The 72089-nt window shown below is 36.2% G+C and overlaps 2 long non-coding RNA genes across 2 annotated transcripts; one reads left to right on the plus strand and one right to left on the minus strand.

Moving 5' to 3' along the window:
- Nucleotides 1–27070: 27070 nt before the first annotated feature.
- LOC138131966 (uncharacterized) lies at nt 27071–29208 on the plus strand. The gene is made up of 2 exons (XR_011159955.1): nt 27071–28344; nt 28394–29208. It is a non-coding gene; the product is annotated as an uncharacterized lncRNA (long non-coding RNA).
- A 22676-nt stretch (nt 29209–51884) lies between these two features.
- On the minus strand, nt 51885–54716 carry LOC138129962 (uncharacterized). The gene is made up of 3 exons (XR_011159445.1): nt 54170–54716; nt 52277–54086; nt 51885–52212 (listed from the first exon to the last, which is right to left on the minus strand). It is a non-coding gene; the product is annotated as an uncharacterized lncRNA (long non-coding RNA).
- Between the last annotated feature and the right edge of the window lie 17373 nt (nt 54717–72089).

Below are 72089 nucleotides of genomic sequence, written 5' to 3' on the forward strand. Positions count from 1 at the left end.
TCATTTAAATTTAATTCTCTTTTCTTTGGGTCTAGTAAAGATGCAGCTAATTGTACTTCATGGTAAAAGAAACCTTTTCTTTCGTAGAATATATCAATAGCCTTTTTTTTTGATCAGCTTTATTTAAAAATGTTAAAACATTTTCGTCTCCATTTTCGGTCAAAAACTACGTTTCAATGCTTTTAAGCAGAGGAAAGATTTTTGACATTGATGGTGTATCTGTTTCTAAAATGTTTAACAGAGGTTCAGTCATGTTACAAACTTTTTTTATACGTCAGAAATTTCCTTCATCTAAAACATATCGCTTTGTTTGCAGATCTACATGTTTAATAGTAATAATAATTTTATTCGTGTTAATAAAACGACTCGATCGCGCGTAAGGCTTCTTCTCGAAGACACGATTTCAAATACTGAAGTTTTTGTCTGTTTTTCAGACCTTTGTTTTCATGGATGACGGACTTGAAACTGTTTTGGAAATTCGTCCAATTTTTGTAATTACTCGAGAATGTGCCTAAATTGATTACTGGAAGATTGAGGGGTAGGTCGCTTACCGACGCCGGTACCGTTTTAGTTTGAGGATTAGAGGCAGAATTTATTATGTCCATCATGTCCGCCATTACATCGCAGTACTTGTTCTCGAAAGCAATTCTCGATTCGCGGTGTGCAATTTTCATTTCGTGGCATTTTGAATCTAGAGTTTCGAATTTATACTGAGTTTCCTCAAATTCCCTTCTAATGCCCTCAAGAATTTGTTGGCGCGCCTTTAAACGGCTAATGCAAATATTTGCTGGATCAAAGTTTTGTACATATTCTTCTAATCTGGTTAGTTTGTCCTGAATTGTATTTAGAATAAGTTTTACCTATATGCGTAATTGAATTGATTTATTGTTGTATTAAGCGGGAGCGGGAAGGCCTGGTTCACTTACTATGGGAATGAACGGGCCGGAGACAGGGGAAGAGCGGGAAGGCCTGGTTCACTCACTATGGATATGAACGGGCCGGGAACAGGGGACGAGCGGGAAACAAAAAAATAAAATCAAACACAAAAATAACTCTTCTCTGCAAAAAAATAAATAAAATAAAATTAAATTTAACATAAAAATAATTCTCTTCCTTACATAATTATTATTATTACAAAACACACATTTTTTTCATTTTTTAAAATCATATATGTACATTATTAGCATGAAACAAATTATAATGTTCTTCTTGAGGATTAAAGGATGTAATGTTTGGCAGAAAATGCCGACCTAATAGCACAAATAGCGTTCAGGCTTTCGTCACCTAAACGGTTAGGTTTTTTTGTTTTTATATCGGTCACACAAGAGAAAATTCGCTCTGCTTCGGCGTTGGAGTGCGGTAATGTTAAAATTATTATAGCTAATTCATATATATTTTTAAACACATAGGTTCCTTCAAAATCTGTATATGAACCAATTTTTTTCCACATTTCGTCCACTGCTAATGTGGACAAATCGTTTATTTCAGTTTCAGTAAAAGTAAAAGGCAGGTTTCGCCACTCATTCATTGCTAAATGAACGGATACAATATTTTTTTGTTCGACACTGTCAGAATTTCAGAATTTTCTCCTATGTGAACGGATTTTGCTAAATGTCACAATTTGTCAAAACGAAACGTCAAGCTAATTTTAAAGGTTTTAAGCGATTTGGAGCCTTTAAGGGGCTCGTCGAACAAAAAAACGTTGTATTCAACTCGTTCGTGTGTAAATTGGGCCTTTTTTGGCACTCGTGGGCACGCGTGCCAAAAAAGGCCCAATTTACACACAAACTCGTCAAATAAACTACTATTTATATTTATCACATAAATTAAGTAGTTCATTTAAAATTAATCTGTTTTTATTGAATGCATGCTCTGGTGAAAGAAATTCATATTCTGAAAAGATACCATATTTTAATGGTAATCTCTTTATCATTTCATTCCCTAAAGTTATATAAAAATTTAGTACTTTAAATCTAACTTGATGCCGCTCTACATCTGTTAAATCATGACCAACTTCATTAAACTATGTTATGGCCATTCCAATTCCATTAAAATGCGCTTCGTATGAAGTATAGGCCGTGCCAAACCCAAATAACCACCACCTGTTGAATTATGTTGGTGAAAACAAAATTACACTAAGTGTATAATAGCAATTTTGATATTACTAGGGTGCTAGACCAATCAAATCTAAGTGTACAACGTTGCCGGTTGATTTTTTGGGTAGAATGCAGTGTTGGTGGTTATTTGGCTTTGGCAAAGACTATATGTTGTGGATAGTCATGGCCTACTAAATCTGAACTGCGCTGCGCTTATTACGGCCGTAACAAACTAGCTGAATGATTGATTCGGCTAACCTCAAAAAATCTACCCTTAACTAGCGCCATCTCTTTAAAGATATTAAACTACAAATCAACTAAATTGCCACAATAATTTAAATTTCCTTGAATTTCATCACGGTTGAAGTACAAACAAGGGAAAATAGTGCGTTACATGCGGAGAAAATAACAACAGTTATTTTCAAATTCCCAGCAACCTCCAAACCAAATCCGAAATTAATAAAATTATAAAAAAAAAATAAATGAAACATTTCACTGTGATACATGTCTCTTCTTTATTATCTACAGCAACTCCAGGACCCTTGTTACGATTAGTTTGGCTTCAAGACCGTGGGGTCTGTAAATTTGTGGGGCTTTTAAAAAACTTTGCTAATATTGCCACACAAATATTATCATATTTAATTCCAAAAAAATCCTTGTCAGCCACTGGTTACTACTTTGCATCCACATTTAATACAGAATTCCATATTTACCTGTGATAAACACAAAGATAAAATTTGTATAGTTATTATCCAATTATTAATGAAACCAATTTTAAACATTTGTTAATAAAAAAAAAACAGATTACATAAAAATGAAATCCATTCAGAATAAAATCACAAGTAGGAAGGTTTTAAAATTATAAACTTACAAGAAAGGTATTGTCTTCCTGCAGATAGATAGTTTTACTTTTAATTTTTCTACTGTGCTCTATCCATTTTCAGATTTTGCAATTCCATTTAATATATAAATATTACGTTTCATAATTTGATTATTGTAATTATTAGGTATTCTTACGTTCATGAAACGTATTCGTGAAAATTTATTTTGCGTCAAAATGACAAAATAGAAAGTGTTAACCTAACAAAATAAACACGTTATGTGATTGTGATTGGATAATTTCAATTCAAATTACATTTTTCTTTTCCATTTGGCTAACAGATGGAGTTGGTTAAGGGTACATTTTTTGAGGTTAGCGGAATCAATTGCTCCATTGAAAATCCGAGCTTTGTTACGGCCGTAATAAGCGTAGCGCAGTTCAGATTTAGTAGGCCATGGGATAGTGATGAAGTGGTGCCATCTGTTTGTTAGACATCAAGGTAAAATTGCTGTCAAATTTGAAATTTTGTCAATCAAAAAACTCTGAAAATGCTCATTAAATGCATTATTTGTGGCAATTCTGAAAAACCTTTATTTCAATTTACCAGCGACAGTGGAGTTAGAGCTAAATGGTTTGAGGTTCTTCGGGAAATTTGTGGTACTAGAAAAGAAATTCGGTAACATAGTTTAATGAAGTTGGTCATGTGATGGAAATGAAGTGGCGATATCTAGTGAAATTTAGAATAACCACACATTTAAAAAGTTAAATATCAGGTTATGTTATATGCCATTTCATTGTCAAAAACTGTCAGTTTATACTTTTATGACGACGAAAACGTATAAACTGACAGTTTTTGACAACGAAAACGTATAAACTGATATTTAACTTTTTAAATGTGTGGTTATTCTAAATTTCACTAGATATCCCCACTTCATCTCCATCATCGACTTGTCATTGGGTTTACTTTTTTTCGACATTTGGGATGGCCATAACATAGTTTAATGAAGTTGGTCATGGTTAAATGTTCTCTGATAAAATTATTGCATTCACTTCCCATATAAATGTTCTCAATGGTGTAGGGTGGTTTCGAATGTATATATTTATTGTAAATGTACAAAGTGATTTCGAAAACACGGGTATATGGCAAGGCACATGAAAAAGAAAATATATTAGTAAGGAAATATAAAAAATATTAGTGACGGAATATAAAATATACATAATTTTAAGTTTATTTATTGTCAGAAAAGAAAACATTTTAATTTAGATACTGATACGAATGTGATAATGTGAGCTTAGAAGAAATCAAGTGCATGAAATGAGAAAAGTTAATTTTTAATTAATAAGATTTGATATTGACGGTTAAAAATAAAGTTTCTTTAAAATATACCGAACTCAAATATAAAACTCGTTACAATGCATTACTTTGCCCTAAACTTTTTCATTTTTTTAGAATGACCAACAGTGGTAGCAGTCCGTTTACCATTTTTGTTATCCCGCAAATATTTAAAAATTGTTAATCTAACACATTTATTAATAATTTCTTTATGACAGTGATGCTGTTCACAAAATGATTAATTTAATAAATTAAAATATTTTCTTTTAAATTTGTCTTCCAATTGATCCTGACCGTGATCATCCAGAAATTCATATAATTTTATATGAATTGTATCCACAAGTTCTGCCCCACGATCATTAGGATACAGCAGACAATCCAAGTCTTTGTTTCTCTCTTTATGGGAGATAAACGCATGACTTGCTGTTTTATTGGAAAACAAATTTTGTTTGCAAGTATCACAGTCTGGAATATCAATTTTTTTTAAAAGATACCCCGCTACATATAAACTTGCCGGATTTTGTTCGTTAACGAAACATTCACTGATAAGTTCATGTTCTTCACCCAAGTCTGTTTCATGTAAATCAAGATCCGCAGAAAATCTATTTTCAGTTAGAAATATGCAAAAATCGCCCAAAGATTTGCAGTTATCTTCCTTGCAGTTACTACCTCTAGAAAGAGGAGAACTGAAGTTATTGATAACCACCGTCTTTAAAGCTGCAACAAACTGATGGCACGTGGGATTGATATTACAAATACCGTGCTGTCGAACTTGACAAAACAAATTCTCCACTGGATCTGATATGACAAATACTGCAAACCCATTCCCTTTAAATTTTGCCACAAATCCATAATTGCCCTAATTGTGATTTGCCAACCTTCCACAAATTTAAAATTTGTTCGAAGCTGACCACTTTTAGAGTCAATTATTTTCCAATCCCTGATTCTAGGTAAACTATCTGACCAAAACTGCAAATGTGATGTGTCCTTGGATAAAGCACACTTCAGGTTTTTACCTTCAGAAGGATGCAACTGACTTCCATTTAATGAATCGAACAAGCTGTCGATAAATGACACAAATTCTGCAGTGTGCATGGCTTCTATAGGTAGTTTACCTTTGTCAGCAAATGTTTCTATAGCTGCTGCAACAGTATGGCTTAACTGCTGAGCAGCCACTTTAACCTTCATTTTGACATAACTATTCTTAAAATTAAAATATTCGTTCTTTAATTTAGGTAGAAGCCTATAAGTGCGTGTCTGTTGATCTAAATTAAATGCTGCTTGAATATATTCAAATTTTGCAACCTTCTGCTTAGAAAACTCAATACCACAATCAATTAGTGCATTGCGAGTATTCTTAAGTAAGTGTGGTACATCAAAAATTGTACATATTCTTTTACCATCAACAACAAAGAAGAATGGGCTAGGTCTGTCTCTGTTTTCCCCGCATAATTCCTTTATAGCAGTTCTATTTGTGGAGCCTTGGTCGCAAACAGTAGCTACAACGTTAGGCCCTACTTCTTGTAATTGTTTGATGATATAAACAATAATTTGTTTCAACTGATGTGTCTTTACAGTATCTCTTGTAAAATAGTAGGCAACAGTTTGCGTATAATTTTTTCTGATACCTCTTACCATAAAAACAAGAGCATGGTTTGCATAACGATCTGTGCGTCCTAATGACCCAAGGTCTTCGAATCCAGAAATTCTTTGTTTAGAGGTTTCGTAATGAAAGCCTTTACAAAGAGACACTTCATCGAATATTACGGTACAACACCGATCAAGCCCATCGATGCTCTCCACATGTAATTTTAAGTTTTCTATAACAGGCTTGATCAATCCGCATTCGAAGGGTATTTTCGATAAAAGATGTTTTAATGTTCTCGTAGAAGGCAGTTGAAAATAGGCCTGAAGATATCTATACAAACGAGGACTTTTCTTATACATAGATAGTGCAAAAGCCTTATCTTGAATTGTCCACCTTCGGCCACTAGGCTTCCTGTGAACATTTCGTAACTGAGAGTTAATGAACTCTTTAGTTACATCATTAAGGTTCTGCTCAATGAATTCGAATCGTCCATCGTTGTACAAATTTCTGACTGAAGTCAGGTGTGCTCGCTCTCTTTTAAGTAAACTTCTTAATTTACTTAACTTTGATTGAACATTGAGATGTATTTGATACATCTCAGACTTCTGTGGTGTTAAATCATTTTTGCCTATACCCACTTTATTTAAAATCCCCCTTCTATTCTCCAAGAGAAAAGAATATTTATCAGAATGATCAATTGTTGTAGACGACTTGGAAACACTCTGTGAATCTATTTTACAATAATCATGATCTGAAGAAGTTAGAAGCAAACCGTCGCCGTCGCCTGTGTTGGATGAACTCTGTTGTGTACTGTTAATGTCTGTGGTGTCACTTGATAAAGTACTAATGGTGATGTTAACGTCTGTAGTGTTACTTGCTGGTGCATGATGTGAGAATGTACTGTTGTCTGTATATGAACATGAGGGTCTTAACAAAGCTTCACCATTTGGGCAAAATAAATTGTGAGGTGTTCGCGGGTTTGGGAACCGTTTGATACTTAAGGCGCTCTTGTAAATGATTAGTATAATCTGATTTATTAAAGTGATTTTCACAAACATAAAAATTTATACAATTAACTTCATCAGCTATATTGCATGCATTTTTCCATTTTTGAAGAGTTTCAGGATCTCTTGGAAATCTATGAAATTTAAGATTACGATATTGTGTTGAAATTAATTTTGAAAAAAAAAAACATTTTTACATGATGGTGATGATGATGCAATTTCGGTAACGGTGTTGAAAAGAAGCTTTGATTAGATTCGACATGGTGTATTATTTGTGTTTACAAAGTAGAGAAATAATATTATATAATGTAGGTATATAGGTTTCTACGTAAATTAATTTCAAACTAACAAAAGGAATGCTTCGACTGAGATACGAGTACTTACATAAATATATTTCCTTCTATCCTGTCCTGTTATGTCCTTTGCCTCCTGTTGATACCATACAATACCTATAAAGTGATAAAACAAATTAGTTTGGTATTGCATGTAAGAATAATAAATAATTATTATTTGTTGTAGAAAACTTTCCCTCCAAATCAATGCATTTGATACAATCTATTATTATATAAACAGGCTATTCAAAATGTACTTCTACTATTCACTAAAATAAATTACACATTCACCTATTAATTTCAACATATTTATGATACTTACTCGTGAAAAAACGAATATTTTAACTGCTTTTGTTTATGACAATTCAGGACATAACCATAACCTAACCAAACCACCCGCTCACTGAAACAAATGAAATTAAACAGCCAATACGAGGAACGCCAGATTTGGCGCTATAAATGACACATGCGCACTAGCCACATTTCCTTCGTCATTACCCCCTCTTTTGCGTTCTAATGGCCGACAAACAATGTCATTCGAATTGCGAGTTAGGCAATACAACTTTCACCCCCGTGGAGCGTACTAGTGGAGCCTCACGGAACTATTCCCGGTCGCGAGGGTGTATTTGCGTTACAATGGATAAATAATTATGAGAATGTATGATATTTTCTAACGGAACATCACTCATTAAGACCTGGGGTTTTGTAAAATTTTGAACAAACTGATTACACATTTTTTTAGAGGTTTTATGAAGTAAATGAACTAAAACATTTTTTATTGGAACAGTGCATTAAATTGATTCATATATTCTAGAGCATATTTTAAGAATAAAAAATATGCTTTTGTTTTTGAATCATTAAACATGTTAAAATAAACTGACTGGATTGTAAACTATCCTCTGCAATTACAATAATGAAATAATGCATTAAAGGGATCCAATTTTCTAAAATTCGGACAACACACTGATGCGCAGATAACCATCTTGTATAAGAACATTTTAAAATTTTATGATGTTTCATATTAAAATATGATTGCATCTCAATCAACTGGGCGCAATATTTCGAACTAACAGACACATAAGTGTAAATTTGTGGCATTAATTCTTCAAGTTCTGAAGGTAAAACTTTACAAGCTGATTGGCAATAATGGCGGCCGAGTGACATATTGTAAAACTAAAACTCTTTCTTACTGAACAAAACCACAGTTTTACGTAATTAAAGAAGTATGTATATTTTAAAGCTTCTACATGGCACGGGCAATATCTCAGCTTCAATAATCCGCTCGATAGTCGGGGAACCCCAGAACTCGAGATGACGTTCTCGACGCTTACACGGCCTCTCCTGACGTAACGGGTGTCCTCACCCGCTGCCGATGTTGATAACTGCTACTGCCGATCTCCATTTCCATGCTAACCTAGTCGACTACACCCTTTCAGTGGTACTGTCTAGACTGGTTACCGCCACACTCAGCCTATGACTCTCGGCCAGACTACGCCGTCATGACATGATGATCTAAAAATTTATAATGTCATAGAAACCGACGAAGACTGTCTTAAACTACAGCGCAATATTGATCTGATTCAAAACTGGGCAAGAACTAACAACCTTCTTCTTAATATTAATAAGTGTAATGTAGTAAGTTACTCGAGGAGGGACACTATTATCATGTTCAACTACTCGATTGAAAATTTGGCATTACTGCGTGTTAATGAGTTTAAAGATCTGGGAGTTGTGTTCGATTCCAAACTTACTTTTCGGAGTCACGTTGAATATGTTCTGTCTAAAGCGTATAAATCTCTGGGCTTCGTCATACGAAATGGGAAATTATTTGATAATCCACAAACTCTCCTTTGTCTCTATAAAACGTATGTAAGATCTACACTTGAATACGCCAGTATTGTTTGGTCACTCTGTTACAAAGTTCATATTTGGTCTCTTGAAAAAGTCCAGAGACGGTTTGCCAAATCTTTCATGTATTTCTCTTCTGGTGAGTATCCACAGAGAGGTGTGCCACACGAGACCCTTTTAGAGCAGGTGCAGATTCCATCCCTAGCTTCTAGGCGTAAATTAGCCAGCATTAAGTTTCTCTCAGACGTTTTTAATTGCTCAGTTGATTGCCCCTACTTGTTATCTCAGTTTTCCATCAGAGTTCCCTCTTTTAGTTGTCGTAAGCATGGTACCTTCTATCTAGATACTGCAAGAACCAATCTGCTACAATATTCTAGCCTATATCAGATGGTTAAGAATTACTCTGATGTGGAGGGAAAGTTAGACGTTTTTTGTACTAACAGGCAAGAGATCAGAGCACTAAGTTCGTATACAACCCAATCGAGTTTCCATAGTCTTCTCGCCATGAGAATCAGTAGTATTAATAGCTGATCTTTTTCAGTTGACTCGTAATTGGGTTTATACACCTGTGAGTCAGCTTTACAATAACAATAATAATAATAATAATAATAATAATGACCATCATAGGGGTACCTCTGACCAACCCGTGACTACCCAGTCGTTCCAACAGTAGAGCACCCGAGTTTACCGTCGACAACAAAAAAATCAACAAGTATAAATCTAGAAACATTAACGCTAAACATAAAATAACAAGAATAACTGCGATTATATACATGTGCACATGTGTAGATAATCCGTGTATTCGAACACGAAACCTAATCTTAGATACTAAAGGGAATCCAGGGTTTCATGTTTTCAGCGCCAGCGGTACTCTGACATTTTAATCGTGAACGCTTAGACCCAGGTATGTCCTCGACAACATATCTATCATTTCCCAACACCCTGGTCACCTTAAAGGGCCTCGCCACTTATCAACAATAAAAATTTCACCAATTTACAAATACCATCAACTTCGATCTCAATGTTTACACAAGAGTCTGTTAAAACACGGGCGTCGCCCAGACCCACCAGCACAACAGGGCACTCCAAAGTCGTTGGTCGGAGTCGTAATCTTAAAACAAGAGATCGAGTTACCAACGAGCACTCGCTCCCGATATCAATGAAGCACTTAACGGGAGACCCATCTAGTCAAATGTCTTTTATCATATTATTTTCATTTACACTTTCGATGAAATTAACATTCTTATATTCAAGGGCTAACTGTTTAGGTTTAACACCACGATTAAGCGTCGGGCAATTAAAACGTATATGCCCAAGGCCCTTGCACTTAAAACAGACGACGGCAGAATTCTCGGTATCGGCGGTCGTTAATATTGGTTTCTTCATTTGTTTTTGGACTGAATCAGCGTTGGCTGATGACGATGACGCAGTAACTAATTTCTCAACCCCACAAATGTTAGATGCCTCGACACAAATTTTTATTTGTTCGTCCATAATCCCACCTAGAATTAAATTTATTTGGTTCTCGTCATTGATGGGAAGCCTTATTTTATGTATTAAGGCCAGTTTAGCAAAATGATAGTCATACAATTTTAGGTACCTGTTTGCAGTACAGGTCATCATGTTTTTCATTGCGGCATTTAAGTTATGTTTTTGCTTGAAATTTTTCAGAATTAATTCGCGCCATTCGGCCCAAGTAAATAGTCGCGTAGGTAATCCCCTATACCACGTTTCTGAGGCACCCCTTAACTTGGTCAAAGCTAGATGGCTCGTGGTGCGGTCGTCCCAGCCATAAATAAAAGCGTATTCGTCCACCGCATTGAGCCACTCTTCGACATCTTTACAATTTGGGTCGAAATTTTCAACGATATTTGTTGCGATTGAAAAATTGGTTACCTTAGCCGGGTCTCTCTCGCATCGGCTTACCAACTTCTCAATACCTTCCTTTATACTTTGGCCCATGGTGGTCACCGATTCGAGGATGCTCAACTCCTCCGTGTGCTGTCGAATCGTCTGACGAGCAAGCCCCGAGTCGCTGAAACGGCTTCTGTTCCTTGAACTCGAGGACTCCCTCTCGGTCCGGCGCCGCGAGTGATGGCGGTGCCTCCTGGAGGTAGACGTTGAAGAGTCTTGGTGACCCCTTCGCTCGCGTCGACTTTTCCGACGCTCCACGCTGTTGTCTCGTGATCGGTGCTTCAGCATGGCTTTTGCACGTCAGAATGTCAACAATTACACTTTCGCACGTGTGAATCCCACTTCTGATGTAAAACTAAAACTCTTTCTTACTGAACAAAACCACAGTTTTACGTAATTAAAGAAGTATATTTTAAAGCTGCTACATGGCACGGGCAATATCTCAGCTTCAATAATCCGCTCCTGCCGTCAGGTCGCGTGTCCCCCCTCATTCCAGGGTCGTTCGACTGTCCTGACTCCCGTTCGGCTCTCCTCGGCTCTGGTACTCGACAGTCGGGGAACCCCAGAACTCGAGATCACGCTTTCGACGCTTACAATATACACTTCAATAATGTAGCATGTGGTACCTCCGCTAAGATTTTTGAAAAAAAAAAAGAATTGTATTTGCCCACCATAACACTAGCTTCGTCTGACGCCACACAAAGAAGATTATTCAATGAAATATTTTTATTATCTAGGCATATCTTAAAAGCGTTAAAAAGGGCATCAGCGGCACAGTCTCTGGCATCAAGATGGCTCATTTCCTACAGCCTTGTAACTTTTCCTGTTTCTGGGGACACATAATTGACCATAAATGCACAACAGCTTCATTGTGGAAATGTCCGTAGTCTCATTAACCAGTACTGAGAAACGCACCTAGAATTACATCAGGTTAATAGTAATGATAACCATTACAGTTTTATTTGAATACAGCCCAGAGTGATTTAAGTCATTCTCATTTTCACCGGCCGCCACTAATTGTGGTTTCCACGTTGAGCTAAAGCTATCTTTACAAGAAACGCGAATAACAGCTCGGATCATCACACACACAATAAAATTACGCCCTATAAAACTATACACAAAATCATATGAATTAATGATTATCATTTTTCCCTTATTTATCGTATACATTCCATTTTTCCCTATTTAGTTAAAAATTCCCCCAAAAAAAGGAATTTCCCTGTCGGTGGGCAACACTGTGCTCCGCTGGCTCTGCACGTTGCTTTTGTTAACTCGGTCTCGCGTGATGGGGTTGCGCATGACTGTTGACTCGTGGAGTGTGAAGGTGGGGGAGCGGTTTTCTACTCCGGTATGAAGAAAGAACGGAATTTTTCCGCCACCGGGAGCGGTTTTCTCAGTAACTTCGTTACAGTTTAAATTATCTTTAATATATAATATCAAGCTATAAAGTATGAATTAGGACGGTACCGTCAGAATTTTTTTTATTAATAAAAATACATAGTTTTCACACATTCCTGGCAACCCAAACCAAATATACGTTTTGCATGGGGCAAATGCCCCAAACTATTATTGGGTATGATGCAACCGACTGAAACAAGGAATAATGTGCTATCAGCAACAATTGTGATGACACTTCGTCTTTCAATTGAAGCAATAAATAGATTGCTTTATTTAGTTTTCCTTAGATATATTCTACATGGGCATCCCAGGTGAGATGTGAATCCAGAACGACACCTTGCGACGATCACTTCCGGTGGTGACGTCACGGGATGCGATTTGACGCCGGTCGGTCGCGGTATGCCTCGAGTGCCAGTCCCTTTTTTCGGCTGTGGTGGGACGCCACACGGCCGGGGTAGCTCTGCGGAGTGACGGCGTCCAGGGGTCAGCTGTCAGGGTGCGGGGTAAGGGGGGAAACAAACAAACAGTCGTCGCAAAACCTTTATTTACACTATGGACAAGGGGACCACCTGGTGAAGGCGAGATCCTCCGGGGATGGTGCCCGTGACCTGGGGGATGTCCTCGGCGGCAAGGGAGATAAGGGGGTGTCCGTACTTACGTCGGTCGGCCCTGGAACTTCCTCTTGGCGGCGTAGCGAGAGAGCGGGTCGGCGTGTAACGGGGTTGCGGGGGTGTAACGGGATCCGGGGGGGGATTGGGGGAGGCCTGGTTCACTCACTGGGGGAGCGAACGGGCCGGAGACAAGGGATGAGCGGGATGACCTGGTTCGCTCACTAGGGGAGCGAACGGGCCGGAAACAGGGGATGAGCGGGATGACCTGGTTCGCTCACTAGGGGAGCGAACGGGCCGGATGAGCGGGTTAATAGCAAGAAAGTTATAAAAATATATTTTAAAAAATTAAAGCAAACAAACAAATAAAATTGTACAAATGACACATTTAAAAAATTAAGACAATATTCAAAAACAGACTTTATTTATCAATTCTTTGGCTTATTTTATAATTTTTGGGGGGTAATTGTAACCCAGTTTTAATATTGTCCTTAAGTGCTAATATATAGGAACAAGTAGTTATTGCTAACCTATTTCTCAGTCTATTTTTAATCATACTTAATTGAGAGAATACTCGCTCTGCTGCTGCAGAAGAGTGTGCTAACGATAATAGTATATTGTATATCAAGAGTTGAAAATGAAATCGAATTTTCAACACGTGGTATACACGATATTTTTCCGACGACCACAAAAAAAAAACGCTAATATTCGGTATTCCTTCAAACTTCAAATATTATTCGACAGAGCTGCGGACAAAACATACATTGGTGGCCATGGTTACTACAACTGTGTGCAATGATTTCATTGCGCACAGGCTAGAAGGTATCTGATTGGCTAACCAGTTTCATTGCACACGGGTTCGCTATTTCTATGCAATAGCCAACTTTCAATAATAGTTATTTGTGCGAATTTACGCATTTTTCATAGTGGTCGTCGGAAAAATTAATTTCACAACAGTCATTAAATTATTCAACATTGGTTCCCCAATCTGGTTTTTCATAGTAGCTACTTTAGTCCAGAAATCACTTAAATCATCACAGTTTGTTAATAGATCAATATCACTTAATAATTGCCACTCTCTATTCACCTCGTCAACACCTACAGCTAAATTTGGAAACAAATTTTGAAACTCCGCAATTGAGAAAATATTACCAGAACGTACAACAGACGGTGTAAATAAACTTGCATATAGCAGAATTTTGTCTTGAAAATTGAATCTCTTTTTTATCTGCACACATAGTTCTACATAAAAATCTAGACAGCGCAGTTTAAAATTGTGTAAGTCGGCTGTTGCTATTTTAAATTCATTTTCGGGATTCTTCAAATAGGCGTCCACTTTTCCACCAAAATGTATATTGTCGACCGACCTATAAATACTAGGATCTTTGACATTTATGTTTGCAATTTCATGATTTTTTATAACATCATGTTTAACAAAACATTTTAAAATTGATTTGTATAAAGAAGTAATTCTATTAAGAAGTAGTGGCATTTTTGGACTCTCACTCTGAAGTTCTTGATTTAAATCAGTAATTAGTTTTAAATTAAATTCTAAGAATTGTAAATATAACTTGAAAATATCATTCTGCAATGCATTAAAAATTGTTCGGGCTGCTGGCAAGTCGTCTCCCAAAGCAGCTTTTTGAAAAAATAAAAATAGTGACGGCCAGTGCTCCAATATTCTTGAACACAGTTGCTGAAAAAAAAACCTTTAATAACGAAATATAATACTCAAATTATAAGTAACTTACTTTCAATGAGAGCCATCTCGTTTGACTAGGGTATAAAAGCTTTGTGGGCTTTTCTTCTAAAAACATTTCGAACTCCTTCATTTCCTCTAGCCGTTTAGGAGAATGGGAAAAATAAGTATGCATATCTCGTGCAAATTGTTCCACACAATTTGGTAATTTTTTGCATGCAGCACTAGCACACAGGTGAAGTGAATGACACCCACATCTTTGGATTACAATATGGGGGGAGATTTCCTGAAGTTTTGCTTTCACTCCTCCAAGGTTCCCTATCATTACACTAGCGTTATCAACGCCAAACCCAATCAAATTATTATAGGGAATGTTATTAGAGTCCAACAACAATTTAATAGAGTTAAATAAAGATTTTGCAGAGGTATCACTCACTTCTATCAAATCAACAAAGTGATCTTTTACTTTATTTAGGTCTTTATTAATGAATCTTGCAAGAACTACAAGACTTTTTTTAGTTCCGATGTCTGTGGTCTCATCAATTATTATCGAAAACTTTCCTTCACGTAGTTTGCCAAAGTTAATTTTTTTGAATATGGTCCTAATTCATGATTCAAGATATTTGTGGCTTTGTCTCTTTTAAGTTTTAAATTTTTTAAAATCTCATTATCTGGTATTAGTTCTTTTAAAAATGGGATCAATTCATTCACTAGGGATAACGACAAATTATTGTCACATAGAAATGCAATAATTTTTTGCTCCATAATTTTGGTTTGTTCTGCAATTGTTGGTTGATGGACTTTTAAAAGGACACTTGCTTCTGGAGTATCTTTAGCTGCATTGAATTTTTTCATATGCAATGTTGATTTAGCATGTCTTCTCACATGATACCCACCTCCTTTTATATAAATCATACACAGTTTACAATATGTTTTTCCATTTTTTTCAATCAAACAGCTAATCTCTTCCGTCCATTCTGCTCGAAAGTGTCGGTCAACAGTCCCTTTCTTCTTTTTTTTTTGCTGATTTTTCTGATACTTCAACAGGGCTTTTTTCTACTTGATTTGTTTCATTTGTTGTGCTTGAAGATGCACATGGCTTTGGACTTCTTACAACGAACCTTAAATAATAATAGTTACCTATAATTTTTAGTTGATATTCAAGTACCTGTCCATTTTCACAACACTACTACAACTATTTGTTACTGACTACTGACTAGTGACTATCTTCTTAGTCTTACTGCACTATGCCATTGCCATTAATATTAAAATATTGAAAATGATGAAATGATTGAAATGAACTTATAACTTATGTCAGTTATTTCAATTTTACAAAGACCTTGACACTTCACAGCCGACAACCGACTAGCCCCGACTAGCCCAAGGCGACTAGCCGAAGCCGAGACGACGAGACGTTTGACACGATGACACGAATGACGTTAGGAACGTCAATGTTACCAATACCCCCAAAAATTGAAAATAAAAGAACCTTTTAAAAGTCAAATAAATAAATATCTACAATTAAAAAAAAACAAAACGCCGAATTATTAAAATTGTACCAAATTTGCTATTTGGGGCCTAATGGGGGCTCCAGGAATTTGTTCGGAACCAAATGGGGCTCCTGGGTTTGCTCAGCCTAATGAAGGCTTCACTGGTTTGACTGTAGGCGCGCGTGAACTGACACACCGTATCGTTTTGTAGTTTTGGACCGACCATAACCGCGTCATTTAGATTTTAGACTAACACCTGTGGTCGTTTTCGCGGAGGCGTCGAAAACTACCCTCAGCTTTGTGGTGGTGCTCGTTTCCTTCGTGACCGCGTGATGCAGAAGAAACACCCGTTCGTTAATGTTCATTTGAGTTGGTGGGACTAGCTCCATATGATTGAGTCGGATGTACTCCTCAATAAATTCCGTGTAATCACGCTTCAACGCTGGGTCTTTTCGGAACGTATTTTCCAATGATAAAAAACGTTTTATGACCATCTCTTTCGAGATATTGGGGCCATTTAGCTTGAATGGTATTTCGACCGTGAATCTACCCTCGGCATTTCGAGAACACGTGTTTTTGAAATGGGTTTCGCACTCGATGTCCTCCTTTTTTACAATTACGACCCTTTTGTTCGTTGGATATTCGTCCACGTCCCAAAATTTGGAAAGTTGTTTATTGATGGAGTTCAATGACACGTTACAAAGAGTCCCGTAAGATGGTTTACGACCTGCAACCATATCGCCCCCAACAACCCACCCCAGGATCGTTTCTTGCAGATGTGGGTTGTTTCGAGTGGCCTTGATTTGGCCGACACTTAAAACACGCCAAAAAATAGTGGACCCCAATAAATCGTCTATTTTTCTGAACACATTGAATTCTGGGTCCGCCAGATTTATTTTACCCGGAATTTGCCGTGACTCGAACTCAAAGGAAGATAACGGTAATTCTTCCGTAATTTTATTTAACACCAAACAATCGATGTGAGCATTGAATGGGTTATGTAGCGATTTGAAATGAATTTGCGCTAACTGCCGTGCACAACCCTGCAACGCTTCTACCGTCGTTATCGGCCAGTTAACCGGCTTCGTTCCGATCCCTAACCTTTTGACGGTTTCCTCACTGATGAAGTTAGACTGGGAGCCTGGGTCTAATAGCCCACGGCATCGCTGTCAGTTGCCTTGACCATCGCGAATTAAAATCTCCGCCGTTGCGAGTAGATTTTGTTTGGCTTTTCCGAATGATGAGTAAGTTACAACTGAAGTCTGCACGTTATTTTCTACATGCAAAAGAGAATTATCTTTCTCCTTGCAGTACCGACATGCTCGCGATTTGCATTGTGAGGCTTCGTGGCCTTTTCGGAAGCAGTTTTCGCAGACCTTCCATTCTTTGACCTGTGTGACCCGCTGCGCGATAACTAAATTCAAAAATTGAGGACATTGGTACAGTCCGTGCGCCTCTTTGCACATGTAGCACTGTATTTGTTTGTTTGTGCTAGCGTTGCACAGCGTCCTGTCCTTGCTGAAATGATTCGCGGAGGTCTTGTTATTTGATTTGGGCGTCGCGTTGTTGGTTTTTGCGCTCTGTTGCTCCGCGACACTGAGCGATTCCAAAGTTACGCATTTTTTTTGCAAAAAGGATTTTAACGTCTCAACAGTCGGTGGATCCGGACCCAATTGAGCTTCCCATTCGCGCTTTGTGAAAAAGTCCATTTTCTGACTTATGATAGGTACTAATAAACCCGACCAATGTTCCGTGGGTTGCCCTAGATTCGTCAACGCTGCGAGGTTGATGTTGAAATCGTCAACTAATTTTCTCAGCGATTGATGCGAGTTTTTCACCAACGGTGGCAGGTTTATTATGGCGTACGCGTGTTCTTGGATTATGAGGCGTTTGTTTTGAAATCGAGTGATTAGTGTTTCCCATGCTACCCTATAGTTTGCCTCTGAAACCGCAATTGATTCTATTGCCTTAAGGGCTTCGTCTTTTAAGCAACTTCTAAGGTAGTGGAATTTCTCGATACTCGTGTACTATTTTCTCTAAAATGGTGGATTCAATGTTGTAGTACGCGTTCTCAAAATCGGCGCGCTCGTTGCCTTGTAAGGCCGTTTCGTCGAGTATTTCGATTTGTAATTGAACCGCGTCAAATTCTTTGAACGCCTCTCGTAAATTCACGAGACGTGTTTTTAGGTGGAAAATGTTACCGTCGCCGAAATCCCTTACGAAGTTAGATACACGCGCGACGGCGCTCTTGATTGTACCGCGACGTATTCTAAGTGATTTCAATTCTTGCTCGTTAGCCATGTTTTTAGGAAATGTACACACTAATCAACAGATAAAAAAGGCATGCACTTTACCTTTGCCTCTGTCGCTGTGGCTTCCTCGATGTCGATACGATCCGGCTCGAAGGACCAATGTTTGGGGCCTAATGGGGGCTCCAGGAATTTGTTCGGAACCAAATGGGGCTCCTGGGTTTGCTCAGCCTAATGGAGGCTTCACTGGTTTGACTGTAGGCGCGCGTGAACTGACACACCGTATCGTTTTGTGTAAAACGTTTATTTACATTTATACAATTCTTTGGACCGTACGACCGTACTCGAGATATTGGGTAAATGACTTCTGACTGTTCTACCCTGAGTCCATCTCGGTACTGTCGTCTCAAATCTCTGTCTTCACCCACGCAGGGGTGGTTCTCGTTCTGAAAGGAGGGGGGTGGCTCTACGCCCCGACATTTGCTATTGGGGTACCACTGTACTGACAAAATTTGCATTGTACCACATGTGGTACAATTGTACAACTTCAGCAACACTGGCTCTGCGCGGTCCTTTTGTTGGCTCGGTGACTGCGCGCGGCCGTTGACTCGCGGCTGTGGCGGCGGGGGAGCTCTGTTCAGCGCGGAGTCCGGGTATTGTCGGCAGGAAGAAACACGGGTTCCGGGGCGGACTCGGTGGACGCGGTTGAGGTAGTCGGCTCCGCGCTAATTTTCGGGCCCGGCTCGGAGAAAGAACGGAATTTTTCCGCCACCGGGAGCGTTTCCTAAGTAACTTCGTTACAACCTAATAATTTAGTTTGTGAAACATTGTCCGTTTCTTGAGTTTCAGAAGATGAAGTTGTAAAAACCATTTTGGTAACTTTTTCATGATTGAGATTCAATTACACTAGATAAATTTAATAAGTTACAGGTACCTGAAACATTACATTTGATGTGTAGGTATATACATATATTTCTAACACATTTCAAATTTGAAATTGTAGTTATAATTATAAAAATTCAAAAAAGGAAAAATTCCCTATTCATTTTTGCCTAGTTTATTTGCCTCAAACACAATTTGATGATTTCAGTTCTGCTTCTCGCATAATCTGATGTAAATTCGTGCTATTTAGTGAGGAGTCACTTAATGTTGTATCATCAGCAAACAAGATGGATCCGTCATTCATATATAGGTGTCCCAGAACGAATCAGCATAATTTTAACCACGAGCTACTCACTTCATGTAGAACTCGGAAAAAATATTTAAAAAATGCTGTTCGAAAATAAAATGACATTTAATTTTTGAGGTACATTTGTTTTTAACAGCTTTTAGTTTTCTACGTTGTTCCACAACCTCGTAGGTAAAATGTCGGCACATTTTAAAAATACACCCTTGTACATATACCATATTTTATAAAACGTACAACCAATGCGGTTTCCTTGTTTTGAAGCATATTTCCTAGAGGTTACTTGGCATTGGCGTACTTATCTAATTTTAATGCAACATATTTCCCTTTTTTTTCTCGGAATTATTTTATCAAATGGTATAGTTTATTATGCCATACAATCAGAAAAAAAATTATAGGTTACCATTTAAAAAATAAAAGTTGACCATTGCCCGTAAATGGGTACATGGTATAAAAATTACATGGTCACTCAGGTTTGTAGTATTTTTAGAGCTATTTCGTTTTCTGTATAATTTTTTTCATTTGGGTTATCAATAGCAAAGTTATAGCATGGGCCGTTTTTTACAGACAGCTTGTATATTGTCCATTGTGAGCTTCTATTCCACTATCAAAGGCATGATAAAACAATGGAATTGGAGTTGCTACCATATTCATTATGCCTATCCCATTCACATCGATCTATCATCTGTTAATATGGTCAATGATTCTGCCTCTCGAATTTTCTTCAGCACTTTTTTCTTGAATTATTTCATATTCGTTTTGTAGATATGGCATTGACAACTCGTACATAGATGGCAACGGTCGAATTCTCCTGAAAAACTTTTTCATATGATCATTTTCTGTTACGGAACGAGGCAAACCAGCAGCATAAGCAGCTCCGGCAAAAAGTCGCTTCAAAATACAACTTTCTTCTTTGTCAATTGAGTCGAAAAAATTCAACAAGCGTTGAGATTATTTTGTTTTCTAAACATGATGTAGATGGAGTAATCAAGGTGTCCCTACTAGCAGTACTAACTGTAAGTGTCGTTATATCGAGTGTTCAAATGAAATCCTGGGCTGGGAAGGCGTTGGAAACCGTCAATTGTTGTGCTTTTTTAAAGTGTAGATGGACAGTTATAATTCAGTAATTAGAGCATGTTGACAGCTAACCTAAAATGTATAAACAAAAAAATATTTCTGTTTTTGTTCGTTCTTTGCAATGTTGTTCACAACATCTTGTTGAAAATACCCATAAATTAGTTCATCATCATGAAGTCCATTTAAAAACGGTGTTAAAATTTCAGCATGGCTTCCATGAAAACTTTATGTTCTCGTAACAAAACCATTGTAAACACACCTTGGCTGGGTTTTAAAAAAACCGAAAATCAAACTATTGAAATTCTCGAAAGCACTGGGAGACCACAAAAGACGAAGTTCGAAAAATCACAAACGTATGTCAATGACATAAACAAATGTCATTCATGTCAAACGGCGGGAAATTCAGACTACACTGTTACAAACGGTTTGATTTTTCCAACGCCTACTCAGCCCAGGATTTCATTTGAACACACGATACTATACTTCGTCCATCGAGAGATTTAGAGCAACTTATGGAAATTCAATTGTTTGCAATATTTTTGCAACGTAGAAAATGACACATGTCCATTCATATTGACATTTAACGAAATAAGATTAGGTTAGAAAATATTTTCAATTTTTGTAGTGCATTGATCTCAAATTATTGAAATTCACATTAATAAATAATCCAAACATTAATCCAATCACAAATTATTTGCTAACTAATGACTTTTAGCCTGTTAAAACCGCTCATTGCTTCGGGGCGATTCCCCACCCTCTACCCTCGCAAATAGTTATGTAAGTCCAGGTACAAACAGAAAACCGGCAGTCCGGCAGAATTGAATTGTAACTCAGAACGAGCACACAACTGAACGCTCGGTATTTTGTATGTAAGATTTAGTCTTAATAAACACTTAAATCAAGTTCAGTCCATCATTTGTATCGACGATTCAAACCGAAAATAAACTAGGGAATAACACACGGTTTTCCCCAACATAAATTTGGTCCTTCGAGCCGGATTGAATCAAGACGGTGCAGTGTTGTGATTATTAACGACGTCATCGAATCAACATCGTTCACAAGCCACCATCAGGCTCAACGAAGAACAATCATCAGCAGCGTTCGCAAGTCACCATCAGGCTCAACTCGCTCAACAATCATCGTTCATCAGCAGCATTGGCTCCACCACCGGCACCTTCAGCATCAACAAGGTTAGTGGACCATCTTTTGCATCCTTTCAATTCCCTGATTCAATCATTCAATTCCAATTCACGTTTTGATCATTGCTGTGAGAGCGTATCTTCATTTTTTCGTAATTGCCAGAACAGGTAATAATCATGTCAGAAGAAGCAGAACTTAAAGCTTTACATATAAAACGCGGTATGGTCAAGGGTCGTTTGACACGGTTCGTAACATTCCTGAGCACACCGGGAAACAAAAGAAAACCCGAGCTAATTCAATCTCCTTTAAATGAACTACGGCCGTGTCTTCGAGAATTTGAGGACATACATACGCAGATCAAAATTATTGACGATCAAGAATCTGACGATGAACTGTTTCAATTTGAAGAAAACTTTCATGCGGTTGTCTGTGAAGCCGAAAGTTCGATCACGTCCATCTCGAAAAATTCAACCGAGAGTTCGGGACCTGCATCTCCACGTACCGTCCAGGTAGACAACGGAGTCCCACAAATAAAATTACCGGAAATTCAGTTACCGATTTTTAATGGCTCATTCACGGAATGGGTAACATTTCGCGATAGTTATAAATCATTAATTCACGAAAATCAACATCTGAGCGCGGTACAACGTTTTCATTATTTGCGTAGTAGTTTAAAGGGCGAAGCGCGAATGACCATAGAACATTTGACCCCCTCAAGCGAAAATTACGCACCCGCGTGGGATCTTTTGGTGGATCGGTATGAAAACAAAAGATTGATCATTCAGCATCACATACGCGCGATTTATTCCATAAATCCAACAAACCACAAGGACTACAAAGGTCTACGTCAAATGTTGCACACTTTCACTTCAAACATTGAGGCATTAAAGTCGATGGGACGTCCTACTCACAGTTGGGATGATCTTTTAATTCAATTAATAAGTTCAAAATTTGATGTTAACACAACCACCGCGTGGGAATCTATCTTAACAAAGGAACCACCAACCGTCAAGGAATTAACGACTTTTTTAACGCAGAGGTGTCAGACGTTAGAATCAATTGAAGTCAATTCATTTTCAAAGAGCGCGAATCAAAAATCATCTCGCTCTCAGCAAAACGCTTACGCTAATACAACAGGCAATCCTGTAAAATGCGTCATGTGTAACAAAAATCATAACTTATACCAATGTCAAAAATTCTTGTCACTTTCCGTAGCGCAACGACAAAATACGGTTAAACAGCACAAGTTATGTGAAAATTGTCTACGCGCGACACACAAAACCGAGTCTTGCAACTCCGGCAATTGCAGACAATGTCACAAAAGGCACAATTCGTTACTCCATCTCACCGAAAATTCAAATCAACCTCAAGAACTCGCAGCCACATCGTCAATCGTTGCCAATAATTCCGTTAACATGTTTAATAATTTAATTTTGTTATCGACAGCTCTGATCCAAGTACATGATCGAGCTGGAAAAGCATGTCAACTACGCGCTTTACTAGACAGTGGCTCGCAAAGTCATTTTATCACAGAAAACGCGTGTCACCTATTAAAACTGCAAACTCAAAAAATCAACATTCCAGTGTCCGGAATCAATCAAAACATAACCACCATTACCAGAGCTACTAACATCAAAATCAAATCCAACCACAATAATTTCAAATCCATATTATCATGCTTAGTAGTCGGAAAGATTACAGATAACTTGCCATCGCTGTCGATCAACTCAAGTCTAAATATTCCTAAAAACATTAAATTGGCCGACCCCACTTTCAACCAATCCGGACAAATTGACCTACTGATTGGAAGCGCGCTATTTTGGAAACTCCTTTCCATAGGACAAATCCACGTAAATCAATCGGGTACAATTATCCAAAAAACAAAATTGGGATGGATAGTCAGTGGTCCTATTCCACAAACGAGTTCAAATTCTGTTTGCAATGTGTCGAAAATTGCATCTCTAGATTTACAGTTAAAAAGGTTTTGGGAGATAAACGAATCTCACAATTTAAATTTAACAAACCACTCTAAAGCAGATGACGAACTTTGCGAACAAATGTTCGAAAAAACCACCCAACGCGATCCATTGTCCGGGAGATTTACCATGAAACTTCCTTTTCGGAACAATCCTCCTAATTTAGGTCATTCGAGAGAACTTGCTATAAAACGATTCAAGTCTTTAGAAAACAAATTTTTCCGAAATAGCACTTTACAATCGGACTATAGCAGTTTTATGAGAGAGTACCTAAATTTGGGGCACATGGAGAAAATAAACCATCTGCACATCGGCACTTCAAAGGCGTACTACCTGGCCCACCATCCGGTCATAAAAGAAAGTAGCGTAACAACAAAACTGAGGGTCATTTTTGATGGTTCGATGAAAACAAATAACGGACAAAGTTTGAATGACAATTTATTAACAGGTCCGATTTTACAACAAGATTTATTTGCAATCCTAACCAGATTTCGCACTCATCGGTACGTCATTACAGCGGACATCGAAAAGATGTACCGACAAATTCTGGTCGACAAAGATCATCGTAACTACCAGTTGGTACTTTGGCGGGACGACATAAACAAACCAGTAGAAACATTTAGGCTAACAACGGTTACCTATGGTTGCGCGTCATCTTCGTACCTTGCAATAAAATGCCTGCAAGAGCTCGCGCGCTCCGAAGCCGAAAAATTTCCGGACACCTACCAGATAATACTCCGCGATTTCTACGTGGACGATTTATTAACGGGTAGCGAGTCCATTGCGTCTACATTAAAAATTCGCGATGAAGTCGTACAAATTTTAAAGGGGGGAGGATTTAATTTACATAAATTCGCGTCAAATAGCCCTCTTTTAATGCCATCCGACGCTTCAGAACGAAACCATAATATGTCATTAGATCAGCAACCGGAAACCAAAACGCTAGGAATTCTATGGAACTGTCATTCAGACACAATTCGATATTCCGCGAATTCCAAAAATATCAATAAATCGATAACAAAACGAAGTACCATTGCCCGTTTATTCGATCCATTGGGTCTGGTTGCGCCGATAACAATCACGGCGAAGACAATTCTACAAAAATTATGGTCCCTGAAACTCGACTGGGACGAATCACTGCCATTAGATCTCCACACCTCTTGGTCGAATTTTATGCGCAGTTTTCAGGACATAAATACTATATCGATTCCACGAAGGATAGTACCTGACGAAACTTCTATTTCTTACGAAATGCATGGCTTTTGCGACGCCAGCCAAACCGCCTACGGGGCCTGTGTTTACATCCGAGTAAAAGATGCCCTGGGAAATTTTCATTCACAATTGCTTTGTTCAAAGAACAGAGTGGCTCCGTTATCCGCCACCACCATTCCACGATTGGAGTTATGCGGTGCCCTCTTATTAGCTCAATTAGTGGATAAGATTAAACAAACCCTAAATTTAAACATAGAACAGTTCTTTTTCTGGACAGATTCAACTATAGTCCTCGCGTGGTTAAAAATGCAGTCGACCACATTGAAAGTATTTGTATCCCACCGAGTTTCAGAAATACAAAATTTAACCTCCATTTCCGATTGGCATCACGTACGAACGGTACAAAACCCTGCTGACCTGTTATCACGCGGAACCACTCCAAATCAACTTCGCGAAACCGCTTTATGGTGGGACGGCCCCAAATTCTTGAAAAACAATGAAGAATTGGACGAGGCTATAACATCGACACCGCAACATTCAAGAGAAATTCCGGAAATCAAATCCGCTTGTTGTTTATTGCTTCAATCAAACGGCAGTAAAAACCAATTCAATTTAATATCCAAATTTTCTACATTTTCGAAACTGGTTCGCGTAACTGCGTACATATTGCGATTCATCAATAATATACGAAAGTCCGAACAAAAACTTACCGGACAATTAACGGTAAAAGAAAGGCAAACCGCTGAAAGGGTCGTAATAAAAATAATACAGAACGACCAGTTTTCGGAAGAGATTCACTTCATAAAGAAGCACGGTGAACTGCAAAAAACAAGTTCATTACGATCGCTTCACCCTTTTCTTGATAAAGACGGTCTGCTTCGCGTGGGAGGAAGATTAAGGCATGCCGCAATTTCTTACGGTAACAAGCATCCGATCATTTTGCCAAAAAATCACCTCGTAACAAAACTCGTCATCGAACAAATTCATTTTCGACAGTTACACGCGGGAACACAAGCCACGTTATGCGCCGTGCGTCAGAAGTTTTGGCCAATTTCGGGATACGCATTAACGAGACAAATCACACGGTCAACAATTAATGGGCGATCTACCTGCTAGTCGCGTCACGCCAGGAAGACCGTTTACATGTACCGGTGTGGATTATGCAGGTCCTTACATTCTCAAAAATGGTCACGGTCGTACCAACAGAACGATAAAAGGTTATATAGTAATTTTCATCTGTTTAACCACTCGCGCAGTCCATATAGAACTAGTGTGCGACTGTATGTCCTCAACATTCTTGAATGCACTCAAAAGGTTCATGTCAAGACGCGGTAAAGTACTCCACATTTATTCTGACAACGGGACAAATTTCTCCGGTGCTAATCGTGAATTAAAAGAACTTCACAATTTATTCAAATCAGAACATTTTGCAGCAAATGTGGTTGAACCGCTGACAAACGACGAAATACATTGGCATTTTATACCACCCCGGTCGCCCCATATGGGCGGACTGTGGGAAGCTGCGGTCAAATCCACAAAGGGTCACCTCAAAAGAGTGTTAGGTAAAACAATTCTCAATTACGAGGAAATGTATACGCTCCTGACAATGATTGAAGCGTGTCTTAACTCTCGCCCTCTTGCTCCACTGTCCAGTGACCCCTCAGATTTAGAACCTTTAACCCCTGGTCACGTCCTAATCGGTGGTCCACTACACACCGCCGCCGAACCAGACGTCACGGAGCTGCCCTCCAATCGCCTGTCTCGCTACCAGCTGATCGAAAGGCTGAGACAGCATTTTTGGAAAAGATGGTCGAAAGAAATTCTACATCAATTCCAGCAACGACACAAATGGACAGGTAAATCATCCAATCAGCCCCAAGTCGGCACATTAGTGGTGTTGAAGGAAGACAACGTCAGCCCTCTACACTGGCCAATGGGAAGAATCACCGAAATACACCCTGGGGCGGACGGTTTAGTGCGTGTAGTGTCCGTGAAAACCGCGAATGGTGTGCTAAGACGTGCAATCTCGAAAGTGTGCGCCCTTCCTCTAAGTGACTAAAAACAATTCACAACTATTCATGTCATTTCTCAAACTGATATTATATATATATATATATTCGTATGAAGAAAATTACAATTAAAATTCGAAATTCATAAAATAATTATGGTAAATTATATGTTTTTAATTTGTTGTAGCCAATTTAGGGCGTCTTCGGTAAGTAGATGTAGTTTGGAGAAACCTTGCTGGAATTTAGTAAGGGGACATTCTTCCAAAATGTGTTGGATGGTTTCTTTTTCTGCACCGCATTCACAAGAAGGGTTTTCACGAATGTTCCAGTGAAACAACATATTATTGCATTTGCCATGCCCGGTTCTAAAACGATTTAATTTACACCAGATTTTCCTAGGTAGGTCAAATCCCGGAAGTTGTTTTGTAGGATCCTCAATTAGATTTTTATTGAAAATATCTACGTCTTGCCAGGCTGCTTTCCAATAGTCAGATTTGGAAAATGGTTCCATGAGAAATTCTTCTTTCCAAAGTGGTTTACGCGATTTTAATCTAAAGGGTGGTAAATTTGCCATGTCTTGTGTTATGGAGTACATGTTCGGTGAATTTTGAAATTTATCCCAAATTCGTTTTGTTACGTATTTTCTTCTAATATCGTACGGAATAATGTGCGCTAGGACATGTAGCCATGGTGTTGGAGTAGATTTTAAAGTACCCGTTATTATTCGAAGTGTGGTATTCAATTGAGCATCTATTTTGTTCACGTGTGCACTGTTCTTCCAGACAGGGCAACAATATTCTGCCGTTGAATATACTAGAGCTAGTCCTGTGATACGTAAAGTGTGTGCATTCGCTCCCCAACTTGTGCCCGCGAGTTTATGTATAATGTTGTTTCTCGTTTTCAGTTTCTGTCGTAACTTTTCGATGTGTAATTTGAAGGTTAGAGATGAATCAAGAGTTACTCCTAGATATGTCGGAGAATAATTATGCTTAATTGTAGTTTCGTTAAAGACTACTTTCAGTTTTCTATTTTTCTGGTTGTTTACGAGATGGAAACAGCAAACTTCTGTCTTTTGAGGATTTGGGCAAAGTCGCCATTTTCTGAAATATTTATTCAAAGGTATTAAATCTTCTGACAGTCGGTTTTCTACATTTTCAAAATTGTGATGTTGGTAAGCCATTGCTAGGTCGTCAGCATAGATGAATTTTCGGGAATTTGTTGGGGGTAAATCACTTGTATATAAATTAAATAAGATTGGTGACAATACTGAGCCTTGAGGTAAACCATTGTTGAGAAATCGAAATTTACTGCTTTTGTCTTCAACGAAAACCCTGAATTGACGGTTAGACAACATATCTTCTAAGAGTGAGACCATTTTTCCACAAGGTATTACATTATACAATTTATGTATTAGTCCATCTTTCCAGACGGTGTCGTAGGCTGCGGTGAGATCAACAAAAACAACTCCAGTCTTTAGACGTTTTTGAAAGCCAGATTCGATATAAGATGTTAGGGCCAGCACCTGGTCACAGCAATTTCTGTTTGGTCTAAAACCTGCTTGCTCTATTGGAAGATGTTCTTCTATTATTGGTGAAATTCTATTGTAGATAAGCTTTTCCAAAAATTTATGACATACGCTGAGTAGAGAGATTGGTCTGTAACTCGAAGCTTCATTGGCGGGTTTTCCGGGTTTTAGTATGGCAATAACTTTTGCTTTCTTGAATTCATTTGGTATTTTACCTGTTGAAACTATGTCATTAAAAAAAGACCTAAGCCAGTTTAAACCTATTGGTCCCAGGTGTTTTATGAATTCAGGATAGATGCCGTCAAAACCCGCAGCTTTTCTGTTCTTCAGTGTTTTACCTACTTCTTGCATCTCTTCTACACTAAATGGACGAGATAGTATTTCCGATGTTAATGCTGACTTTCTTTGTTTATATAATTTCCGTTTCATATTTCTAATTTCCCTTTTGTTTAATTTAATAGAATTTGAGACGTTAACCAGACGAGAAGCAATCGAATTTGGACTAATATTAGATTTAGATCTAGTAGTTTCATTAGCCGCTCCTAGTTTTCGAAGTAAAGACCAACAACTGCGACTAGAATGAGTGAAGTTCATGTTTTCCATAAGTTTGTTCCATTTTTCTTTTCTTGAGTTATTCAATGATTTTAATAATTCATCCGCTGTGTCTATATTTGGGCTTTTTTGATATTTGTCAAACAGATTATTAGTAGTACTCGACCAACATGTTGTATATTCTTTCCGGAATCCTCTTGGAATGAACTTTTTAGCGGCACTTTTAATCGCTCCTACGAATCTTTGATAATTGTTGCTGGTTGGTGGGATCCAACGAACGGTTTGTTCTACTTGATTTCGAAATGTTTTCCAGTCAGCTTTTTGAAAATTCCAACGTGGTTTTTGGATAGTGTGGGATAACGGAATCTGTATACCGACATTTATTAATACTGGCCTATGCTGGCTATGGGGAAAGTCATTTAGCACACAACGTGATGTTTGCAAAGGTTCATCATTGTTATTTGAAGTCACAAAACACAAATCTGGGTTGTAGTCCCTTTGCCACCGTGCAGAATGAAAGCTCTTCCTATCTTTAGCATCAAATATTAGATGTAAGTTATGTGACTCTGCCCATCTAAGTAACAATTCTCCGTTTTCATCGTTGTCTGCATAACCCCATTGATTATTATGACAATTGAAGTCTCCAATAAATATTGCTGGGTGTTGGCAGTTTAAGTTAAGTATGTCTGGCCATCGAGCATTAGGCGGTTTATAGATGTTAATAATGTGTGTATCTCCAATCTTGATATCTATGAGGTGTACATCATTTACTACCTTCTTTTCTACTTTTTCATAATTTGATAAATTCTCTCTAACATAAGTTGCCAAGCCGTATATGGAACTACACAAATGATCTACTAAGATATATCCAGATATAAGTCCCCTTGAATGCAGTTGTTCTTCTGTGCCTGTGTGAGTTTCTTGTAGAACTATTACGTCAATTTCCATCTTTTTGGCAAGCTTTGCTAGATAGTCACATTTATCCTTAGAAATTCCTTCAATATTTAGTTGACAAATTTTGATTATTGGTCCAATATTTCTAAAACAAGATGAATCAAAAATTTTCGAATTTAAATTGTACCTGTCATTTGACCGGGAGGATCCTGAGGATCTAGTTCGGCCTTCAAAGCGACGACTATTACAGATTTCATTTTCATGTAATCCAGGATGGGCCATTTGATGATGGCTGTCGTCATCCATCACTTAAAACTCGCTACAAATACATAAAAAGCAGGAGCGTTTTGAGAAATGTCAAATTTAAATTTGACTTTTTTTTTTTTTTTTTTTTTTTTTTGATATTATTATGTATTATGTATGTAATGTGTATTAGGTATTAAGAATCATTCTGTAATCAATTAATTGCATGCAAGGACCATTTACATTGTACATTAGTCAGTTAATACTCGTAATTTCAGTCTAGATAATACCTACCTACTTGTAGATTCCATTTTTACGATTTTATTGTTTTTTTTTTTCACACTCAATTATGCAATTACTGTTAATCCCTCTTGTCATTAAGTTTAAAAGTTCAATTTAACTTTTCAAGGCGGGCAGTATGTTAAAACCGCTCATTGCTTCGGGGCGATTCCCCACCCTCTACCCTCGCAAATAGTTATGTAAGTCCAGGTACAAACAGAAAACCGGCAGTCCGGCAGAATTGAATTGTAACTCAGAACGAGCACACAACTGAACGCTCGGTATTTTGTATGTAAGATTTAGTCTTAATAAACACTTAAATCAAGTTCAGTCCATCATTTGTATCGACGATTCAAACCGAAAATAAACTAGGGAATAACACACGGTTTTCCTCAACATAGCCAATATACGGAAGATGATGTTTCAGCTTTCGAAATCTTTGTGAGGCATTGCTGCAAATTTTAGTTAATCTTCGGGAGAAAAATACCCCAAATTCGAACGGAAAGTTAAAAAAGATCGCAAAATTTTAAAAGCCCCAAAGTACAGTAGATTTTAACATAAAGACCACAAGTAAATGGAATGTTACACGGTTAGTTCATGCTCTCCATTAAGTTTCAGTATTTACATTGAATGAACAATTGTATCCGTTTAAGTGCTGTTTTGCTAACAGAGTAATACACTTTGAAAACTCACCTAGGATTGAACAGAGAACTGTGATAACCGAACATAAAGAAACCTCCCCTCTAGACTGAAACTAAATGGAAACTGGAACTGAACAGACAGTCTGAAAGTATCCACCTTAAGCAAATTGACAAATAATAGTTGGTATTAATTCATTTATTTCTTTAAACCATAAAAGTGAACATAACATTAACACTACTGTGAACACTGATAAGAATTGTACTAATTGCACATAAACTCAGGCTATTAACCCCTGTAAGAAATAACAATTTTAATCATAATTTACAGTAATTTGTTCCCTGTTCTTGTAAACACCACCTAGTCCTTGTCTAATTGCATTAGTTACATTTTCTAAAACAATAGGATTATTATTAATTTCATTAATTTTCGGTGTTATCCCATTTCATAGTTCTGCCAAATCATTTATGGGTGTTGTGGAAATTAAATTTTTGATGTGTGGCCACAAGTACTGTAACGGTCCGAATAGGTTCGATAAATTAAGAATTTTAATTTTAAAATAATTTCAAAGCAATATTTTAAATACCGTTCATTTGCGACGGAAATGCTGGTCAGTTGTAAATTTTATTGTTGCTTTGTTCACAAGAGTGGCACCACACTCCTCAAGTGAAATCTGCCAACCTTCTTTGAAAATGCAGGTACGCGTCCGGGGCAAAACATAGCCCAAGGGGAACAAGTGTTCAGGGGAAAAGAAGCGTTGCAATAAATTTACTGTAATTACATGTTCGACAATTTGGGTGGTCCAGTTAAAATCAGGGGAAAATTGAATTAATGAATTCGATGTTAGCAGGTTTCAAATTGAGCGAACAAAATTAATGTTCATTAGGTTAATTTACCTTTTTTAGCATTCTCAAATTTGTGGCATATTTGTAATTAAAGGGCGAGAATTGCAAATTAAAAAAACAGAGCGCTTTATCGTAGAAAAGAACTAGAATTGTTTGCACTTTTAGTTAGAAAAGTAACAAAGCAAAGTAGAAAGGGAGTCGGTAGAAAACACAGAGGACCGGGTAACGGTAAAGCCAGGTAGTCGTAGAAATCAGAGGTGTGAGTGAGAGAGAGAGAATGAAATTTACGAAGTAATTATTAATTAGAACGGTTTTGGGGAATCAAACCAATGTAGAACAATTTTTAGAAGTAGCAGAACAACGGAACTTAGTTGTATGAAATGGCACTTGCGTAACAGCGTTTCAAGCCCAATTTAGGTTTCAAAATAAGGTTAATTAGTTCCATTTTAATTATGTTTGTTTCATTTTAATTATGTTTGTTTCATTTTAATTATGTTTGTTGCATTTTAATTATGTTTGTTTCATTTAAATTCTCTTTAATTCTTGGTGCCGATTTTTATTATTGTATAGAGTCGGTAATTCAGTGTTCCTGTTTAATTCTATTTGTTCCATTTTTAATTGTGTTTGTTTCTTGATGTTGAGGTTTATTATTGTATAGAGTCAGTAATTTAGTGTTCTTTTTCAGAGTTCTAATTCAACAACAAATTATGTACATTCGGTCTGGTCCTAACAAAAGTCTAAATTTAAACATTTAAATTAATGGTGGAAAACGGAGACTGTAATTTCAAAAGTTCTAGAGATATCGAAGGGGTGTCGCGGTCGGCGTAAAGTAGAACCGAGCTGATTGGTCACTTTGGTCAAGTAGGGGTTGCGAAAGTGGGGTGCGCCAGAAATGATAAAACCGATTGCGGGACGGGAAACAGGGCTTTTTTGATTCACTCGGGGTTTGATCTCCAAAGTAGCCGGAGGTACGTTCAGTACTTCCAGCAGCCATTTTGTGACCACGTTCTTTACATTTACAAGGTAAATTATTTCTCTAATTTTTGTACATTATTTGTAGCCGCGCTTTAATTAGCCAAACAGCATTTAGTTCTTTATCGTTCTAAAGTAAAGATTATATTATTTTCTTTGAGCTTTTGATGACCACGTGACTCTTTAGAATCTTGAATTAAATTCTTTATCGCGAAGTATGTGATCTTCTTGCATTTACCGATTGGGGAAACGTGCTCTTGTCAAGGGGAATCATTAGGCAATTCTTATAAAACAGTATCATTCCTTATGTATGTTTTGGAGTCCCGAGATCGGGAAGCTACCGCCAGTGTCCGTCGCACTCAATAAGCTGTGGTCCGGCGTAAGAGCACAAAATTAGCCGCGTCACCCCCAAGGGGGCCAGCGACCAAACTAGGCCAGCTGACACGTGAAGAGAGGTACCCTTTGGCCCTGTTAGAACCTTTTTTCCCTTTTATTTTCGACCACCGGAGTAGACCGGGATGATCTATGAGACTCCAGGACATCGCGTCGGGTTCAATTTAATTGGGGAAAGAATTGAAATCTAAATCGGATCACATAGTTCGCATCTCAAACTCGTATAATGCTGTTCGCGCCATAAACTCATATATTTGCCCAGCTTAGTCATTTATTCATGAGTCAGATCTCAATTCGTGGGCCGAGAGTCAAATTTCATTGGGTCAAATTTCCACCAACTTCTGTTATTAAATTCATTTATTTATTTCTATAATTTGTTGGGACCAAACACCACCACACTCGATTATTTGTTAAATAAAATTTAAGTGAAGTGTGCTCAATCGTTTTAATTCTATTTGGAAAAACCTTCCGACGGTACGGCCTCTCGTTAGAACCTAATTAAACAAAATGAAAAATAAAACACAACGTAGGATCCCTAAATATTTCTTTCTCATTATTTTTGTTTCGTATTTTTCCGCAAAAATAACATCCGAGGGAATGCGGCAACCAACAATACACCAAATGAGGGAGAAAAAAAATCATCGAGGAAAAGTCAAGGAAGTCGAAAGGTTACAGTACAAATCACAAGGTGTGAGATCACATGATCTAGGGTGCCAGTTGTTTGGTGTATTACAGCTTATAATTCTGTTGTAAAATTCAGTCAAAGATTCTATTGTAGCCCCTGTGGTATGAACTGTAGCACCATTCTGCTGAAAGTAGCCATAAACTAACTCATCATCATGTAGCTGATTTAAACAAGGAGTCAAAATTTCATTTCTGTATCTTGCAGCATTCATATTTCCTAAAAAACACTGATTATTTAATTACTAAAACATTATTACAATTATTGTTTCCTTCAAAAAAGATTGGACATTGACAATATTCTAATCTGAGACGATAGGGAAATAGGTGAAGATCTTTTCTCACAATCATGACAGGTACCAACAGACACACCAAGTTGTTGTAATAAATGTTCAATTGAAATGCCGGGGCTTTTTCCATTGCTTGTCTCGCCTCTTCAATCACTTCTAGAGTTCTTTTTTTTAGCCTGCCGCTTCGAGGTTTTTGTCCCACAGATCCATTTTCTTGGAATTTTTTTAAGCAAATGTTTAAAGTTTGTCGAAACTGCGTATATTCCACTGCAATGTCGGGGAATTCTTCTCTCTTTCATATATAACGCAAGGGAATACTGCCAAACTCTACTTTCACTCCATTTCGATAGTAAGAAACACTGACGCAATTTCATTTTAGTTCTTCAAAAGAACTGATTTTTATACGCAAAACCAGGAATAAAATCGCGGGAAAGAGAACGAATGTCAAAATTTTAATATGTCAATTTGGAAAAGCACGGCCTCATAGATTCATAAGAGACTCGTCTCTTATGAATCTAGGAGGCCGTGGGGAAATGATTACTGTACTATGCAACCTGTGTTAATTACGGAGAATAATTGGTTGCCTACACTTTACACTATTAACAGAAACGGAATAAATAAAATGCATCGCCTACTCTAAATATAAATTTATTTGAAGGCCCGATATAACTTAAGTGACGATCAAACAATATAAATAACACGATATTTTATTAACCTAATGTTGACAAAGAGAAAGAAAGCGTAAAGACACACTAGGTATGTTTAGAAACATGCAAAGAAACTAGTAGCCTATTGGGCATGGAAAGGCATAGATTTCTGATGTTGTCCTGAGCTAACGCATGCCATGCATCAGTGATCGCAGTAAGGAGCTTCTGTCCATTATGATAAATTTGTCTCTGTTTTTTGCAAATGCCTTCGCAAAAACCCCCACATATTCTCTATCGGGTTCACTACGACTTGGCTAGTCCAGGACGTTTATATTTTGATCCTGGAACCATGTTGCTACCCTATGAGACGTGTGCACGAAGCAGTTGTCCTGCTGAAAGCTAAAGTTTTGATTTGGATAAACCTTAGTCGCTGAAGGGCGCATCACATTTTCCAGGCTCCTAATATAAACGCTCTTCCACATGGAGCATGACCCCAAGAGTAACAGGAGAAATCCACCCCCATACGTTAATAGAGAAGCGACCGGATCGTTCTGTCGGTTCAATGTAGCGTTCATCATATCGGCTGTTTCGTGGTCTATACACCCTAACACGACCATTACGCGACGACTGGAAGTTCTTTCCGTTTGAGAACACAACACTGCTCCAAAAAGCATTATCTTTTGCTAGGTGCTCTAAAGCAAATCCAACTCTTGCCTCCTTATGCCGAGGGGTAAGGCGCATTTGCCTGGTTTCAAAGTTCACTATTCCGCAGACGACGGCGGCGCGGCGTGAGGTTCTAACGGAGCCCGGGAAAACGTAATTTATTAAATTTCTATAATAGGAGATCCAAAAACAGGCTTTCTTTGATTAACAAAAACGTATTATCCGGTGCGTTTAACATAATCTCCTGAATTTCCTTTTGTTGAAGTACCAAAGACTTCATAGCTTCATCGCCCACGGAATTACCCTTCATATATTCAGTAACCATAAGAAATCTTGAGATACCAACGTTATCCTTAATTTTCAACATCATTTTGAGCTTAGGCGAAGGTTTAAAACTTTTGACTACAAAAAACGAAGCACAATATAGAGAATATAGCAGAATATAGCCTAAGGGAGTCCGTTTCGGCTCAGGGACGCGAGGGTCGCGGGTTCGATTCCGACCCAGGGCGAAATTAAAAAAAAAAAAGGCTATATTCTGTCTCGTGATTCGGAAGTCATGTTAAGCCATTGGTCCCGGTCTATTGAGTTGCTCATCATACCCCTCATAGATTTGTAAACCAGTTCTAGACTGTGTAACAAATTTTTTTTACTAAATATTAGTTATTCAACCATAATTTCTTACCGTTGAAGATAAATACGAATCACGAGTTTTTCGTCGCAAATGTTGTCCATATTTTTCGCGCGCCGCCACTCGCAGAACTTGTCATATTCTTTCACATACAAATCTTTTAATTTATGGGGAATCAAATTTCCCTGAGCAGCTTCAAATTCTTGTAAAATTTCTTCTGAATAAACGCTTTCTGCTTTAAAAACGAATTGTTTTTTAAACAAACACAGTAACCCTAACAACATCAAAATAGCAAACTTTCTACACAACACTAAAATTTGCATGGGCACAACTTTTAGTTGATTTCCTTTAAGGAATACTAAATATTTGTTTGAATCTTTTAGAAATTATAAAATAGAACAAAACGTTGTATGTACCACGGGCACAATTGTCGATTATAGTAAACTCTGAACGCAAATGTCAAAATATGACAGTTCTACTCTAATTTTACTAATCGGAAGTTCAAACGACGACATGTCTTAATAAAAACAAAATATTGCCGTAGGTAATGCTACCAGAATATTAAATGAACACCCGATATATTATGTATGAGTATTTGTGTAATAAATGATTATATAAATAAAGATAAATTTATATTTGTACCCTAATCCTTATCTGGAGCTGTATTTAAAAAAGTTTCCACTTGCAATTCGGTAAGTATTTCAGACTTTTTGTGTTTGTAATTTTCGTTCTGCCGTTTTAAGAAAGCTTGTGAAAGTTGGAATTATTTATATTATGTTTGATGCCGAGAGTGGTTTTGAGAATGGAATAAGTTGTCTACTATGTGGACGCCTTGGCTATTTCCGATTTAATTTGAAAATATGCCAGCAGCGTTGTTTCAGAATATTCATAGATTTTATTTTCTTCGCACCACTTGACGAATTTTTGGTATTCTGCTTCATATCGGCCTGCGAATTTTACAGGTAGTAAATTTGCAGTGGCTTTGTCTGCAAATTTTTTGATGTGTGAGGGAATTTCCATTTCTTAAAATACGACTTTGAATTTGAAATTCGAGCACTGACAGATTGACATTTGACATATTTAGTGATAAATTGACTACCAACATAATTTTGCTTAAGTAATATTTATTATCTTAATGATTCAAAAATATGTTTCGTTACAAAAGAGAGCACAAAAAATATTGTATGGTACTCTTGTGAAAACTCTATTGCTTTACTCACTCACACACAGCAATGGATTGTTTTCAACACTCGTAACATAAATAACTATTTTCTACTTCGGTGTCACAATGAGCATTTTGTGACACCGAAAACAGTTTCACAAAGATCAATTTTATAGCATCGTTTCTAGTGATAATTGAATTTGGGGTTGGTATTGAAAGTAAATTTCAGTGTTAAATGTGATGTCATTTGAACCTGAATCCATGTTTTGGATCAACATAAACTATTAGGGGGGTAGATTATTATTGTAACAACATCTGGGAGACCATTTAAAATTTAATTTTCAATGAAATGACATTGCTTCGTCAATACCAACCCAATTCCATTAAAATAAAAGTCTAGATAATAATTTTATATTAAAAAAAAATTAAATTAATGAAGCCGCGAAGTAGAAAAAAATAACATGTTACACTCGTTGTACAAGACATGTTTTATGTAAAACGAAAAAAAAAAAAAAACGTTATTAAATAGCTTGACCGAACTTGAATCGTGGGTATTAGGTTTCATTTTTCAATAAGAATACTCAATAAATACTTAATATCAAAATTTTTGCCTACTCGGGTTCAAGGTATAAGACGGGTTCGTACCTTGAACCACATAGTTTTCTACCTTGGGGCTGAATGGAAAATATTGATTTATTTTATCCAATATTGGTAAGATATAAATAACTCCATAGCAACTAATTGTGTTTAGGTACATTTAACAAAACTAGTGTTGTTAAAAATTTCTTTACAACACTAGTGTTAATATTTTAACATTTTATTCATTCAACATTACATGAAATAAAATCAAAACCAAAATAAAACGTTTCCTTCTTGCGTTGAGTTAGCCCATCCCTGCACAGAGAGAACAGGTACTTTGGAACAAACAAAATTGATTTAGGCCCGTATTCACCAACGCCAGTTAAAGTTAACTGTAGGTTAAAATATACGAAAACATTGTTATAACAATAGGTAACTAAAGTAACGAAGTATTTTAACCTACAGTTAACGTTAACTGGCGTTGGTGAATACGGCCGTTAGTGTAAAAGAATCTGTTGTTTATATATGGGCAAGGAAATATTTGATTCTTGCTTTAGTTTTATTTATTTGACTTTCGAAAAAGAATAATTAGTTAGAGTAAGACAAAATTTAGCTTGAGCAGAAAAAGTTTCCGTTTCCGACCAAAGAAATATTTTGTTGAACCACATTTGGCTGAAAATTTTGATTTATTTACGCTAAACAAACTTAATGTTTGATTTAATTAAGTAGAGATGTAAGTTACACAATACGTTCCTTTGGATTAAGCGTATATTTTTTGGTAAAAGCGATGCATGTAATAGAATACTTAGTTCAATCAAACAATGTTTGTTTTTTACTAACTATAAGAATTGTTTAAAATTAAAAGGTTGTTTTAAATAAAAGTCGTATGTAAAAAAATTAAAAAAAACTATATATTTGAAATCATTTACAAACAAGAAATTATTACTGCATAATACCCAAAATCTTATTGCCATCTCCAGTAAAATGAATATTGAAGGGCACTTTGTTAATAAGTTCATTTTTACACATTAAAACCCAGCCACATGGTAAATTATTTTCGAAGTCGAATTGGATCTCACAAACCTGTTTATGAAAATTAAAACCAATGACAAATAGAGGCTGCAATATGAAATTTATCATATTGTTAATTATAATTATGTGTTTTATAGCACCCAAACTTAGGGATCTCGTCATCAGACAATGTTCTAAGTTGTTCGTTCGGAGAAACTCTTCCATTTTTCAACCACTGATGCATACTAATTGCACAGGCAGAATTGCATACACAAGGGCATACGAATATACATCCTATATATGTCGTTGAATTGTGAAGCAACGCGCGAGAATGTTATATTAATGACGGGCACAGTGCACATTGCACAACGAATGAGAGACTTCTTCTTAGTGACGATTGGTCAAAATATATCACGTGATGTAAAAAAAAAATATATTTAGCTCGAGTAAATTAACTTTTATTTGAAAAAATACTCTTCTTCAATTAAATCAAATAAATTGGCATTAAACTAAAAAAAAAATATTCGCATCAAACTAATGCAACTCATTTATTTGGAAATTTTAAAAAACTATTTTTTTGTCCAAGTATTTTATTTACTTCAGTGAAATGTGTGCAACCATATGAATTCAAATAAATTTAAATTAAATATTAAATAAACCACTTTGTTTGTGATAAAAGAATTAGTTTAAGTACAAAACAAATATAAACTAGCCAAAACTGAATAGGGAATTCCACAATTTTTCTTAGAAAGCAAAATAATAGCCCTAATCCTTCCACGTATTCTTAAACACTAGATAAATTTAAAATGTTACAGGTACTTGGAACATTACATCTAATGTGTATCTTTATATATTTCTAACATATTTCATTATAAATTTTAAACTGTATTTATAAAAAATTCAGAAATGGAAAAATTCCCTATTCATTTTTGCTTAGTTTATTTGAGAGAAACAAACAGCATTCAAAAAAACAGAAATTCTTATTTCAAATGAACGTTTTTCTCTGTGTGCGGGGCTCTGGTAGTTTAAGGATGAGATCTTGTATTTCAACAGAAAAATCTTCATCCTTTTCTTGCACAAATTTGCTTTTGTTTAAATAGCAGCGTTTCAATTATGTCAGGTACAACCTTTGTCAACTCGGCCACATAATAGTGTTCCTCTTTTTCCCTTCTAGTCTCGTGAGGTAGAAGCATCCAACTTGCAGATCTGCAGAAGTTAAGCTGGAGATCGTATTCTTTAAGTTAATAACGCTATCACTTTCTTCAACATCGTGCAAAAATCATCTGATACATCTAAGTCTGAGTCATCACCATAAATAACACTTTCATCACTAGTTTCATCTAATGAGGTTTCTTGCAACACCTGCCTTTTAACAGTTATAGTCTTCTTTTGTTTCTTTCTGAGCCTTTCTATATGACACCTTTCCACTTCCTCTTTCCCCAAGCTCCTTTCTTACGCCCTTTCGATGTAGATGCTCTTGGGGCCGCCTTTGGGAATGGCTTTACTATTTCAGGTGAAGCATAGGTATTTTTATTGACGGCATTCTCAGACCTATGTTCATCATTTTCAATAGGTCACTCTGTGACTGCAGAACTCATAAACTCATATATTTGTGATCTTGAAAAATATTTACATTCATTGGCCAAATTCCAGACACTCTAAATCCTGATTGAATATTTCCTGGAGTAAATGCTTGGTTGTACTTTTTCCCTGAGAGCTCAGCAATATCGTAGATAAAAATGGTTTTTCCAGGATGTTATCGCATCCAGTCGCAGCAGCAATTGTTATATGTTTTGTAGGGGCGTAACACACTTCGTTCAAGTGGTTGGAGCTTGTGGTTTGTGTGTGGGGGTAGAGTTAGGATAATAACACCATTCGTTTTGGCAAGATTCAGAGCTTCAACTGTGATGTGGCTTTCATGGTTATCGAGTATGAGCAGCACAGGTTGATCTGGGGAACATTTGACGTGGTTTATAAAGTGCTGAAGGTATTTCACAAAAGTAATTCCATTGGACTAGCCGCTAGGATGAGCAGCACCTATGGATCCAGGTGGCGCCCCTTTCAATATGAAATCTTTAAAATTGACTCTAGGGAATATGTACAAAGGTGAAACACTATTTCCTAGACCATTGATACAAGCAATGAATGTTACATTGCTGCCACGCTCTCCTGATGTTGTACTTCCTACTTGCTTCACTCCTCAAATGCCAAAACTCGTTCTGGAACATAGACGTTGGTATTACCACTCTATTGAGATTATAGATCTCATTTGGAGTAAAGTGGTACATATCCATTACTTCAGTTAACTTTGAAAAGAAAACGGCCACATTATGCTTGTAGAAGCTAGTTCCTCTTGATAAGCTTGTTGCTTGAGGTTTCCTCAAGCTTAAGTGCCTATGCTTCCTAGCTCTACCATTTTTACATTTTGCTGTACTAATAATACCATTTACCTGTTGCTGTTGCTGCCATAGAAACTAATCAGTTCCTCAATTTTGGGTCCATCAACCAAACTTTGCGATGTTTTAATTTCGTTTGTGTCAATTTTGGACATTACAAGATTGTGTATTGCAGTATTTTCACTTATTGTCGTCAACCATTTTGTAATTTTCTTCGTTAAATATTTCCTTTCTTCATCTAACTGAATGTCATCACTAGCCGAGTTTACAGCAGGGGTGATTTTGGGTAGGCGTGGAATTTTTCTATTTGGATGGTCCATTGGTATTGCAACTACCTTCTGTTCTGCGACTTTGGCAGAAATTTGCAGAAGAACTTTTTTGTGGCCAGAAAAAAATTTAACATTTTTAAGAGATTCATTACTTAAGAATTCTTTGGCCTCTCTTTCAATTTCATTAAGGTCCTGTTCGTTAAAATTTTGCCAAGCTAATTTATTATTGTATTCAAGACTATCTAAAACATTCTTCAATACTTTTGGCGAGGTAAACTGAAGTTTATCCTCCATGTCAGATAAAAAATCAATAGATGTGTCATTATTCGTATTATTATTTGATTTCTCTGCGGATTCGCATTCTTCGGTTATATAATCAGGTTGGTTGTGTATTGTTTCAACAATTTTCTGAATTTTGTGTAAAAATGGTTAAAAAAATACCCACCTCGTTGTTCACCTGTATGTTCACGTACATCCAAGACTAGATCCTAGATCTCCAGTTGTTCACCTCACTTATTAATCAATCAATGTTCATGTGTATAAAAAGCAAGAAAAACCTTTTAGAATCTGCAGGAATCTGGACTGAGCCAGATTCTTACCCGTTGCCATGGTGCGTGGAGGGACCGAGAACGGTGAGAGGGAGATGGCGGGAGTTCGATACCGTGTTTATTGTAATACTGATAATACTCGTAATACTAAAATAGTACTTAAAATAATACAGATGATACCAGATAATACCAATAATACTATGAACAACACAAATAATACAACGTATTATCAGTATTACAGAATATTACTAGTAATACCAAATAAAAGCAAAATTTCTAGATAATGCAAACAATATCAGTAATACTTGTAGTATAATACCGTACTTGGTATTATAATACTGTTAAGGTGTACACCATAATACCATCGTGAGCCACCCCTCGGATTCGGCTCTCCAGCATCAGCAGCTTTAAAAGAAAACCTAGATAACAGAATTAAACTAAAAGAAACCGATTACTCTGAAAAACTGACCATTTTGCGTGACATTGCAAGATCGAAACAGGAAATAGTTATTTACCTAACGTATGCGGAAAATGAAATTTTTTCTCATAAAAGTTCGGTACAATATTTTTTGTAACGAATAATTCAAAAATATTTAAAAATAAAATTAAAAATGTAAATCATTGGTAATTTTTTACTATTGGATTGGTAGAAACTTCCGCGCTGATTACTAGATTATTAAAATTTAAAGCGTCGGTGCCGTCTACTACGACCACACAACACGTTGTTGCTTTAGGCTTTGGAGATAAGGACTTTCTGTTAGGTTATCTTTATCCAAATTTATTTTTCGCTTAGAAGGTTTTCTTCTTCCGTTACCATCAAGGATTGGAGATAATTCGTTTAATGCTCCGGTAAATGTACACACAGACTCTTCGGGTTGATGTGGTGTTAGATTTTCTCCATTGGAATTCGGTGTATTGATGCAACATGTTGCTTGGAGTTCTTTTGTGGACGTTGTTGGAAAATCTTAATTAATGGTACGAGCTTCAGCGCATTGTTCAAGAGAAAAATCAGTGACAAAGCTAGGTAGGAACATATGTCAGGAAAGATGTCAGCATTGGATGGCGATATGCCTGTTGCCATGAATCCATATACATATAGCTATAGCAGGTGTTGCAGATTTCACGTAACATTCATTAAACAATGATGCCACCTGGTATAGTGTTACAGTCCGACCAGAATTTCTCTACAGCCTGACTGATTGTATGTACGAAAGGCCCCAAAAAAAGACATCTAGCGGCTGCAATCTGTGAGTGCATTGGGGGTGGCAAACTGAAGAAAACTACTTTTCTTTTGCAATTTCTAATACAGCTAAATATTTATGACTTATATGGCCATCCAACAATAACAAAGCTTTTTTCTCTGGATTGGGTCTAACGTGATCTATGAAATGTTTCATCCATTTGTAAAAAAGCTCATCTGTCATGTATCCTGTTTCATTATACAGAGCAAATGTTCCAGGAGGAGCACCATCATATAAAGTTGGATTTTTTTTTTTTTTTAAATATAATGTTGGCGGAATATAGCAACCACTTGCTGAAAAGCAGACTACCATGGTTGAGTGTATTTCCTTTTCAGCACTGGTTACCGCTTCTACTTGTTTTTTTCTTTTCCGAGCAAAAATTTTTGACACCCTCTTTACGGTAGTCAAAGCAGATTCGTCCATGTTGTATGTATATTATTATTATTGACGGCTAACAGGCTAGACGCCCAATCACAAGCCCAGCCAAAAAGAAAACGATACACAAAACACTTCAACCATTATACACAGAGCATCCTAATACATACCCAAGTTACAATTACCGAGTAGTTGTTTGAGTAGGATCACCCTGCTTCATAGGGAGCTGGAAAAGCATTTTTTGATTTGCAATATACTGCAACAAAATATTGGGTGATTCAAAATGATTGTGGATAAGTATGCCAACTATGTACGAAAATTGATGTGGCAACTGTGTGGATGGGGTAGAGTTGACATTTGTATAACATTTCATAAGCGTGCATTTGATTTTTTTATACCTCTACTTGCTTCTTGAAGGGATGAAATTGCGGCCGGAATTATTAAGTGGAAAATTTTCAAATGCATTTACCCACCAGACGGCAATGGACCAGTGGAAAGAAATTGCCAAATCGAAGAATTTTTTTTTCTCCAAATACCCATCGTGTTAGGGCGCGTACAGACTACGCGAACCGAGCATGTAATGTAACATGTAATGTAATGCTCGTCGCAAAATTGGTGCCACGAACAGCCGACGAACCGAGCGCGCAACGAACAGCTTCTATACTCCGTTCACTGATTGATCGCACGCCTTTTCACAGACACAGAGACGAGTGTCTATGCTGCAAAAAGTCGAATAGCGCACATAACATTTGTTTATCATTAATACATACTCGAAGAATAAATAATTCAACTTCATTCAGATTCACAGCTGTAATTCTGTTAACAACATCATAGGCGTAGGAAAACTACTGGCGGGATGGAGAGTGCACGTTTCTCAGGTCCTCTCGGGCTGTTGATGTTGCTATGGAAACTTTAAAAAACGCGCGTTTTTGAAAGTTGGATTTATACACACTGAGGCGTGCTTTAATTAAGTAAAATAGGTTACCAATAAAAAAAAATATAACCATCACGGGTGCTGTGCCCGTATTTCGGCGATGGTCAGAATAAAATGGATGCCCGTTTTGGGGCCGATTTCTAATGTTACCTGAAAAGGTAGGAGGTTACAAGGAAGGGATTCGTCGCTAAAGTGTGCTTTCAAAATAAAATTTTCATTCTCCTGCGAACGTACAAGTAGTATCTTTTTTCGAGATTTTCGGTCCTATCATTGTCAATAATTTGTCAAAGTCTGTAGGAGACATTCTTGTAAAATTTTTATAATGTCCACTGACATGTTGAAATTTTAAATCTTGCATAAGTTCATTACCGACGCGTTTTCTATAGAGTTCGGTTCGCCACCAACGTCGCCGCTTCTTCTCTTTTTTAATCATATTGCACCCATCGTAAAATTTAAAAAAAAGGCAAAGCCATAACTGCACATCTTCGGAGAAATTAGGTAGAATGTTGGTTGTTTTTTAGTTTTGGTACCGAAAATAGACTCCGTGTCATAAAAAAAACGAATTATAGTTTAAAAAAATTAAATTATAATCGAAGGTAAAATAATAATTTTTATCAGATTTAACAAATTAGGTCGCGTTATTTTTGGCAAGATTAATTCCAGAATTCAAACTTTAACGTTAATTATTTATTTTTAATACTTACAGTTATTAAAAACACAATTATTAGAAACAATTTGGGAATCTGACAGGCGTAACATGCAATTTTATTCGTTTTTGACAGAAGACAGACTAGGAAGACGATTTATCCGCGATAAACAATTTTGATTGGATGAAAGCAAGCGCTGAACACGCACGTTTGATGTATGTGGGAATTAATCTGTAGTAATATAACAATAATTGACTTAAACATCGGATTGATTTGCGAAGCTGATGGCATGCTCCATCTCGACTTATGCATTTTTACAACAAATTGACACAATTCGGATTATTTTAGAAAATGTGAAACTTATTTATTAGTTACTGTAAAGAGTTGCTTTCAAAAATAATAACCTATTTGTTTTGTTCAGCATAAATGAAATGCATAAAAAACTACAGTGTTTCATTTGACAATCAAGACCGTTTAAATAAGGGACAAAAACTATTGGTAACTGAAATTGTTGGAGATTAGATTTATGAGTTTATGACTGTGGTCAGCTCCCTTTGTCGAGATGCGTTTGTGAATGGCGCTTTGTGTTCGTCAGAAAACCGACAGTGAGCGGAGCACTGCGAACCGTTCGTGGCGCGCATGCGCTCTCGAGGTTCACAGCTTCGCCGTCCAAATCAGACGAACGCTTCCTTGTAATTTATTTAAAGAGTGTAGTAAGTTATGGTATGTATTTAATAAAATGTATGGATCCCCATATTTGTAAGACAGCCTAACAAATTAATGAGTAAATGTTATAATCAACAGCAACTTCGCTCCTACCTTTTCAGGTAAAATTAGAAATCGGCCCCAAAATGGGCATTCAGTTATTCTGACGGACAAGCACCCGTGATGCATAATAATATTTTTGCATCATCGGAACTATTAATAAATAGATAAAATTTTCATTTTAATTTATTAAATTGTTTAATTTTTCCAAAGAAGACATTTTTTACATTTTTCATACTAGTTTATGGCCCATTGCTCTGCACGCGATGCCGAATCTAAACAATAATTTCTTATTTGATTACTTACCGTCTTTTGATAAGTAAACATGTTCATGAAATCGGTAAACACGTGAAAATGACCGGTGGTGCAAAAACGTTTTCTACTGACAAATTGTCATTACAAAAGTTTACCTGTAAAATGGTAAAGAAAAAAAGAATTCTTCATTTTCTTCATTGTTGTAGCTACTTTTAATTCTTTAAACAAATTTCTGAACTAACAATATTTGCGTTAATACTTACCTGCCTTGAATTGAGATTACCCATCGAACACGCGTATTTTTTTTTGGAGATTTTTGGGTCCTATTTTGGTTAGTAAATTCTCACCGTCTGTGAGAGACATTCTATTAAAAATTTTATGCTGTCCGCTAATATGTTGGAACTTTAAATCTTTATAAAGTTCGTCGAGCCTTTTTCTCTTTTTTCATCAGATTCCACATAATTCTTACTGCATCACTACACAGAATTAAAGCTAACGGTTTTTCGTTATCACTCTTATCACATACAGGTCGCTAAAAAGTATCGATACAGCTAGTATCGTGTGTTTAAATTCTATAGGCTGATATTTTTTCAATTTTATAACATCTTTTATTTTGAAGATACAAAGCCAACTTGATTTTTTTTAAATAGCACGAGAGGTCAAATTTAACACCGTTAAAAAGAATATTTTTTTGTGAATCCAGTGATGAGGCACATGCATATCTCAATTTACTCGAAACTTTATAAAAAAATTATCGAATTAATAAAATTTGAAAAAATTTGACCTTTGGAATGTTTTTTTAGCCATTGTTAATTCTTTGCCGCCTGCACTTTGGCCAAAAACTTAATAAAAGTATAAGTGTAGAAGTAAGACATTTAACTGAAACAGATACATTTTAATAAAAAAGATAAAAAGTTTAAACGCGAAATACATAATTTTTAAGCAAAAAAAAATTTTCAAAATGGCGGCGATGTGGGCATGTGTTACTTCACTGAATTCACAAAAAATACTCTTTTCAAAAATATTACATTTAAATCCCCCGTGCCATTTAAAAAAAAAACAAGTTAGTTTTGCATCTTCAAAATAAATGACGTTAGAAAATTGAAAAAACTATCAGATGATAAAATTTAAACACTTCTACCTGTGTGCCAAATTTCAATGCGTTCTGCTAAACCGTTCTGAAAATATTTAGCTGAATCCATACTTTTTAGCGACCCTGTACCTGTAATGTAGCTGTAATGTCACGCAACCTCGGAACTATCGAACTGAACTGAGACGATTATAAAAAAAATCACTTAAAAACATAACGCACTGAAAAATACAAAACTCTCCATCCAGCCAGTAGTTATCCTATGCCTATGATGTTGTTTACAGAATTACAGCTGTGACTCTAAATGAAGTTTCAGTACAGGTATTTCCAATAATTGTTATAAACTGTTGTTGGAATTATTTATTCTTCGAGTATTAATGATATAGCAAATGTTATAAAGTGTAGACACTCGTCTCTGTGTCTGTAAAAAAGCGCGCAATCTATCATCACTGGACAGAGTATAGCTGTTCGTTGTGTGCTCGGTTCGTCGGCTGTTCGTGGCACCAATTTTGCGACGAGCATTACATTACATGTTACATTACATGCTCGGTTCGCGTAGTCTGTACGCGCCTTTAGACTTATCCTGCAGCTTTCACAAAAAACGTGTGAAACCCATTTCTTCTCTTGATTTTATATTGCAAAACCAAATTAATGCAGATATCCTGATTTCAGTGCTTCTGATATAGGTCTTCCTTTTTTTGCAAATATAAATTTTCCACAAACGCAACAAAAACGATCAGAAGGTAATTTACACGATCTACTATTATACATTTTGTACAATTTAGGACACTTTCTGATACCAGATGTCTTAAAACAATGAACTTTAAATCGCAGGCATTCGTGCAGAGAAGCAGAAATATTATATTTTTTAGCAAACAACTGTGAGGTGATAAAAATTTTTTGACTATCATTTCTCTTTTATAGAAGGCAACTAAACATAAAAACGAGGTTTTGATGTAAGGTATATAAAAAAAAATAATTATTTGTAAACTAGTGTTATTAATGAAATAAAACTTGGAGTGTCATACGAAAATATATTTAAAAAAGCCAGACATAGAAAAAGATGATTGCTCACGATTAAATTTATTAACAATAAAAGATATTTTTTCACGATCGGGAGTAGGAATCAATTTCTCGGATGTTAACGTCGTGACAGAAGTAGAGCATTTTCTCCCAAGGGAGCAAATATTTGCTCCCTGGGGAGTTTTCATTTTTTTGACATTTGTGACAAAAATCTACGATAAGTACAAAAAGTGTAAGTTAGATACAAATAAAACCCAACAAGTTATTTATATTCAAAACTATATTTATGAATGTGGAACAGTTTTATCATCAGTAATTCACTATAATATACTTACTTATATCAATGTTGCTGTTGACTATTAGAGACGACCTTATCATGGAGTATTGGGCCCATAACGTAGAGGATTTATAATCTTTGGATTTTTCGCCAAAATACGCTAGCCAAACGTTCTCGGTATAAATGTGTGCTTTTTTTTCCACACACCACTCTCTAAATCGGTTGTAAGCGGCATCGTACAACTTTCTTGATTTGTTTGGCAAAAGATTCAGAACCGCTGAAGAAGCGGCCTCAATTATTTCAAGGGGTTCTTCGTTTTCCATTTACGCAAAGTCACGTAAAACACAAAATTTTCGGAAAATTCAACTTTGTTTATTAAGGAATTTGTGTTGTTAAGGCATAAATCTCAAAGACTACTAATTCCATTAAATTCATCGAAAGATGACAACTCATTTGTAATTTTTTTATTCTTAAAATTTGAGATTTTTGTGCTGTTTCTACTCCCTACCGTGAAAAAAATAGTATACAAGTGTTTCTGAAATACGTGTGTTAATTTTAACCAGTGGAAGAACGCGCCAAATCATGTAACTTTTCTCTGTAACATTTTTACGAAAAAGCAATACAAATTGATTTAAAATTTGGAATAAATTAACCATCAAAGTGAATACCCGCGTATGGGTAAGGGCGAAAATTTTCTGTTGTGATAGAAACAGAGCTTTGTTAAAACGTTCCATTGTTATAGAAAAAAATAAAAAATAAAAAAATAGAAACTAGTTAATCACACAAAACGACTCGTTTGGTAAAAATTGTGGGGCAAAAAATCTTGGAATACTTTTACGAATTTTACAAAATGTTATAGAGAAAAGTTTCATAAATTGGCAAGTTCTTTCACTGGTTAAAATTAACACACGTATTTCAGAAACACCCTGTATATACTTCTGGAGAGAATGCTCATTTTTCCCTCGGTGCTTTGTAGCTCACTTAGCCGTCACTTAGCAACGAAAGATTGGTTAACGTAGACGATTTTCATAGCAACCGTTGAAAAATGAGAACTCGGATCGTCGCATCAGACAAAACAATTTGATTAATAATTATTATGAGAAAAGGTTTTAACGTATCTAGTAGTGAAAAAAATAGTATATAAACTACGGTGAAGAACTCCCTTATAGCCTTCGCGCCTTAGAGCCCTCGGCACGCCTCGGGCTCTAATCTTGGCACTCTGGCTATAATCATGAACTTCTCCACCTTGGTATATAATATACTATTATTGATTTTCATAATTTTGCTAAAACGTCGAATTTGTAAGTGTAATTTGTTGTTTTGAAGCGCGTTATAGATTTTGATAATGAGTGACTCTGAAGACGCTTTACCAGAAGACGTGGAAGCAGCTGCACAAGCAGCAATTTCAACGTTGCTGCCTGAAAAGTCAAAACAGTTGTACGAATCGGCAGAAGATTATAGTGATGCTTGCTTGCGTATTTTTTGAAAACGTTCAAAAATAAGAAGGCTTCAACTACGTGGTCTCAATATTCCATGTTGAGGGCTACTCTAAATATGAAGAAGAATGTAGACATTGGAAAGTTTACTCGGTTAATTGCATTTCTAAAACGAAAGTCGGATGGTTACATGGCTAAAAAGTCTAAAATTATTACAAAACAACAAATTGATGAATTTTTAAAACAAGGGGGTGATGAGAAATACTTGTCAGTGAAGGTATTTTTTTTTTATCTTTGTGATGTTGTGTTAAAATATGTAAAGCAGATATTCAAGACCTTGGAAATTGCATAAAATTCTCTATACCAAATACGAAGAATAATGTTTCGAGGGAGTTTATAACAACTGAGGGAGACATAGCTGCAGTTAACATGCTTGAGATATTCCGAAAATATTCGAACCTTCGACCAAAAAATACTAAAGAAGTACGGTTTTTCTTGGGCTTTAGAAATGGAAAATGCTTCTCACAACCGATAGGAATAAACACAATGGGAGATTTTCCAAAAATAATTGCAAAGTTTCTTGAATTACCTCATCCCGAAGAATTTACGGGGCATTGCTTTAGGAGGTCCTCGGCGTCGCTTCTAGCTGATGCCGGTACATCAGTGCGAAAGCGTCATGAGGGTCATGGGACGCATGGAAAAGAAGCAGTGTTGCTGAGGGATACGTGGAGAATTCGTTGGAGAACAAGAAGGAGATAGCAATAAAAATTTGGGGAGGAGGTGCTGCTACAACATCTACTTCTGAAGTGCAAGGGTTATTAGAAGATCAGCCAAGAGTTTCAAGTTTAAAAAATATGTCTGCAGCAAATTTAACTGCAAGTACTATGGCGGACAAAAAATTTAGGCCGGCAAATTTTTGACATTTCAGAAAAGTCAATGCAAGTGACCCTTTACTGTCATTATGACTGATGTGCCAATTAAATTTGAATTTTTTTTCAATTTGACACATTATTACATATTTACAATGCCAGCCGTTTCTAATTTTAACAAAGTGAGAATTGTAACTCTTGCCCACAGTGGCATGTCTGGTAGACAAATTGCGGCACATTTGGGTATTTCAAAAACCGGCGTACAAGCATTTCTTCGCAATTGGACGCAATTTGGTACTGTGGACCGGCGTCCGTCGGAGTTACAAATTTTCCAGGGTCCGTTAGAACTGCTCGGCGACGAATAAAGACGAGTGACTTGCGTAATCATGTGGCAGCAAGAAAAACTAAATTAACGCCTCGGCACCGAGAAGCAAGGGTTGGTTTCGCATTACTACACTTGGCGCGAGAGGATGCCTTTTGGCGTCGTATAATCTTCTCCGATGAAAAGACTTTCCAGTCGTGCCCTAACAGTCGGATAAGGGTATATAGGCCACCCAATACTAGGGATGGGACATCGAACACAAACATCGATGTTCAATATCGGTGTTGACATCGGTAGCGACTAGTGGTGGGCACATCGAAACAAAAACATCGATGTCTACCAACATCGATGTTTAAAAAATTTGGCATCGATGGTCGATATATTGTCAGAGAAACATCGATATTTCACAAACATCGATATTTTGGGTTATGGTACGGTACAAAAACTCGTTCAAGTTTAAATAAATGTGTTATATTCCCAAACGATAAAAAAAGTAACAAAAATAAAATGCGAAATTCTGTAAATAATTAAATATTACGAAACAATAAAAAAGTAACAAAAACAAATCAAAAAATTCTGTAAATATGTAGATAACAAAATTCATGTCAAAAAAATAAAGTATAAACAATTCTGGTAAGATAAGGCAAGTACCTAATTATTATCAATTGAACTCAAGAAAACTAATTTATTTAATCTCTGAGGTTTGAGGCGACTTCGTTTTGCAGTTACGATTTGCCCAGTCTTCGAAAACAGCCTCTCTGCAGGTACTGAAGTTGCACAAATCTGTAAAGTTAACGATTTTAGGTAAATTTGATAATAATAGATACATAAATAACTTAATACAAACCTGTAAATATTTGAGGGCAAGCTTATGTAAATGTGGGTATGTAATCTTCATGGCTTCCCATATCAGCAGGGGATCACTCTTCAAAGGGTACACTGGACTATTAATGTACTGTGACACTTCTGCATTGATGATATTTTTTATATCGTCTTCACTGGTTCCTTTATTTTGGTGTTCAGCGACCATGGTTTTGTGTAATTTCCACAAGTCCATTTCTTTTTCTATTTCTTCTTCTATTGGGCTGCTCTCCATTTGATTATCCACATTATCAACTGCAAATAGTTTTTCCAATTTTCGTTTAATAACAAGAATAGAATTTCCCACGGCGACATAATCTTTGAAGTGGAGCTTTTTAAACCGGGGATCCAGTAATGTTGATATTGCCAGGGTTTCAACATGTTCCATTTTTCCAAATCTTTTGTGAATTTCGGACGATAAGGATTGCTTTAAATTAATCACCTCTGGAGAGTCTGTTTGTTGATTATCGAGTTCTGATTTCAGACAGTGAACCATTGGAATGATTTTACTTATGGTAACGTATTTGTCTGCAGATACTTCCTTGGTGAGCACTTCTAACGGCTTTAACATATATTTTACATCCTTTAGTATATTTATTTCATATGCGCTGATCATATTTGGAGCACTTGGCTCATTAAGTAAAATATCGCTCACAACAGAGCGAAGACGTAAAAATCTTTCCAACTTGTAAAACTTCGAATTCCAGCGTGTATCTACACACTGAATTAATTTCAAAGGTTCACTGGTACCGCTTTCAATTTGTTTAGCTCTTAGCGCCTCAGCGGCGATACAACTTTGTTTAAAATATGTGACAATGCGTTTCACTTTATCAATTACTTCTGAAATAGTGGTTTCACTTTTTATAGCATTTTCTGAAACTAAATTCAAGGTATGTGCAAAACAATGCACATGTACCTTCAATCCAAAGGTGTCACATGCCGCTTTTACCATATTTTGGCCATTGTCTGTTACAATGGCCAAAATCTTATTATACTTAATATTCCAGTTCTCACATTCCATTTTTAAAATCTCAGAAATATTTTCTGCTGTGTGGCGTTTCTCAAGATGATGCACACACAGATTTACTGTTTTTATAGTACTTCCCTCAAGATAATGTAGTGTTATACCCAAAAAACTAATCGTCTGATGGGTTTCAGTCCATATATCAGCTGTCAGTGTATAATTGTCAATGTTTTGTAACCTATCTCGAAAAATTCTAGATATTGTTTCATATCTAGAATCAAGTAGCCTGGAAAAAGTTTTTCTACTAGGAAGTGTATACAGCGGAAGAACTCTTTGCAAAAAATTTTGAAATCCAGCATTTTCCACAAAGTACATAGGGAGATTGTCTGTAATTATCATTTTCAAAATTAAATTTGTGGTTTCAAAATCCCTTTTACCGCCTGGTTTGAATTGTGTTATTTCATTAAAAACTGTCGGAATAGTATTGGACTTTTTGATATGTGATGATGAACTCTCAAGGGTCACAGTACTAGCTAGGCTATTGGTACTTACATTAGACATATTATTATTTGTATCGGCACTTGTGGCGCCCTGGTTTGATTCTGGTTCAATTTCGTTGTTTGTACTTTTGTTTTGATTTACTTCTTCAGCCGTCTTTACGTCTTCAGCCACATGGTTTTTATGCATTCTCGAAACATGTCCTAAAAGATTTGTTGTATTGCCGGATGTCTTGAGTTTTTTTCCACACAAATTGCAATTGGCGAATCCATCTCTTCTTTTTGTGAAATACTTCCAGACGGAGCTTGTTTTCCCCATGACCCTTCCTGAACTCCTAAATTAACAAACAAAATAGTGAATACATACCTACCTACAACAATCTTCTAATTAAATAAAGTACAAAAGAACTTCACTTACCCTGTTGTAACTTGTGACCAACTAATTTTAACTGGACGACTACCACTGCAACAATGCGATAACCAAAACCAAATTGTTCATATACTGTTGCGTTCACATGAAGTCACGAAATCACGTTAATCAGGGCCCAAATTACATTTCACATCACATCACAATGATTTTTTTGCTTAACTAGCACATTCCATAACCGGATCTATCTGCAAAATCCAACCACATCCAGATCAATCCAGACTTTCTCCCGCCAAAGAGACGCCGTTTCAACCACAGACCTCTGCACAGACCACAGGTTTCAACTTTCAAATCTTTGTGATGGATTGTCTTTGTTCTTTGCACGTGCTTTGCGCTGCAAAAAAACCAATGGGGTTTGCGTTGGCCAAGGATTGACTCTGGGCGTGCGTAGAAGAGAAAACCGCTAACATCGAATAGCAAAACATCGATAGTCTTCGATATATCGCCCTCATGAAACATCGATATGTTTTCATCGATGTTGTCGAGAAAACCTCGATGTTCTAAAACATCGATATTTTTTGCCCACCACTAGTAGCGACCATCGATGGGTAAGAAACATCGAACAAAAAACATCGATATTTTGAAACATCGATGGTATTAAAAATTGGCGCGAAAATAGTCATTTGAACATATTAAATTAATAAGTTGAAAAAAAACCATGTTTATTTACTGTTTAAAGTACAAAACTAAAATATGAAAAAATTAAAATTAGGTAGGTATCCAACTAGAATTACGAAAATTATAGATTCCAAAAAGTCAAAAACTTTTATCAATAGATTGCAAAAATAATAACATTGACAACAAGAAGTCTTTCACTTCTGTTCTGTTCACTTTCAACTCAGACCCAAAATCAGAGAGACTCAGAATGAAACGCAAAAGCAAATGCGATGGCAGCGCCGCAGCGGAAAGTGAAAACTGATCAACCGATCCCGATCTGCCAAGTCAGGGCCAAATATACCGAGTGAGATGAGTTTTATCGTCAGCACGATTAACCCTATTAAAAAAATAGTAAAAATTGAGAAACTTTAGGGTTACATTCCCTTGATATAAGACTTCAAATGTGTGTAATCAATTTTCACTTATCACTGAATTCAAAGCCATAAAATTAAAAAAATAAATTTTGAGCAAAAAAAAATGTTTTTTCGTACACGCTCATAATTCACAATTAATTCAAAGAACACATTTACGAAATTCGCATCAAAAGAAAATTATTCGTTTTTGAATTATGCCAATTTTAACATTAAAAGCGAAAAATGACCAAGATTTACAACTGCAGTGTCATAAATAAATATCTCATTGTTGGGGAACATCTGTTGACCACTTTTCTAGTAATTCTTAAGTCCCTAAAGGGTATCATAAAAATAACCTACGTCAACTTCTTTTGTGGAACTGACCGCCCAATTTAATAATAAATCATAGCTAAATTTTAGGCTTTAATATCAAATTACATTTATTTCAAAAACCGGTGATGTTTTCATGATTTCAATGACACCAAATTTTTCCTGCATGTTTGAAAGGACTCTCAGTGAAAAATTATGTAAATTAATGTATCAGTTATTGAATTAAAACAAAATCTTTACCTGTTTTATTAAAAATTTTGAAATTTTTACAGACTGTTCTAGAGTGATACACAATCATTCCTGAATTTTTTGAAAATTTTAAATTGATTAGAAGTGGATGTTTTCCCACTGATGATAAAACTCATCTCACCCGGTATACGTGCACTTCCCAGAAGGGCATCTCTTGGAAACTGTACCTATTCCTATTTGTTTTTTTTTTTTTTTTGTCGATGTTCGATGTTTTATTACGAACATCGATAATTGACGTTTGAAAAAGAATACCATCGATGTCAAAATATCGAAGATTGAAATCGAAACATCGATGTTCGGCTAACATCGATGTACCTATATCGCCCATCCCTACCCAATACCCGTTATCATCAAAGATATGTTGATTCGGTCGAATGTAGTGGACGTTTTTCGGTCAACATGTGGGCGTGGATTCCGGTAGACAGTCCTGGGGTAATACTACATGTAGAGGAGAGGCTAACTAGTGATGTTTATATTAGGATACTTGAAAACGCTACCTTCTGTGGAACCACATTTTGCAAATAATAATTTTATTTTTCAACCAGACAATTGTTCGGTTCACACAGCACACAGGGTAGCAGCATGGTTTCAAGATCATAATATAAACGTCCTTGATTGGCCCAGTCGCAGTCCGGATTTAAATCCGATAGAGAACATGTGGGGTTTGTTGGTGAAACATATAAGATAGCGACAGGTAATATTTAGAAATAGGGAAGCACTTCTGACTGCGATTACTGAAGCATGGCAAGTATTACCACTGAAATCTATGCCTCTCCATGCCAAGCAGAATAGGCCAAGTCATTCAATCTAACGGTGCAATGACCAAATACTAGTTTTTCCAGTTCTGTTTTGTTTAATTTCTTATTTTTTTATTATAGTTCAATAAAATATTTTTATTTGTTGTAATTACTATTGATGTTAAGGCAAAACATTCTCATTTTTCATTTTGTTGCTGAGAAGTATGAGAGAAACTTAAACCCCTCATTGGTTCAATACAAAACATCCATGTCATGCTTGTAAAGCACTTGTAGAGATTTCCAGGAACTGCTTGGCTCTTTTGTGGCAAGGCTCTAATAGCAAATACCGACTCTGGCTACAGCGTTCAATAATTTCCAGATTGAATGTTTACAATGAGTATCTTTTTAATGGAATTGAAGAAGCATCGGTTAGTTTGTCAAACTGAAGGTTTTCCAGCTGTTTGGCGTTTTCTTCACCCTTTTCGTAATTTACAGATCATGACGCACCACCATAACTGATTTGTGGTAGCACTTCTCTCTGGTGCACGCTTCTTTCCCCAGTTTTAATTTTGATTATGGCTGTCACGATGACAAGAATGACAAAAATCGAAAATGGGGTTAGTTGGACATAAGGTCAGCTTCACATTTTGATGTCAAGCGAATGACAGGCCGGCCTAAATTTATTGTCCGCCATAGTACTAACGAAGAACCTTCATTATTACCAGTTCAGATAAATAATAGCAAACATTGCACTGTTAATATTTACAATAAATGAAAATAAAACATCATGTAAATTGATTTATCTTAAAACATTTTACGAGAAACAATGTCGAAAAGTCTTTTCGACATACGATGTCGAAATAGTATATTAAAAGACAAGTTTCATAAGACCAGTCTTGAAGCACGAATTCGAGATTAAAAAACGAGTGGCGTAGCCACGAGTTATTTTAAAGAATGAGTGCTTCAAGGTCTTATGAAACGAGTTTTTTATACTATTTTTTGTAATTTGCCCTTTCTAAACCGTTTTTAAACAAAAATGTTTACATTCCTTGATTTAGGGATTTTTATGTCGGTTGGTAATGTCTTAATGTTAAAAGTGAAAATTTGATCAAGTCCTCAAAGTCGCCTTCTGTTTTATCCAAATTCTGTCATAAAACACGAATATCGAAGATAATCTTTCATGTACGCCCGCTGAAATACGTGAAATTGCCAAAAATACGGTCGCGAATTTGTTGCCTGATAAATCCTGATAAATAATTCTTTGCACATTTTGTAATTTAAACTGACACGCATGACGGATCAAGCTTTGCCAACCTAAAAAATTTCGTAAAATGTTCCGTGAAATAATGGCTATAACGACATCCCAGATGATGACGTCGCGTTCGTTAATATGTCTATTAGAGAATCAAAATGGAGGCAAATTACAAAAAGACTTTTTTGTTCGACACTGTCAGAATTTGAGAATTTTCTCCTGTGTCAATGGATTTTGATAAATGTCACAACTTATCAAAACGAAACGTCAAGCTAATTTTAAAGATTTTAAGCGATTTGGAGCCTTTAAGGGGCTCGTCGAAGAAAAAAACGTTGTATTCAACTCGTTCGTGTGTAAATTGGGCCTTTTTTGGCATGAGTGGGCCCACAGGGAAAATGCAACCTATTGGGTTGGCAGCTGTATATGTCAAAAAGTTTGACAATTGTCATTTCATAAATATCTGCAAAATTGCACAATAAAACAAAACCACAGAAGTTGATATATCTACAACGGGAGATTCGGAATTTTAACAAATGGAAGGATCCACCACACTTATACTTGCCAAACGATCGCCCAATAGCCCAGTCCACAAATTAACAGAAAACCTATGTTGAAAACCTTTGGGAAATAATTCTCTTGGATTTTCCTCTGCCCAGATATGAAGGTTGTAATAATTGGAACAACCTTCCCGGCAAAATAGCGACTCATCAGAAAACAGTATCCGTGACAAGAAGTGTGGATCAGCATCGTTTTGGTTTATTAACCATAGACAAAATTCTCGCCTAATTGGATAATCCTCTGGCAGAAGATGTTGTACTCGTGTATAGTAGTACGGATGCCTCCTATTATCACCGAAGTCTTGGATAAACCCATTTCACGAGAAACTGTTCGAATACTCCGGGTGCCGTCTTCCTCGTGTTCGACAGTCCTTACATTTCTTGGAGCACCCCCAACTTCTCTTCGAACTGGCTGCATCTGACCCGTTTCTCGACTCCGAGCGATTAATTTCAGGATTATTTTATGGTCCGGATGACTTTGTCTTTGTCGGAAATTGTTCACGGTACAACCTTACTGCTTCACGTGCATTGTTCCCACATCGTGCAAAAGTAAGAATCATATCTACGTACTCAGAGGAAGAATACATGTTAAATGATACACTTGAATTAAATATCGCAGCGAAATTGTATAACAAATGTCAAACTGACGTAAACAATCATTCTAATAAATGTAGTGGACCAAATCTAATGGACAGAATTATAGAGGTTTACGGTTTACGAGGTAGCTCGGTGGCCGCATGGCTGTCGGAGACAGTGCTCCGAGGTCGCGGTCCCGGCGCTAGTGGGTTCGAATCCCACCGAAGGGGGAGGATTTTTTCGAAGGAAGGAATGGAATGGAATGGAAGGAGTGGAATGGGCGTGGGTGGCTGGGGAAAGTGCCCCGAAGCCTCGTCGCACCACCTGAAGGAAGGAGAGGATAGGCAAAAAAAAAGGAATTGGAAAGGAAAAACCGCCGACCGAAAAGGTACAGTGGGGAGCACGGAATTTCGCACACCAATTTGTATGTCATTAAAAAAAACTATCTAGTCTAAGCTTTATGGTCATTATAATCAATCATGATTTATGTGATCATGACTGATGTTTCACCTAAACTGTCACGAAACTGCCGCCAGTATCTCATTTTAATAAAATTATGTTAGTGAAATGTCCCATGTGTGCGAAATTCCGTGCTCGCCACTGTACCGTAAAAGCCGTATGGCAAAAAACGGGAATGGCATTAAAAAAATATATATAGAGGTTTACGGATAAAAAGGAAACCTAGGCAACGGAAAATTGCGATTATTACACCTTAATGATGCTCAACTCTGATTGGCCAACTTCAGAATGTCTTTTCTTGGTTATCATTTGAGATAGGACTTCTTTTCTTCAAAATACACGTTAATATATTCGCCCTGAGGTTCCCTTTTTTCTCTGGGGAGCCAGTTCTGGGACACCCTGTATATAATAATTTAATAGAAATGTCAATAGAAACCTAAAAATTTTACGCCTGCGAGTCCTACCACTACAAATGTGAGTGAGTGGATTTTAGCGTGGTTATCTGTCGTGGTTAGTGTTCCTGCTGGAAGGTAAAACCCAAGGCAAACCCAAAGAATTTTAATCAATGAACAAGGAAATTACAAAATCAAAGGATTGGCGCCAGTTTTGGAATCTTGAAGGATTTCGCCTCTCAGGTGTGATTGGATAATTCTGTAGACAGTAATATCAGATACCTATCTGGAAAAAGAAATTGGTATTATGGGGGTATATAGGCAATGTGGGATAAGATTGTAAAGATTAAAAAAAAATCAGGAGTTTGAGGAACTCATAATTGAATGAATTGGGTAAAAGTTTAAGTAAAAAAATAATTATTTTGGTTTATTTCAATGTACTTATACAGAGTGATCAACAAGAATCCAAATCAGAGCAAGCGTTGCAAATTATCGGTCACGTCGTAGCAAAATCATATGCACATAAGCGGTCAAAACATGGGCGTAGACAATTTATGGTCTCAAACGCTACTTAATAAAAATGATACTTTATGAATTTTAGACGTTGGAATTATAATTGTGCATTTTATTATTATTATAAGATAAGGGAAACAATTTATAAGATTAACAAGAGCAACATCTTACATTTGTAAGAGTAAGTAAATTATCATCTTTATTGCCAAACGCGACGCTACTGGTACGGAGATGCTTCGTTGAAATGTCACATTTCAAAATTCAAGGTTGTTGTTGTTGACAATTTAAGTGATTTAACCTAGAAAACAAATCTTCGATTTCGGCAAAGTTTACAGACGTTTATTGAAGTTGTAAGCAATAATTATCTCAGAATAAGTTGTAAAATGGGTTTTACCGTTAAAGAGAAGGCATTTTTATTAGATTATTTTCGAAAGAGGGTGAAAAACGAAAATGAGGACTGCTCTTACTTTGTACCCCCTTACACCGAAGAATTTTAAGCCAGATGTCCGAACCTGTTGGTATTGGTTATCAACAAGTTTATCAATGTCTTAAAATTATAGTGCCTAATTTTAGCAAATCATAACCCATCATTAAGAAGAAGTCAGGTCAGTCCTTAGTTCAAATTTTAGAAATGGTGCAAAATGTTCAACAAATTATCAAGGAACATCCCTCAACTTCCATAAGGCGTTTAAGACAACAAGTTAAATTGTGTTATGGCACTTATCAGAAATTTTTTAAGAAGGATATTAATTTGTTTCCCTTTGTGTGTTGCAAGAAATAGAACCCACACATTACCCTAAACAAATTGACAGCTTCATAAGGGTTTTTGAAATTATGAGAGGCGAGTTTGATTCTGTCTGGACCACCACATTTTGAGCAGTTTTTGTGAAAACTTATTTTTTGACCTTGGAGTAATTTAAATGTTTTAAACAATGCTAGAAAAGATACGAGTAAGTTCTCAATTACCCAAAAATTAGAGAATAATAACTTTTACACTTTTCTTACAGAAAACAACAAAACAAAGAATTGTGAAAAATAATTATGTATTTTTAAAATTTTGTAACTCAAGATTGTGCCTTATGAAGGAATTTTGTGTGACTGTGTGTTTTTTCCTTAATCAATAATAAATAATAATTAATTATACAGTGGCGGCCAAAATAAAGTAGGACAAGTCTTATTAAGAAATTTAGCCAAAATTGAGTTGAGAAAACCGGGGTTACTATAATAAATAAATAAAATATTATATTATAACATAAATACATAAACATTTTTGTTTTATAATACAAAAATTTCCGATAATATTGCGGAATCTGGAAAAGTGCCCCGAATGCTTGCAGCGTTTCCACGTTGAATGGCAAGGGAAATCCTCTCGAAAAGGAATTTCTTTGATTTTGAATCGCCTGATTCCGCGATAAGTCGGTTTCCGATGACATTAATGAAATCGATGGCTTCTTTGCACCAAGGGCCTAAGGTTTCAAATGCTAAACCTTTAAACACGTAGTTTGACGAAATGATTGAACTATATTTGCTACGTTTGCGTTTGCAAGCCATTTCAGCGGCAAAACCTGAGACTTCAGATGATTTCAATACGTAACTGTCTGCGAGTGTATCTACAACAGTAACGTCCCAAACCAAAGGTTGACCTTTAATCCACGGTACTAAAGTCATCCCATCTGGGCGTTTTCCGTCATCCCGAGACAGTCCGTTTGGTTCTAAAGTTGAATTCACATGAATTGAAGTTAAAGACCGATTGATAATGGAATTAATTTCAGTGTGTCTTGAAAATCTACCACTGCTTTTGAAACAACTTAGACCGTGGGTGCCAATTTCGTCAACTTTCGCATTGCATTTGCAAATATGAGGTGTACAAAGATTACAACCCAATCTTAAACCAATACAAACTTGGAAGGAAGTGTTTTCTAAAAGAGTACCAATATTAGGAGAAGGTATTGCATGTAACCAAGATCCTGATTCTCTGCATTGCAAAGCTTTAAAACGAGCCAAGTTTCTAGGTGAATTAAAGATTAAGTCATTGGCAATTATTCCTTTGATATTAATATTATCCCAATTCTTCTGAAATTGTGGAATTGTTGGTATTTCGTTCTCATTTGCTACACCCCAGGCTGCTAAAGCTTCATCATAATGGTGAATATTAAGCTCATTATCCTTTGAGTTTAGTAATAAAGAAACTAGCTTTTTAACCCCATTAATTGAAGATAGGAAAGCAGGGAGGCAAATATCGGAAATGCGACGAATTCCCAGACCACCAAATTTAATCGGTAAAGTGGACTGACGCCATTGTAAATCAGTTAAACGTAAATTAAGTATTCTCTCTAAACAAAACTTTAAAGAAGAATCAATTGAATTAACATAATTAGAAAATTTCCAAAATGGTGTTGTTCTTAATAAAAAATTAAATTTTGGTATGAAAAGACAGTTTTTGATTAAAGTATAAGCCACGTGTCTGTTAAGGAGTTCAGCTTTGTTTAAAAGATTTTCAACTGTAATTATAGTTTTTTCGACGGTGTTTTTGAAACCTTGGTCAAAGATTGGAGAGCCTAAAAGAGATAAACTTTCTCGGTCACAGATTTTAATGCCTGGTGCTAAATTTTGAAATTCCTTTATGACTTTTAAATCTGTGTCTCCAGAACAGCAAAAGAGCTCGCATTTGTTAAAGTTTAATTCAAGGCCAATTTCCTGAGATAAATTTATAACTTTCTTAAAGTCGGATAAAACTACTTCTGGGTAATCCGCTAAGGTTCCATCATCTAAATACCATATATTCATTTGAGAATCCAAAGATAAAATAATTGGTTGAATGGCAAGACTAAAAATCATGGGACCGCAGGGATCTCCTTGCTGAGCTCCAACAGAAGAAGAAATTAAATGATTACCGAAAAATAAAGTTGAAGGATTTCTATAGCATTGATAAAGATAAGGGTACAGAAGTGGGGTATGACATTGGACTTCTTTCAGAATACAATCCCGTTCGACTGAGTTAAAGGCATTTTTGAAATCTAATTTAAGAAGAACTTTGCCACGGTTTTGATCGTTATTAACAAAGGTTCGTGTGGTATGAATTGCTGCTTCGCATCCTAGTTTAGTTGCAACTCCAAGTTGGTGTGGAGATAAATACGAATTTACAATATTTCGACTTTGAAAACAGGCTAGCTTTGAGGTCAATCTTCGCAAACAGTTTCCGATAGCGATCGGTCTAATTCCTCCATCTTTTTTGTTAAGGGCACATAAAGACGCACCATACAATAAATGGCAGATTTCTGAAGGAAGTTGCCCAGATAATAAAAAATTGCACAGTTTGGTTAAAGCTCTTAGTGCCTTCTGACCTGCTTCACCCGCTGACAAAGATATGATATCTTTCAAGTATTGTGGTCTCATGCCATCTAAACCTGGTGAAGAACCGGCAGGAAATGAATTGATAGCTTCTCGAACGTTTTGCTCATTGACTATTAAACTAATGTCTCCTGGTTTGAAAGGGTCTGGGAAAAAAAGTTCGCGAGATGGTGAAGGATGTTTTTTTTTAAGTTCTTCAGCAACATCTTCGTTGAATGAAGCTAATGAGTCATCCGAGGACAATAATTTAACAGCTCCTCTGATATCAAAATCGGCTACTTTTGCTTCTACTTTCTTAGCTAATGATAAATTTGTACGTTTCTTAGAACCAGTTCGTATTTGAGGTACTTCAAAATTAGAAAGATTTTCTTTTATATGCTTATTCAACGACTTATCAGATTTCTCTGCTACATTGAAAGCTCTATACGAAAAAAGCAAAAGATTCTCAAAGGATGATAATGATTTGGTCGAAAGACAATTATTAATAATTGAACTTAATTTATCTGCAGCTAAATGTCTGCAAGCTTTTGGAATTCTTCTAATAGTTGGTAACTGAAGTTTCAAATTAATTAGCAATTTTGTTATTGAATCGGTTGAAGAAGAAGTAGAAAAAGTTGATAGATTATTATCGACATGATACTTATCTACGTGAATTTTCAATCTGTTGTTATCCTTAAATGATTTTCCAGGACATAGAGTACAACGTAATCGTTGAGATCCATCAGGTTGACTATCTTGTGATCCGGATTGTTTCTCATAGTCCATGGAAGTAGGTAGAGATTGATGGATTGTTTCATTCCTTCTTGTTTTATCAATTTTTGAGGAAAATGATTCACACAAAAAAGATTGTCCCATTAGTCCATGGATTCTTGTTCTATGAATTTTAAGACCCTTTTCATTTTTAAAGTTCCTGTTGCACTCTTCACATTGAAAAACTAATTTATCTTCATAAATTGTATTTTGACATTTCTTGACATTTCCGAATTTTTCGTCAAGATTTATATTAACGTTCGAAGGACCTGCGTCGGTTAAATCTTTATCACTAATTTTCCAGTGGGTAGTTCGTAAACGAAATCTTGAGTCTTGAGGATATTTAAGTTCAAAAAAACTATCATTTTCGTCAAGAGAAATATTAGATGATGTTGACATAGGCATGGCATACTAAATAAATATTTTTATAGTAACCATAGAAGGGGCAAGCAAATTTACATTAGCGAAAAAACATTGTGCTACTTTATTTTGGCCGCGACTGTAACTTGCTTTTAAATCTATTATTCATGAATTACAAAAAATTTATAAAGGCAATTAATGATAGATTTTTGAGAGGTAGGCAACCAACAAAACGAGTGTCCACAGCAAGTTAATAAAAGTGGCTGATCCATGATAGAAATACGTTTCGATAAAACAAAAGATGAGGTAGCACTCTTGATTTGGTTTCTTGTTGATCACTCTGTATGTATTAAGTATTTTAATAAACTACACTTGCTGAAATGCTTTTTTTATTTAATATTTCTTATACTGAAACCACAGAGGATTGACGAAACTAACATGTAACCTCACTTTTCTGCTGTTAAAGTTAAATGAGTTATAATAATTAATAACAAATAAAACTGCAATTAAAGTTTAGCTGAAGAGATGAAAATCAAAGTTACAATTAATTCCAATTTAGAACAATAATTTAAGGTGTCCCCTCAAGGCGCATGTGCCAAGTGGCGTGTGATAAAAAGTGCGGGATTTAATTTTGATGTTATACCTAAATGTTAGTATTGTTAGCAAATGTAAGTACGTTCTAAGCTGAAGACGCCGACGCTTTTTAGAATGATAGAAAAACACCTTTTTTAACTTACGGAAAAGAATTCTGAAATTTCAACACAAATTTTTCCGACTGACCCATTGGCTGACTTAAATGCAGTTTATCATATAATTTAATAAGAGTTCTCTTCATGTCAGCAGCCATAAGGACTCGTTTTTTTTTCTATTTTGCTCTATTTTTGCGAAAAAACAATAAATTTTTGATAATTATTGGGTTATAATTGAATGAAAGACGCGTTGAGTCAAATATGACATGACATTCAACAAAAATCAAGATTGGCAATAATAGTCAAAAAATTACTAAACATATTTGCAGCGTTGCCAAACTGTCAATCAACAGGTGGTGTCCCAATATAAATGACAAAGCCTATACATATTGGGTGATTCAAAATGATTGTGGCCAAGTATGGCAACTATGACATAGTTGCCATACTTGGCCACAATCATTTTGAATCACCCAATATAATCTGTTTCAAAATAAAAAATCCACCAACACTGCATTCTACCTCGAAAATACAACCGACAACGTCGCCAACTTTTGTTTTTAGTGTGTCTGCAAGTGTCAGAAAAAAATGGGGTTATGAAAGAAAATTGTTGACAGTCGTTTTGGGCGTAGTTCATAGTGTTTTTTAATTCTCACTTATATTATTCCACTCAAAAAGTATGATATGGTAGCTATAGTTTGTCCAGCGAGAGATTGGGTGACATAAAAATCACTAAATTCTACGCAGAAAAAGTAGTACCTAGCGCGCGTAAAATTTGAAATATATTCTTCAAGCAGTAACACTTTGTGCCCTGAAATTTTGCTCTAATTAATAAAGTACCTTAACGAATAAGAGACAACATGAATGAAAAATATCACAGTTGAAGTATTTTACACGAAGACGTGTACCTACTCTTGATAACTACTTGCGTTAAGATTATTTAAAAGTAAAACCTCAACCAACAAGATCGTTTATACGTATAAATGTAAATTAGAATAATTATACATATATACTATTATACATCAAGAGAGGGAAATAATCTATATCAATGTGGAATCAAACGACTTAATTTAGCTGGTCGTGAAATATCTACGAAATTGTTGTGTTCAAAATAGCGGAAGATCAGTTCGTGATGCAAAATATGAGGAACTTTTCAGGGGGGTAGGAGTTGAAATAAAACAATTTCTTGGGTTTAAGGACGCCTGTATTTAATTAATCAAATAAATAAAATCAAATTCTTGTTCTTGTTTTCACCTGCAGTAACTGGTTAATTTTAAATTAAATTTCTGACTTACACAAAATTGTGGACAATGCTGCTCGAGTACCCTTAAGACACAATACATAATACTCTAATCATAAAACAAAAATGGGCAACGAGATCGTCAAGGTACCGTGCGCCAGTCCGAATTCAATTTGACTTATTAATGTTAATATATATATTCTAGAATATTAACTTTACTTATTGAATAAACCTCAGAAGAGCCTGTAGCGGTAGGAGACTGAAAAAAAAATTCTACTCAAATACTGCAAGAGACATCTAAACAGCAGCTCGATTTTGTGAACAAATAAAAAACCACGTTTGTTCAAAGAAACGAAAATGTTCATAAAATTGAAAGGTAGTTTTTAAATTATAATTCTAACAAAATATGACTTTTACAAGAAAGTAAGATGTTAGTTTTGTTTCACATTTTTTTTCCTCTAAATTTTTCATCACTGCGATGTTTCAATATTTATTTACGTAAAGTTAATACATATATCATCGTTAAAAATATTGCGTTCACTCCATAGAAGTATTTTATCAAATTTATTATTTCAATTTTTCAAAAATGTTAAATCTTGCGCTGTGGTTTCATATTGTGACGCTTTTGCCTGAACAGTCAATGTGAAACACACATTTGCCAGGGTCAGTTCAAACTAAACATTTTCATTTTTAACTGATGTGCCAAATGAAATGTGATATAGAAATGCTAAATATGGGCCAATTAATATAAGGCCGGCTCAGCATATCTTATTTATGATGTTTTGTATAGTGGAAGCATAATGTTAAGGTAAACATTACGCAATTTATCAATGTTCACTGAATTAAGATTGCAACTGTTCACTCTACCGAACCTACAATGTTAAATATGTGGCTGTTCATACAGGGTGTTTGAAAATTGCTAGTACAAAAAAATACTGGTAATTGGTGACGGTGAGTTAGTCATCGGCAAAAAATTTTTTTAATAAAAGTCCTAGTTTTCGAGATAAAAATTACTAAAAATTGGGTTAAAATTGTTAGTACCATTGTTAGTTGCCAAAATCTTGCAAAAAAATATTTATTTTTCATATTGTTGAATAGTCCTTCATTATCACGCTTGGTTACCAAGGTTTAAAAAATACTGCCCCGCCTGAGGCGTAAAATATGCTGGGATAGGGTTACTTTATCCCTTTTGTTTAAAAAAATTAAAAATTAGTTTTTTGGATTTCTTAGGGCTTCTAGATGCCACAGTTTTTATTTGTACTAGCAATTATACACCCTGTATAATCGAGGTGTTCATACAATTGAGCATTCACAAAATCGAGCGGCTACTGTAATTTAATATGTTCGGTCGTCAATAAGTTTAATTATTCATCTTCAAAATGACTGAAATCATCATCGCTATCATCGGAATCCAAATTTAAATTGATGATGATTCCGTTGACCGTGACAATTTTTTCTTTAGTCCAGTATTTAAAAACCAGTCGTTCTGTGTGCTCTATATAATTAGTCCACTGTTGTGGTGTTACGGCTGCTAAAGCAAGGTCCCATGCTTCCAAAAGATTGTGGTTTTGCAGGACCACTTCATCATATTTTCTTTTAGCCTGGCTCCATACCATCTCTATAGGATTAAAGATGCAAGTAGTATGGAGGCAGACGTATAACATCATGTCCTGCTGCATGAATAATTTGATCTACGGCATACACGGGCCCTTTAAAATGTTGTTTACACAATGCGAGAAGATAGTCTTTTTTAACAATGTGAGGATATGAAATGTTATTTTTTTGCAACCAACACTGTAGATCAGCTTTCCTCCAGGCTGACGTTGGTCTCTTTTCTTCCAAACGACTGTGGTAACTAGCATTATCTAAAATAATGACAGAGCGCTGCTGCAGTTTTATCAGGAGAACATCTTGGAGCCACTGTTCAAACGTTTCGGCATTCATCTCGCTGTGGTAATCGAGCGAATTTTTCTTGCTTTTAAAAATTAAAGAGGCATCCTCAATAAATCCATCTTTATTCCCGTCATGTAAGACAATGTATCTCCCTGAAATTATTGTACTTACAGTAAAATAAAACCACAACTGACATTTAGGTACCTCCTTCTCCTGAAATTTTCTTAACTGAACGCACATCTTCATCTTGCCATGACCTTCGCACGGTACCATTTGCAAACACCCATGTTTCATCTAAAAAGACACATGGTTTTCTTTCTGAACTTTCAGCATTCTTCATAAATTTCGATAAAAAAAAATTCTCAACGCAACTACATGTGGCTTTTCCATTAGAGCTCTTCGATTGTCATCTTTTTTATAAGAAAAGCCCAAGTTCTTTAAGAGTAGTGCTAAACTTGACCTTTTGTGTTCGTAAATATATTTGGTGGTCAACTCTGCACCAAGACTGTTTAAAGTTACAGGCTTCTCTACAACAGAAAATGACACAATTAAACTACATCATTATTCATATGAACAAAAGACCCATAACAATCTAAAAAAAATTACAAAACATCATTCTGACAAAACAAATTTCAATGAAAAAAAACTAGCTTTACAGTACAGAACCCTTTTCTTACTGCTTTGCACCATATCATAGAGAACAAGACGAACTTCTTATTTAACAATGCAAGTCTGCTGTGGCTCTTCTGGGACGCTGCCTCGTCAACTTTCTTGATGATGTTTCAGTTGGACCATCTTTATACTTTGACACCGTGTTTTTGTTAACTCGCAGTGATCTTTAAGAAAAATACTTTTAACCCTTGACTAATCTGACCTAATCAAGATGATGTCAATAAAATTATGATATAATATACTATGTATTTTGTGTTATAAGGTATGAAAAACAACCTCCAGTGGACTATCAGTTGTAAGTTTTTCATTCATGAAAAATGAATAAGCACTTGCAATCATCCTCTGCGCTGCTGGGTTGCCAGCTACAGTTAAATAGCTTCGGGTTGCCTACAAAACAGTTTTAAAGCAATATAGTTAAATTAAAAATATTATGTTCATACCTTTGCATCAGTCTGGATATTGTTCGTGATATCCCTAAAGGGATTCATGTTTAAAAATAGAAATGTCACTTAAAAAAGGCACTCGGAGGTAAACAATAGGGAACTTATTGAACAGAAACAAACTAAAACAACAAACTAACTAATCTTAAAGACTAAGAAAGTTTAAACACCACAAAAAAGAAACAGTTAAGCAGGAAACAACGAACAAAACACACACTACTCGGGGGATTAACAATACAGAACTTAGTCAATACAAATGCACAAACTAACTTATCCCAGATAATTAAGAAGTTTTAAGCACCTCACTTGAAGACGAAAGAGCAAATAAACCACACACGGTGTTGACGATTCAAAATGACAGCGGCAACGACAACAGCTGAAATTTGACAATTTGCTGTAACAGCATAAATTGGCGTAGGATTACAATGCCCGCGAAATTATTTCAAAGGTACCACCACAATAATTTAGGTTTCGCCAGCATATTGATCGTAGAAATAAATAAAATCCTTAATTGTAAAAATGTAGTTGTATCAACCACCAACGAAAAGCAAATTATACTAGAACTAAATTGAAATAACTACAAAAGAACTTCAAAATGATGGCCTCCGTTTCTCACACATGCCTCAGCACGCCTAACCATTGATTGTTGCGTTCTCATAATAATTTCTGGATTTTCTCTAATTTCAGCTGCAACTATTTCAATCCGATTCTTCAGCTCTTCTATGGTGTTAATAGGTGTCTCGTAAATTAATTGTTTCATATGAAGACAAAAAGAAGTCACAAGGTTTAAGGTCAGGAGACCTAGGGGGCCACAAAACTGTCCTTCCTATCCACTTTCCTGAGAAGTTCTGGTCTAACCATCCCCTGCCCTCGCGAGCGAAATGCGCAAGGGCTCCATCATGGAGGTACCACATATCTCGTCTTGTAATTAAAGGTATATCTTCCAACAAACCTCCAAGGTGTGTATTTAAAAAAAAGTATGCGTCAGCAGTTAGGCGAGGTGGAAAGATGTAGGGTCCCATCAAATTATTACCAATTATTCCTGCCCACACGTTAACACTAAATCTTGAAATTCTGTTTGCTTAATGACATGGGGGTTCTCATCGAACGAGATGTGCGTGTTGTGACCATTGAAAATTCCATTTCTTGTGAATATTGTCTCGTCTGTAGTGAACAGCCGTTCCATCAATTGAGTCTCTTCATTATTTTTTTGAAGCAACCGTTGACAAAATGTCAGCCTTCGAGGAAAATTTTCGGGTTCCAATGATTGAACATTTTGGACATGATATGGATGAAGGCGCTGTTCATTGAGTTTTCGCCACACAACGAATGGTGAAACTCGAACACGGTGGGTCAATCTTCATACGCTGATGCTTGGGTTTTCTTTTGCCAGGTCCAAAATGTCGGGCTCAGCACCCAAAATTCGTTCGGTTCTCTGCCGACCGCAGTCGGTGGTAATCTTGGCAAATTCTTTTTTTTTTCTCAATGACGCTGGGTCGTTGTACTAAATGTTCGGTGATCTGGCTGTGAACTTTGGGCAAATGTTTCTTGATACAGAGCGCCCAAAAATGTGGTAGCAAGTTTTTCGATTGGTCCCGCAAGATGACACTTTTTTACAGAGACCTTTTTTATGCATGGCAACGCCGTTATCTAAATTGAGATACATAAATGTCAAGAATTGTCAAACGTAAAACATTCAAATTTAAATTTTATTGAAAATGTTCAAATTGACCACCGTTATGCTCAATGCATAACTGAACCCTTCGAGCAACATCTCAACAAATTTTAGTGCACAAATCGGGGGTAAAAATTGTTCGGAAAACCTCCTTAACATATTCTTTTGAAAAAATTCAAAAATTGAATGTTGCAAGATTGAACAAATTTGGCTTTTTGAAAGTGCCATCTTGTGACACTTTGTGTAAAAGTTGCTAAAATTCAAAAATCGAATGTTGCAAGATTGATCAAATTTGGCCATGGCCAACTTCATCTAGCTTCCGCTGCGCTCCATACGGCCGTCCCAATACGCCAATTTTCATTGTTGAAATTGATTCTACTAACCTCAAAAAATCGTTTGGTAACTAGCCCCAACTAGCGGAGAAAAATGTTAATAACAATGATTGACGTTTCCTTCAAAAGTGTCATGAAGTTTCAAAAACATATGAAAATCAAACGAAAATATGTAATAGTCTTGTAAAACTGGAAAATACATAACTATATTTAATACATTATTTACATAAAACATTGGAAAAGGAACAAAACTCGAAAGTAACGTAATTTTAAACAGCATAAAGGAGTGATAACTAAAGAACATACCTAAATGGGTGGATAGGTAGGTAGGTATGTAGGTACAGTGGCGAGCACGGAATTTCGCACACATTGGACATTTCACTGACTTAATTTTATTAAAATGAGATACTGGCGGCAGTTTCGTGACAGTTTAGGTG

The sequence above is a fragment of the Tenebrio molitor genome, chromosome 1 (assembly GCF_963966145.1).
Source record: "Tenebrio molitor chromosome 1, icTenMoli1.1, whole genome shotgun sequence".
Classification (NCBI taxonomy): domain Eukaryota; kingdom Metazoa; phylum Arthropoda; class Insecta; order Coleoptera; family Tenebrionidae; genus Tenebrio; species Tenebrio molitor.